Source organism: Bufo gargarizans, chromosome 6, assembly GCF_014858855.1.
Source record: "Bufo gargarizans isolate SCDJY-AF-19 chromosome 6, ASM1485885v1, whole genome shotgun sequence".
NCBI lineage: Eukaryota > Metazoa > Chordata > Amphibia > Anura > Bufonidae > Bufo > Bufo gargarizans.
In genome coordinates this window covers 256,120,288-256,192,376 of record NC_058085.1, presented here as the reverse complement: position 1 = coordinate 256,192,376, position 72,089 = coordinate 256,120,288, and positions in this window count along the sequence as shown.

Sequence of the window (72,089 nt, the reverse complement as noted above, 5' to 3'; positions counted from 1 at the left end):
ATGGTCCCAACTGGGCCCCCTCTTGCCCTGGGCCCCATAGCAGTCGCATGGTCTGCCGCCCCTGCTGGTAGGCATCTCCCCTTGCTGTGATACAGGCTGCCTCTCTGGCATGGTAATGGCCATACAGCTGGATATCCTCTTGTGGTATATCATTCCAAGCTCTTTCAACTTGTCTTGTACCCATAGTTCAGCCAAGCTGGTTGTTGTCTGCTGTGCATGGTAGATCCGTCACCCCGTCCAGTCCCAAATATTATTGATGGGGGAGTGATATGGTGATTGAGCTGGATAGGGGAGCTGCTGGATAAATTGAAGAGCACATTGTATAATGCGGGCAGCATGTGGGCATGTGTTATGTTGGAATCCCACATCTCCTGAGTCAAAAAAGATACTAGGACTGGTTCCATGATGTCCTGGATATACCAAAGGCTGGTCAATGTTCCCTCCATGAATACCAGACTGGAACATCCATGGTAGCTAATGGTGCCCCATACCATGATACCTAGTGGTGCTGTGCGTCTCTGCACTATACATGATGACAGTAGGAGCTCTCCAGCCCTCCTGCGAACTGTGATGCAGCCATCATTAGTACCAAGTCAGAACCTGCTTTCATCACTGAACACTATTGTTAGCCATTCATGTCTCCAATGGGCTCTATCGTGTCACCAGTGCAGAACCGAACCTCTTAGTAGTTATGAGAGGTCAGCAGCAAACAAGCTAATGGAATTTGTGAATACAGTTCTGCTTCATGTAGATGGTTTTTCATGGTACAGGTAGTCACTGCAGGGGCTACAGAACCAATTTGTGACGCTGTGGCTTTCTTTTGAACTACAACAGCTCTTATACTGCAATCTTGGTGGGCATTTGACTTTACTGTACAGAACCTCTCTACATGTTTGTGTCCTCCTCTGACCACTTTGAATACCATTGATGCACTACAGAAACTTCTTGTCCAGCTCTTTCCAAGATTTGACAGAAGGGCCATCCAGCTTCTTGGCCCTTTTCAAAGTCTGTTCATTGCACAATGGTGCGACACCCAAACAACAGTCCTGTAAGAGAGAGGACGGAAAACCAATGCTGTCAGACAAGAAAACAGCACCGTGCCTTGCAAAAGCATTCAAACCTCCAGCCTCCCTGTTTTGTTGCATTATAAAACACCTGACCTGACAAAATAATCCAAACTGTTACAGTGAAATAAAAAAAATACCTTGTTTAAAAATTGAATTCACACCCTTTACTATGAAACTCCCTACAAGACTGGTCCAAATACACATCCAAAATCACATAATTAGATCCCCATGTCCGTAATCAAAGTGTCACATGATCTGTCCTGTGATATGAGAATAAATACCCCTGTTCTGAAGGTGTGCTACTAAGCAAGCAACATGTAGACTAAGGAGCTCTCCAAACAGGTCAGAGACAAAGTTGTGGAGAAACATAGATCAGGGATGGGTTATAAAGTAATATCCCAAATTCTGAACATCCCACGGAGCACCATGAAATCCATTATAACAAAATGGAAAGGCTATGGCACAACTACAAACCTAACAAGACCTCCTACCAAAACTCACACACTGGGTGAGAAGGGGATTACTCAGACACTAAAACACAAATGATAACTCTAGAAGAGCTCGAAAGATCCACAGTGGAGATGTTCTCGGCATGTGTTACTCTTTTCGGGTTAGGCTTATTGCTCTAGGGGGTAGGTATCTTGGTTGAGATTATTATCCTGAGTTAATAATTTGGATTGAGTATAGCCTGAGTTGAGTATTTGAGTTGAGGTTATCACCCTGGGTTAGGTATTTGGGTTGAGGTTATTGTCCTGGGTTACGTATTCGAGTTGGGATCATTACTCTGGGGTAAGTATTTGGGTTGGTGTTATTGATCTGGGTTAGGCATTTTTGTTGAGGTTATTGTACTGGGTTAGGTAGTTAAATTAAGATTATTGTCCTGGGTTAAGCATTTTGGTTGGAGTTGTTGCTCTGGGATAGGAATTTGGGTTGGGATTATTGGCCTGGATTAGGTACTTGGGTTGAGGCTATTGCCCTGGTTTAGGTATTTGGGCTGGGACCTGGGTTATTGCTCTGGGTTAGGTATTTTGGTAGAGGTTATTGCTCTGAGTTAACTATTTGGGTTGGAGTTATTGCTCTGGGTTAGGTATTCGGGTTGGGGCTATTGGCCTGGATTAGGGATACGTTTAATGAAGTTTATATCACTTTCAAAGAAACCTGTCAGTGCCAAGAATCCTAATTAGTAACATGATCTGGTATTAGGAAGTGTGAGGCAGCAGTGACTGTTTACCATACATTTAACGGTCTGCGTGTTCACATGATAGCGAAGATGGAGACTCCTGCCCTGTGCCACATTCCTGACATGTCTGCACCACTTTAAGCTGAGATAAATTAATCCTCCATTAATGTTGTTTTAATAAAAGCGCACTTTATATGAAATGACAGGATGACAGACGGGTTTGGGGGGTGAACACGGCACTGTGCTATGATTTATGCATGAGGGCATATACAGTGGAGCGCTGACAGATACGACTGCATGGATACAAAGATCACTGTCCAGTCCCCTCTAAATAAAATATAATGGGGCAGATATATTAAGATGTTTATTTTGCTCCTGAATATTGTGCTACCGCCACTTTGCGTCAAATTTATGATTTAGATTGTTAAATGTGTCAAAGTCTGTGCTGTTGTTCTAGAAAGTGGTAAAGGGAAGATGTAACACAAAGCGCCGCAAAAATCTCTATTTGTGACACAAAGTGCCATCGCCATAGGGCATTACACCATCAGAATGTTACCACTTTTTATACAACCTTGAAGCTGATATAGCCAAAAACTGTCTAAGATTTTGTGCAAATCTTATCTAAAAAACCTTGGGGCAGATTTACTAATAGTGTCACACTTTACACTGTCTAATTATATGACTTGCAGTCTGAGTATTAGACAAATTTACCATTCTGGCGAATGGACCAGAGTATTGTAAATCCTGCCCCAGATTTATTGCAGAATTCAGTACATGCACCAAAAATGTATCCATTCGCCAGAATTTTGTGAGATAAAAATTCTGTCTGTGCACCAAAAATCTGACGGTGTGCAAAAAAGAAAAAAATGTCTAGTTTACACCACCTATAAATTGGTGTAGTTTTGCTCCAAAAATGTGGCAACATTTTGGCACATTTTTGGAGCACAGGGGCACATCCCAGTCACTCCCCCTTTCCCATGACATCATGCCTCCTTGTCGGGCAAGGTGTTAAAAACTTAGAGAAGTGTGTAAAACTGTTGCTAAATGTGATGCAAAGCAATAGTAAGGCTACTTTCACACCTGCGTTCAGGTGTCCGCTCGTGAGCTCCGTTTGAAGGGGCTCACAAGCGGCCCTGAACGCAGCCGTCTGGCCCTAATGCATTCTCAGTGGAGGCGGATCCACTGAGAATGCATCCGTCTGCCAGCGCTCAGCCTCCGCTCCGCTCAGTGAGCGGACACCTGAACGCTGCAAGCAGCGTTCGGGTGTCCGCCTGGCCGTGCGGAGGCGAGCGGATCCGTCCAGACTTATAATGGAAGTCAATGGGGACGGATCCGCTTGAAGATGACACCATATGGCTCAATCTTCAAGCGGATCCGTCCCCCATTGACTTTCAATGTAAAGTCTGAACGGATCCGCTCAGGCTACTTTCACACTTAGACATTTTTCTAAGTTATAATGCAGACGGATCCGTTCTGAACGGATGCAAACGTCTGCATTATAGGAGCGGATCCGTCTGATGAAACATCAGACGGACCCGCTCCGAACGCTAGTGTGAAAGTAGCCTTAATCTGCCCCCTTGTGTCTAGCATGTTTTAAATGAAACAACATTTTGGCTTATACACTTCATATATTCAGTGCAGCAAGTGTGCACCACACATTCTGGAGAAAAACAAGACACCTTCCAGACGCAATGACATTGATATATCCAGGGGACTAACTAGAAATGACTGGGCCCATAACAAATTTTTGAATGGGGCCCCCTTGGACTAACATTTACTGGAAATGTTTAGTTGCAGTTATTGCTGCACAAGGGGTCACGCTAGATACTGAAAGCAAATGTTCACATACTTTTCCCACTCACAGACTTGTGATATTTTATCATTATCCTCAATAAACAAACATTTGTTTGCTTTGGCTATCTTTATCTACTGTTAGGCCCCTTTCACACGAGCGTGAGGGATTAGGTCCGGATGCGTTCAGGGTGCGTTCAGTGAAACTCGCACTATTTTGCAAGCAAGTTCAGTCAGTTTTGTCTGCGATTGCGTTCAGTTTTTTCTGCGCGGGTGCAATGCGTTTTTATGTGTTTTTCACGCGCGTGATAAAAAACTGAAGGTTTACAAACAACATCTCTCTCAACATCTTAGCAACCATCAGTGAAAAACGCATTGCACCCGCAGTTGCTTGCGGATGCAATGCGTTTTTCACACAGCCCTATTCACTTCTATGGGGCCAGGGCTGCGTGAAAAACGCAGAATATAGTACATGCTGCGATTTTCACACAACGCAGAACTGATGCGTGAAAAACAACGCTCATGTACACGGACCTATTGAAATGAATGGGTCAGGATTCAGTGCGGGTGCTATGCGTTCACGTCACGCATTGCACCCGCGCGGAGAACTCGCTCGTGTGAAAGGGGCCTTATCCTTATGAGCGTTGTTTTCACGCATCAGTTCTGCGTTGCGTGAAAATCGCAGCATGTTCTATATTCTGCGTTTTTCACGCAGCCCTGGCTCCATAGAAGTGAATGGGGCTGCGTGAAAAACGCATTGCATCCGCAAGCAAGTGCGGGTGCGATGCGTTTTTCACTGATGGTTGCTAAGAGATGTTGTTTGTAAACCTTCAGTTTTTTATCACGCGCGTGAAAAACGCATCAAAACGCATTGCACCGCGCGGAAAAAACTGAACAACTGAACGCAATCGCAAACAAAACTGACTGAACTTGCTTGCAAAATGGTGCGAGTTTCACTGAACGCATCCGGACCTAATCCGTCACGCTCGTGTGAAAGAGGCCTAAGAGGCGGGTGCGTTGCGGAAAAATGTGTGATTTTTCCGCGCGAGTGCAAAACATTGTCATGCGTTTTGCACTCGCGTGAGAAAAATCACGCATGTTTGGTACCCAAACCCGAACTTCTTCACAGAAGTTCGGGCTTGGGATTGATGTTCTGAAGATTGTATTATTTTCCCTTATAACATGGTTATAAGGGAAAATAATAGCATTCTGAATACAGAATGCAGAGTATAATAGTGCTGGAAGGGTTAAAAAAAAGTAAAAGAAAGTTAACTCACCTTCTCCTCTTGATCGCGTAGTTTCCGGTCTCTTTACTTCTTGAATGAGCTGTGGGCTAAATGACCTGTGGTGACGTCAGATCACATGCTCCAATCACATGGTCCATCACCGTGGTGATGGAGCATGTGATCTGACGTCACCACAGGTCCTTTAGCCCACAGCTCATTCAAGAAGTAAAGAGACCGGGAACTACACGATCAAGAGGAGAAGGTGAGTTAACTTTCTTTTATTTTTTTAACCCTTCCAGCACTATTATACTCTGCATTCTGTATTCAGAATGCTATTATTTTTCCTTATAACCATGTTATAAGGGAAAATAATACAGTGAATAGACTGTCACCTAGCAACCATGCGTGAAAATCGCACCGCATCCGCACTTGCTTGCGGATGCTATGCGATTTTCACGCACCCCATTCACTTCTATGGGGCCTGCGTCGCGTGAAAATCGCACAATATAGAGCATGCTGCGATTTTCACTCAACGCACAAGTGATGCGTGAAAATCACCGCTCATGTGCACAGCCCCATAGAAATGAATGGGTCAGGATTCAGTGCGGGTGCAGTGCGTTCACCGCATGCATCGCACCCGCACGGAAAACTCGCCCGTGTGAAAGGGGCCTTAGGACTTGTGTGAAAGTCTGATGTTGTTTTAGGTCAAATATATGCAGAAATATAGAACATTTCTGAAAGGGTTCATACATTTTCAAGCACCACTGTATATATATATATATATATATATATATATATATATATATATATAAAATAGGACCAATTCTGACATTTGCTATTGGGCCCCAAGATTATGTACTCCTATTATGCATCTGGCTCTTCAGAGACACAAGGGGCAAAGTCTCATCACGCTATACTTACTAAGCAAAGCAGTAATACATCAGTGACTCAGAACTGATGCAGGAGTGTAGTGAAGCTAGGCACCACCCTGTCACCCTTTTTGGTGCTGTGACGCATGCGCAGTGAGCACTTGAAGCCAAGATGTATACATTTACACTCACTGCACATGTAAGGACCTCGGCGGCGGTACAAAGTCTTATCCTCCTGCATAAAGATGAGCGAATTGAAGCTGACGAAGTGGAATTCAAACCAAATTTCAGGAATTATTCGATTTGCATCAAATCCAAATTTCCTCACGCTTCGTGGTAACGAAATGGCTGCTGCACATGTTAGGAGATGGAGCAAGGAACTCTGGGAATGAGGGATCACCCACAATGCCACGCATGCAGCCAATCAGCAGCCAGCCCTGTGATGTCACAGCCCTATAAATAGCCTCAGCCATCTTGGATTCAGCCATTTTCCAGTGTACTTAGTGCAGGGAGAGACGTTAGCAGGTGCTAGGGACAGTTCAGGGAAAGAGCATTAGAAGTGTAGGGAAAGGATAGGGAGGAATCATTCCACAGTATTGAAACAGGGTTCAATAGGGGTGTTTACAGCCTGGATAATAGGAAGAATCCTATTACACCTTGCTGCACTGACTGCAGATCCTAATTGGCATTATACTGCTGCTCATTTCAGGTTTGCAATACCTCTGTAATTCCAGCAAACCGTTCTTGTTGTTGGGGTCTTATTAGCCCTTATGCAGTGCAGTTATATGTATATATATGTTCTAAAGCCTTTTTTTGGAGTGTATTAGTGGGGAAAAAGAAAAAGGGCTTATTAGTCATTGTGTGGTTAAGTGAGAAAATTACAGCCCTTTTTGGCATGTATTAGTGGCAAAAAAAAGTATTATTTGTCATTCATGGCCGCAGTTATATGTTCTTAAGTCTGTTTTTGGCGTGTATTAGTGGGGAAAGGGCTTATTAGCTGTTGTGTGGTGAAGTGAGAAAATTAAAGCCCTTTTTGGCATGTATTAATTTCCTTTTTATTTACTTATTTGATCCAACAGTATGTCAGACAGAGAAGTGACAGGCCCTGCACAGGGGAGGGGCACAGGCCTAAATGTTTCTGGCGCAGGCACAGGTCGCAGCAGAGTAAGGGGGCGTGGCAGCACGGGTCACTTCGAGTCTTGAGCTCTCAGTGTCAGGTAGCGGTTGTGTCTTGACCAACAACCCAGTAGTTCTTGAATGGTTGACTTGATCTTTGACTTCGTCGCAAGTGACATCAAACACCCCCAGCCAAGATTCGGTGGGTTCGTCAGACACAACCCTTAATTTGCATGGCTCGGGAGCAGGCCCTGTGCCCTCACCTGTCCTCAACCTGCCTCTGTCCTTTTCTGTTCCCTCAGCCAGAGAAGTATTATATGCTGTGGGCTCGGCCCCACTATACAGTGCAGACGAGCTACTAGAGAACAGTCAGTCCCTCCCTTTCGAAGTGGTGGACGCTGCACCTTTCAGAGAACTGATGGCTTGTGCAGAGCCGAGGTGGATAGTCCCAAGCCGTCATTTATTTGCCAAAAAGGCAGTACCAGCCCTGCACACACATGTAGAACAGAAGGTGGGCCAGTCCTTGAGCCTGTCGGTGTCCGCCAAAGTACATGACAGTGCTGACGAGTGGAGCTGTAACTACAGTCAAGGACAATATGTCCTTTATGGCCCACTGGGTAAATGTGGTTCCTGCACAGCCAAACCAGCAACTTGGCCAGGTGACGCCGCTTTCGCCTCCACGTTGTCACGCCGTTTGTCCTGCGACAATGTCCGCCTCTGCCTCCTCATCTTCCACCGTGTCCTCAGCCTCCACTGCAGGGACAAGTCACAGTGCCCCTCCAGCATACCAAATGTTTAGGGCACGGCGGTGTCACGCTGTTCTGCACCTCGTTTTCCTGGACTAACGGAGTCACACAGTGGAGGAACTGCTTCGTATCCTTCATCAAAAAATTGAATCCTGGCTTTCTCCGCAACAACTCAAAATCGGAACAATGGTGATCGACAACGGGAAGAACATGATGTTGGCGCTGCGTCAAGGAGGGCTGAGCCATGCGCCCTGCATGGCACACGTGTTCAATCTGGTTGTCAAGCGTTTCCTGAAGTCTTCCACCCATATGCAAGACCAGGAAACTTTGCATGCACTTCAGCCACTCGTACACTGCAAAGTACACCCTCCTTGTGCTGCAGCCGCAGAGCGGCATCCCCCAACATAGACTGATATGCGACGTTTCCACCCATTGGAATTCCAGCCTCCATATGTTGGACCGACTATACGAACAGAGAAAGGTCATAAACGATTTCTTGATGATCCAAGCCGACAGGAGTACTCCTGTGTGTAACTTCGATGTCAGCCAGTGGCAGTTCATGCGTGACACCTGCTGTTTGCTCAGGCCCTTTGAGGAGGCCACGTTATTTGTCTTTGTTGGCGCTATATAAGCAACTAAAACAAATATGTTTGGATCCACACAAGCCCCCAATAAGAGGAACAAAGGAATATAAGGAGGATGCTTAGAGCACTGTGTGGCAGTAGCTAGGGAGAGTTAAGGACAAGGAGAAACACGCTTCTGCCTGTGCTTGGTGCATCCCTGAGATCTGATATGGCAAAGTATTCCACGGCCTACACCACACCTGACTCTGGACTGCGTGGTAATGTTAGGTCTGCTGTGCTGCCTTAAAGCAGTCCTGGATTCTATGGTGGGTTACAGACCAAGTCCCAGACAAGAGGGACTGCGTATGAACGACGCTTAAGAGACTGACCTGCAAGTGGTTACGTATCACTGCCTAGTTGGACCCTGTGGTGTGTAATCAACCTGGATACACTGTAAGTGTGACCAGCCAGTCTGCTTGCCTATTGAATGCATGAGAAATATAAAATGGTGTTAAGATAGTGTGCGGCAGTGCTAACTGCACTGAGACTATGAGGGATATTGTGTGCTGTATAGGGATGAGCGAACTCGAACTGTATAGTTCGGGTTCGTACCGAATTTTGGGGTGTCCGTGACACGGACCCGAACCCGGACATTTTCGTAAAAGTCCGGGTTCGGGTTCGGTGTTCGTCGCTTTCTTGGCGCTTTTGTGACGCTTTCTTGGCGCTTTTTGAAAGGCTGCAAAGCAGCCAATCAACAAGCGTCATACTACTTGCCCCAAGAGGCCATCACAGCCATGCCTACTATTGGCATGGCTGTGATTGGCCAGAGCACCATGTGACCCAGCCTCTATTTAAGCTGGAGTCACATAGCGCCGCCCGTCACTCTGCTCTGATTAGCGTAGGGAGAGGTTGCGGCTGCGACAGTAGGGCCAGATTAGGCAGATTAACTCCTCCAAAGGACTTGATTAACTGATCGATCTGCAGCTGTGGATCATTGAGCTGCTGATCCTCAATTGCTCACTGTTTTTAGGCTGCACAGACCGTTTGTCAGTCTCATTTTTCTGGGGTGATCGGCGGCCATTTTGTGTCTTGTGGTGCGCCAGCACAAGCTGCGACCAAGTGCATTTAACCCTCAATGGTGTGGTTGTTTTTTGGCTAAAGCCTACATCAGGGTGAAGCTGTCACACCAAGTGCATTTAACCAGCAATAGTCTGTTCATTTTTTGGCCATATACAAAATCAGGGGCAAGCTGCGCCTGTCACCAAGTGCATTTAACCCTCAATGGTGTGGTTGTTTTTTGGCTAAAGCCTACATCAGGGTGAAGCTGTGACACCAAGTGCATTTAACCAGCAATAGTCTGTTCATTTTTTGGCCATATACAAAATCAGGGGCAAGCTGCGCCTGTCACCAAGTGCATTTAACCCTCAATGGTGTGGTTGTTTTTTGGCTAAAGCCTACATCAGGGTGAAGCTGTCACACCAAGTGCATTTAACCAGCAATAGTCTGTTCATTTTTTGGCCATATACAAAATCAGGGGCAAGCTGCGCCTGTCACCAAGTGCATTTAACCCTCAATGGTGTGGTTGTTTTTTGGCTAAAGCCTACATCAGGGTGAAGCTGTCACACCAAGTGCATTTAACCAGCAATAGTCTGTTTATTTTTTGGCCATATCCCAGTCTAATTCTGTCACTAAATCCATACCGGTCACCCAGCGCCTAAATACTAGGCCTCAAATTTATATCCAGCTAAATCTGTCCCTAGTGCTGTAGCTGGGCGAGTTATTTAGTGTCCGTTCAAGCACATTTCTTGTTCTGGGTTGAAATACAATTCCCAATTTAGCAATTTCATAATTTAGTGGTTCCTGCTATATCAGAGCTATTTGAAATCTATCCCAAAAAGGGTATATAATATTGAAGGTGCACATTGGGTCATTCAGAATAACTTCACACACACCCGCTACTGTGTATTTCCAAGTCTAATTCTGTCACTAAACCCATACCTGTCACCCAGCGCCTAAATACTAGGCCTCAAATTTAAATCCCTCTAAATCTCTCGTTACCGCTGTACTGTTGTTGCTGGGCAAGATATTTAGTGTCCGTCAAAGCACATTTTTTGTTCTGGGTTGAAGTACAATTCCCAATTTAGCAATTTCATAATTTAGTGGTTCCTGCTATATCAGAGCTATTTGGAATCTATCCCTAAAAGGGTATATAATATTGAAGGTGCACATTGGGTCATTCAGAATAACTTCACACACACCCGCTACTGTGTATTTCCAAGTCTAATTCTGTCACTAAACCCATACCTGTCACCCAGCGCCTAAATACTAGGCCTCAAATTTAAATCCCTCTAAATCTCTCGTTACCGCTGTACTGTTGTTGCTGGGCAAGATATTTAGTGTCCGTCAAAGCACATTTTTTGTTCTGGGTTGAAGTACAATTCCCAATTTAGCAATTTCATAATTTAGTGGTTTCTGCTATATCAGAGCTATTTGAAATCTATCCCTAAAAGGGTATATAATATTGAAGGTGCACATTGGGTCATTCAGAATAACTTCACACACACGCTTCTGTGCATTTCCAAGTCTAATTCTGTCACTAAATCCATACCGGTGACCCAGCGCCTAAATACTAGGCCTCAAATTTAAATCCCTCTAAATCTCTCGTTACCCACCGCTGTACTGTTGTTGCTGGGCAAGATATTTAGTGTCCGTCAAAGCACATTTTTTGTTCTGGGTTGAAGTACAATTCCCAATTTAGCAATTTCATAATTTAGTGGTTTCTGCTATATCAGAGCTATTTGAAATCTATCCCTAAAAGGGTATATAATATTGAAGGTGCACATAGGGTCATTCAGAATAACTTCACACACACGCTTCTGTGCATTTCCAAGTCTAATTCTGTCACTAAATCCATACCGGTGACCCAGCGCCTAAATACTAGGCCTCAAATTTAAATCCCTCTAAATCTCTCGTTACCCACCGCTGTACTGTTGTTGCTGGGCAAGATATTTAGTGTCCGTCAAAGCACATTTTTTGTTCTGGGTTGAAGTACAATTCCCAATTTAGCAATTTCATAATTTAGTGGTTTCTGCTATATCAGAGCTATTTGAAATCTATCCCTAAAAGGGTATATAATATTGAAGGTGCACATAGGGTCATTCAGAATAACTTCACACACACGCTTCTGTGCATTTCCAAGTCTAATTCTGTCACTAAATCCATACCGGTGACCCAGCGCCTAAATACTAGGCCTCAAATTTATATCCCGCTAAATCTCTCGTTACCGCTGTACTGTTGTTGCTGGGCAAGATATTTAGTGTCCGTCAAAGCACATTTTTTGTTCTGGGTTGAAGTACAATTCCCAATTTAGCAATTTCATAATTTAGTGGTTCCTGCTATATCAGAGCTATTTGAAATCTATCCCAAAAAGGGTATATAATATTGAAGGTGCACATTGGGTCATTCAGAATAACTTCACACACACCCGCTACTGTGTATTTCCAAGTCTAATTCTGTCACTAAACCCATACCTGTCACCCAGCGCCTAAATACTAGGCCTCAAATTTAAATCCCTCTAAATCTCTCGTTACCGCTGTACTGTTGTTGCTGGGCAAGATATTTAGTGTCCGTCAAAGCACATTTTTTGTTCTGGGTTGAAGTACAATTCCCAATTTAGCAATTTCATAATTTAGTGGTTTCTGCTATATCAGAGCTATTTGAAATCTATCCCTAAAAGGGTATATAATATTGAAGGTGCACATTGGGTCATTCAGAATAACTTCACACACACGCTTCTGTGCATTTCCAAGTCTAATTCTGTCACTAAACCCATACCTGTCACCCAGCGCCTAAATACTAGGCCTCAAATTTAAATCCCTCTAAATCTCTCGTTACCGCTGTACTGTTGTTGCTGGGCAAGATATTTAGTGTCCGTCAAAGCACATTTTTTGTTCTGGGTTGAAGTACAATTCCCAATTTAGCAATTTCATAATTTAGTGGTTTCTGCTATATCAGAGCTATTTGAAATCTATCCCTAAAAGGGTATATAATATTGAAGGTGCACATTGGGTCATTCAGAATAACTTCACACACACGCTTCTGTGCATTTCCAAGTCTAATTCTGTCACTAAATCCATACCGGTGACCCAGCGCCTAAATACTAGGCCTCAAATTTAAATCCCTCTAAATCTCTCGTTACCCACCGCTGTACTGTTGTTGCTGGGCAAGATATTTAGTGTCCGTCAAAGCACATTTTTTGTTCTGGGTTGAAGTACAATTCCCAATTTAGCAATTTCATAATTTAGTGGTTTCTGCTATATCAGAGCTATTTGAAATCTATCCCTAAAAGGGTATATAATATTGAAGGTGCACATTGGGTCATTCAGAATAACTTCACACACACGCTTCTGTGCATTTCCAAGTCTAATTCTGTCACTAAACCCATACCTGTCACCCAGCGCCTAAATACTAGGCCTCAAATTTAAATCCCTCTAAATCTCTCGTTACCCGCTGTACTGTTGTTGCTGGGCAAGATATTTAGTGTCCGTCAAAGCACATTTTTTGTTCTGGGTTGAAGTACAATTCCCAATTTAGCAATTTCATAATTTAGTGGTTTCTGCTATATCAGAGCTATTTGAAATCTATCCCTAAAAGGGTATATAATATTGAAGGTGCACATTGGGTCATTCAGAATAACTTCACACACACGCTTCTGTGCATTTCCAAGTCTAATTCTGTCACTAAATCCATACCGGTGACCCAGCGCCTAAATACTAGGCCTCAAATTTAAATCCCTCTAAATCTCTCGTTACCCACCGCTGTACTGTTGTTGCTGGGCAAGATATTTAGTGTCCGTCAAAGCACATTTTTTGTTCTGGGTTGAAGTACAATTCCCAATTTAGCAATTTCATAATTTAGTGGTTTCTGCTATATCAGAGCTATTTGAAATCTATCCCTAAAAGGGTATATAATATTGAAGGTGCACATTGGGTCATTCAGAATAACTTCACACACACGCTTCTGTGCATTTCCAAGTCTAATTCTGTCACTAAACCCATACCTGTCACCCAGCGCCTAAATACTAGGCCTCAAATTTAAATCCCTCTAAATCTCTCGTTACCGCTGTACTGTTGTTGCTGGGCAAGATATTTAGTGTCCGTCAAAGCACATTTTTTGTTCTGGGTTGAAGTACAATTCCCAATTTAGCAATTTCATAATTTAGTGGTTTCTGCTATATCAGAGCTATTTGAAATCTATCCCTAAAAGGGTATATAATATTGAAGGTGCACATTGGGTCATTCAGAATAACTTCACACACACGCTTCTGTGCATTTCCAAGTCTAATTCTGTCACTAAATCCATACCGGTGACCCAGCGCCTAAATACTAGGCCTCAAATTTAAATCCCTCTAAATCTCTCGTTACCGCTGTCCTGTTGTAGCTGGGAAAGTTATTTAGTGCCCGTCAAAGCACATTTTTTGTTCTGGGTTGAAGTACAATTCCCAATTTAGCAATTTCATAATTTAGTGGTTCCTGCTATATCAGAGCTATTTGAAATCTATCCCAAAAAGGGTATATAATATTCAAGGTGCACATTGGGTCATTCAGAATAACTTCACACACACGCTTCTGTGCATTTCCAAGTCTAATTCTGTCACTAAATCCATACCGGTCACCCAGCGCCTAAATACTAGGCCTCAAATTTATATCCCGCTGAATTTGAATACAATACATTGGGCCAAATAATATATTTGTTGTTGTGGTGAACCATAACAATGAGAAAAACATCTAGTAAGGGACGCGGACGTGGACATGGTCGTGGTGGTGTTAGTGGACCCTCTGGTGCTGGGAGAGGACGTGGCCGTTCTGCCACATCCACACGTCCTAGTGTACCAACTACCTCAGGTCCCAGTAGCCGCCAGAATTTACAGCGATATATGGTGGGGCCCAATGCCGTTCTAAGGATGGTAAGGCCTGAGCAGGTACAGGCATTAGTCAATTGGGTGGCCGACAGTGGATCCAGCACGTTCACATTATCTCCCACCCAGTCTTCTGCAGAAAGCGCACAGATGGCGCCTGAAAACCAACCCCATCAGTCTGTCACATCACCCCCATGCATACCAGGGAAACTGTCTCAGCCTCAAGTTATGCAGCAGTCTCTTATGCTGTTTGAAGACTCCGCTGGCAGGGTTTCCCAAGGGCATCCACCTAGCCCTTCCCCAGCGGTGAAAGACATAGAATGCACTGACGCACAACCACTTATGTTTCCTGATGATGAGGACATGGGAATACCACCTCAGCATGTCTCTGATGATGACGAAACACAGGTGCCAACTGCTGCGTCTTTCTGCAGTGTGCAGACTGAACAGGAGGTCAGGGATCAAGACTGGGTGGAAGACGATGCAGGGGACGATGAGGTCCTAGACCCCACATGGAATGAAGGTCGTGCCACTGACTTTCACAGTTCGGAGGAAGAGGCAGTGGTGAGACCGAGCCAACAGCGTAGCAAAAGAGGGAGCAGTGGGCAAAAGCAGAACACCCGCCGCCAAGAGACTCCGCCTGCTACTGACCGCCGCCATCTGGGACCGAGCACCCCAAAGGCAGCTTCAAGGAGTTCCCTGGCATGGCACTTCTTCAAACAATGTGCTGACGACAAGACCCGAGTGGTTTGCACGCTGTGCCATCAGAGCCTGAAGCGAGGCATTAACGTTCTGAACCTGAGCACAACCTGCATGACCAGGCACCTGCATGCAAAGCATGAACTGCAGTGGAGTAAACACCTTAAAACCAAGGAAGTCACTCAGGCTCCCCCTGCTACCTCTTCTGCTGCTGCCGCCTCGGCCTATTCTGCTGCTGCCGCCTCGGCCTCTTCCTCCGCCTCTGGAGGAACGTTGGCACCTGCCGCCCAGCAAACAGGGGATGTACCACCAACACCACCTCCGTCACCTCCGTCACCAAGCGTCTCAACCATGTCACACGCCAGCGTTCAGCTCTCCATCTCACAAACATTTGATAGAAAGCGTAAATTCCCACCTAGCCACCCTCGATCCCTGGCCCTGAATGCCAGCATTTCTAAACTACTGGCCTATGAAATGCTGTCATTTAGGCTGGTGGACACAGACAGCTTCAAACAGCTCATGTCGCTTGCTGTCCCACAGTATGTTGTTCCCAGCCGGCACTACTTCTCCAAGAGAGCCGTGCCTTCCCTGCACAACCAAGTATCCGATAAAATCAAGTGTGCACTGCGCAACGCCATCTGTAGCAAGGTCCACCTAACCACAGATACGTGGACCAGTAAGCACGGCCAGGGACGCTATATCTCCCTAACTGCACACTGGGTAAATGTAGTGGCAGCTGGGCCCCAGGCGGAGAGCTGTTTGGCGCACGTCCTGCCGCCGCCAAGGATCGCAGGGCAACATTCTTTGCCTCCTGTTGCCACCTCCTCCTTCTCGGCTTCCTCCTCCTCTTCTTCCACCTGCTCATCCAGTCAGCCACACACCTTCACCACCAACTTCAGCACAGCCCGGGGTAAACGTCAGCAGGCCATTCTGAAACTCATATGTTTGGGGGACAGGCCCCACACCGCACAGGAGTTGTGGCGGGGTATTGAACAACAGACCGACGAGTGGTTGCTGCCGGTGAGCCTCAAGCCCGGCCTGGTGGTGTGTGATAATGGGCGAAATCTCGTTGCAGCTCTGGGACTAGCCAATTTGACGCACATCCCTTGCTTGGCGCATGTGCTGAATTTGGTGGTGCAGAAGTTCATTCACAACTACCCCGACATGTCAGAGCTGCTGCATAAAGTGCGGGCCGTCTGTTCGCGCTTCCGGCGTTCACATCCTGCCGCTGCTCGCCTGTCTGCGCTACAGCGTAACTTCGGCCTTCCCGCTCACCGCCTCATATGCGACGTGCCCACCAGGTGGAACTCCACCTTGCACATGCTGGACAGACTGTGCGAGCAGCAGCAGGCCATAGTGGAGTTTCAGCTGCAGCACGCACGGGTCAGTCGCACTACAGAACAGCACCACTTCACCACCAATGACTGGGCCTCCATGCGAGACCTGTGTGCCCTGTTGCGCTGTTTCGAGTACTCCACCAACATGGCCAGTGGCGATGACACCGTTATCAGCGTTACAATACCACTTCTATGTCTCCTTGAGAAAACACTTAGGGCGATGATGGAACAGGAGGTGGCCCAGGAGGAGGAGGAGGAGGATGAGGAAGAGGGGTCATTTTTAGCACTTTCAGGCCAGTCTCTTCGAAGTGACTCAGAGGGAGGTTTTTTGCAACAGCAGAGGCCAGGTACAAATGTGGCCAGCCAGGGCCCACTACTGGAGGACGAGGAGGACGAGGATGAGGAGGAGGTGGAGGAGGATGAGGATGAAGCATGGTCACAGCGGGGTGGCACCCAACGCAGCTCGGGTCCATCACTGGTGCGTGGCTGGGGGGAAAGGCAGGACGATGACGATACGCCTCCCACAGAGGACAGCTTGTCCTTACCCCTGGGCAGCCTGGCACACATGAGCGACTACATGCTGCAGTGCCTGCGCAACGACAGCAGAGTTGCCCACATTTTAACCTGTGCGGACTACTGGGTTGCCACCCTGCTGGATCCACGCTACAAAGACAATGTGCCCACCTTACTTCCTGCACTGGAGCGTGATAGGAAGATGCGCGAGTACAAGCGCACGTTGGTAGACGCGCTACTGAGAGCATTCCCAAATGTCACAGGGGAACAAGTGGAAGCCCAAGGCCAAGGCAGAGGAGGAGCAAGAGGTCGCCAAGGCAGCTGTGTCACGGCCAGCTCCTCTGAGGGCAGGGTTAGCATGGCAGAGATGTGGAAAACTTTTGTCAACACGCCACAGCTAACTGCACCACCACCTGATACGCAACGTGTTAGCAGGAGGCAACATTTCACTAACATGGTGGAACAGTACGTGTGCACACCCCTCCACGTACTGACTGATGGTTCGGCCCCATTCAACTTCTGGGTCTCTAAATTGTCCACGTGGCCAGAGCTAGCCTTTTATGCCTTGGAGGTGCTGGCCTGCCCGGCAGCCAGCGTTTTGTCTGAACGTGTATTCAGCACGGCAGGGGGCGTCATTACAGACAAACGCAGCCGCCTGTCTACAGCCAATGTGGACAAGCTGACGTTCATAAAAATGAACCAGGCATGGATCCCACAGGACCTGTCCGTCCCTTGTCCAGATTAGACATTAACTACCTCCCCATAACCATATATTATTGGACTCCAGGGCACTTCCTCATTCAATCCTATTTTTATTTTCATTTTACCATTATATTGCGATGCTACCCAAAGTTGAATGAACCTCTCCTCTGCCTGTGTGCTAGGCCTAAATATATGCCAATGGACTGTTGCAGTGGTGGCTGACATGAAGCCTGATTCTCTGCTATGACATGCAGACTAATTCTCTGCTGACATGAAGCCAGATTGTCTGTTACGGGACCTCTCTCCTCTGCCTGGGTGCTGGGCCTAAATTTATGACAATGGACTGTTGCAGTGGTGGCTGACGTGAAGCCTGATTCTCTGCTATGACATGCAGACTGATTCTCTGCTGTCATGAAGCCAGATTGTCTGTTACGGGACCTTTCTCCTCTACCTGGGTTCTGGGCCTAAATTTATGAAAATTGACTCTTACAGTGGTGGGTGACGTGAAGCCTGATTCTCTGCTATGATATGAAGACTGATTCTCTGCTGACATGAAGCCAGATTGTCTGTTACGGGACCTTTCTCCTCTGCCTGGGTTCTGGGCCTAAATTTATGAAAATTGACTCTTACAGTGGTGGGTGACGTGAAGCCTGATTCTCTGCTATGATATGAAGACTGATTCTCTGCTGACATGAAGCCAGATTGTCTGTTACGGGACCTTTCTCCTCTGCCTGGGTTCTGGGCCTAAATTTATGAAAATTGACTCTTACAGTGGTGGGTGACGTGAAGCCTGATTCTCTGCTATGATATGAAGACTGATTCTCTGCTGACATGAAGCCAGATTGTCTGTTACGGGACCTTTCTCCTCTGCCTGGGTTCTGGGCCTAAATTTATGAAAATTGACTCTTACAGTGGTGGGTGACGTGAAGCCTGATTCTCTGCTATGATATGAAGACTGATTCTCTGCTGACATGAAGCCAGATTGTCTGTTACGGGACCTTTCTCCTCTGCCTGGGTTCTGGGCCTAAATTTATGAAAATTGACTCTTACAGTGGTGGGTGACGTGAAGCCTGATTCTCTGCTATGATATGAAGACTGATTCTCTGCTGACATGAAGCCAGATTGTCTGTTACGGGACCTTTCTCCTCTGCCTGGGTTCTGGGCCTAAATTTATGAAAATTGACTCTTACAGTGGTGGGTGACGTGAAGCCTGATTCTCTGCTATGATATGAAGACTGATTCTCTGCTGACATGAAGCCAGATTGTCTGTTACGGGACCTTTCTCCTCTGCCTGGGTTCTGGGCCTAAATTTATGAAAATTGACTCTTACAGTGGTGGGTGACGTGAAGCCTGATTCTCTGCTATGATATGAAGACTGATTCTCTGCTGACATGAAGCCAGATTCTCTGTTACGGGACCTCTCTCCTCTGCCTGGGTGCTGGGCCTAAATTTATGACAATGGACTGTTGCAGTGGTGGCTGACGTGAAGCCTGATTCTCTGCTATGACATGCAGACTGATTCTCTGCTGACATGAAGCCAGATTCTCTGTTACGGGACCTCTCTCCTCTGCCTGTGTGTGTGCTGGGCCTAAATATATGCCAATGGACTGTTGCAGTGGTGGCTGACGTGAAGCCTCATTCTCTGCTATGACATGCAGACTAATTCTCTGCTGACATGAAGACAGATTCTCTGTTACGGGACCTCTCTCCTCTGCCTGGGTGCCGGGGCCTAAATATCTGAGAATGGACTGTTCCAGTGGTGGGTGACGGGAAGCCAGATTCTCTGCTATGGAACCTCTCTCCAATTGATTTTGGTTAATTTTTATTTATTTAATTTTTATTTTAATTCATTTCCCTATCCACATTTGTTTGCAGGGGATTTACCTACATGTTGCTGCCTTTTGCAGCCCTCTAGCTCTTTCCTGGGCTGTTTTACAGCCTTTTTAGTGCCGAAAAGTTCGGGTCCCCATTGACTTCAATGGGGTTCGGGTTCGGGACGAAGTTCGGATCGGGTTCGGATCCCGAACCCGAACATTTCCGGGATGTTCGGCCGAACTTCTCGAACCCGAACATCCAGGTGTTCGCTCAACTCTAGTGCTGTACTATGGCCAACTACTGTGTGATAAATCACATTGGGACCTGTAAGTACAGTGAGACCTGCTAGATGAAGAGGAGTTATATTGTTAGTGTAACCACCAACCACTATAGCGCCTCTGCCGAGAGGTGTAACCACCAAGCATAGTGCCTTACCCAGCTATATAACTGCCAAGCCAAGCTCCTCTGTAAAGAGCTTTTGTGTTCTGACCAGAAAGTCTGCACCTCCTGTGTGAGAAAAACTAACCTCCATGATATTTCCCTCAATACTGAATAAACACTTGTTCCTGCTAACCCTGTGTACATATTTGAGTCACTGCACTATCCTCATGTGGGGCCCCAAGTTTGAGTTAGGGGTAAAGGGTCAATACAACCTGTAAAAATAGCCATAGCCTATAAGAGGGTTATAGGCTATGGCTATTTTTTCCTTCTTCAAATATATTTACTTCTTAAATATATGTTACGTTAATTTGGTAATAATAGCCACATTGTTTATGGTGTGAGGAGATGATGATAGTGTTGCTGCGGATGGCGATGGTGATAGTGATGATGTATACAGGATGGAGTTGGGTCTTATGAGGTGTTTTATAAATCCCACGATATTACAGATGAAGTGAGATACATCAGGTTGTTGTAGGAGTTGATTGACAGGTCTGCTATGACCTAGGGCTATGCAGGGATCAGATGGGATTATCTGATAGAGGTTCATTTACCCTCCAGTTTACTTTACATTTCTTCATTAAACTGTTGCCAAAATGAACGTGACCTTTAAAGAATCTATAATATCCGTTCTTCCTGCTGGGATGTGGTAACCCCTTCTGGGAGGGCTGCGGCTGCCGGACAGAGATTGAACAAGATGATGGGAATGCAATGTGTTATATAGTCTAACAATGCACGTGATCAAAAAGGATTTACATGGTCAAAATATCCACAAGTCAGTGGCGTAGCATGGGGGTGCAAAATTTTAGGGGGCGCCAGCAGGGCCGCACCGCCAATTAGGCAAAGTGAGGCGATCGCCCCAGGCGGCACGGCCCTGCTCACAAGTGGGGGGCGGCGGCAGGTCACAGGGAGATGAGCGCTTCCATTGTGGAAGCGCTCTTCCCCATAGTTATCTGTATCTCCTATGAGAGGTCGGTGCAGGCGGCGCAATGACGTCATTGCGCCCCCTGAGCCGTACAGCGCGGGCCACAGTCCGGAAGAGGCCTGCATCGCATCGCTGCCATGGAGGTAAGTATAAGTGTTTATTTTTTTATATGGTACAATACTGGCTACTGGCACATGATTGGGGGGCCATCTATGGGGAGCACTTGTTACTGGCACATGATTGGGGGGGCCATCTATGGGGAGCACTTGTTACTGGCACATGATTGGGGGGCCATCTATGGGGGCACTTCTTACTGGCACATGATTGGGGGGCCATCTATGGGAGGCACTTCTCACTGGCACATGACCGGGGGGCATCTATGGGGGCACATCTTACTGGCACATTATTAGGGGCATCTACTGAGGCCACAAAGAAGGAGTATGTTATATAGGGGGCTCTGTATAGGGGCATTTTGTACTGGGGCACATTATGGTGGGTACTTTGGGGAAGGGGAGAGAGGAGTACTATGGGGTCATCTCTGGGGGCACTAAGAATGGGTATTTTATACTTGCAAATTATGGGGGAAACTAAGGGCATCTACTGGGGCACTATATATGGGGCATTTTATACTGGTACATTATGGGGGCACTATGGGGACATTAGCTCAACTGGGGGCATTAAGGGGGTATTTTTTGCACTGTCACATTATAAGGAGAATTATTACTACTGGGGGGCATTATGGTGGGCTATATTACTACTGGGGGTCTAGGGGGTACATGATTACTAGTATGGGCACTATGGGAGCATTATTACTTCGGGGGCACAATGGGGACATGTTGGGGGCACTGTTGGAGCACTATTACTACCAACTGTGCTCTAGCAGAGAATTATTCCTATTGGTGGGACTTTTGGAAGCACTATTGTGGGGGCACCTTGGCACAGTTTCAGCTTACCACAATTATTTATGGAGGATGTTATGTTTACACTATTAGTGTCAGAAGGCAATATTTGCTGGACGCTGTTATTTTAAGGGCACTGTGTGCCAATAATTATTAAAGGGCACTTTTTGTCAAACTGCAGAGACGAGAAATGGCTGAAAAAAGGTGGTCTGGTCTGAAAGGAGAAGATGAGGAAAGAGGAGACATCACTGGATGTAAGAAGTATGTGCGCTGTATTACCATGTATGTTCTGTAGTGATGGGAGGGTGAATATAGAATTTGGCCCTCCCAGAGGGAGGTTGCGGGGGGGTGTACCTGCACAGTCTGGAAATGGCAGCACTGATTGGATAGAGTGAGACTGTGCAGGTACACCCCCCCCCCCCCCCCCCAACTGGTTACCTCCCCTCTGTACCCTTACTGCAGACTGCTAGCAATTCATCCATAACTTCTAGTAGAAATAAAAAAGGAATGGCACAAACTACAAACATAAGAAACAATGCTCCAGAATTGTTATTACATGGGGAATGTATGAAGCTATTAAAAAGGTATGTCAGGAGTGGTGACAGGTCCTCTTTAAAGGGAATATGTCATCACAAAACGATTAGATGAATAGATAGATAAATGATAGATAGATAGATAGATAGATAGATAAGGCTGTGTTCACAACTTCACCAAAGGTAATCTAGTAGTCTCTTCCAGCAGCAGTATTTGTCCAGCTGAAAGCCGCCGGATCCTCATTGGATCCCATTATAGTTGATGTGGATCTGGCGGTGCTCAGCAGTATCTGGCTATGCTGGATTTAGTAACTCAGGTAGTCTGTTCCTCTGCTGGAACAGACTACTTTACTACCTTTAGCGGAGATGTGAACCTACCCTAACACAGGATCCACCATTCACAGCTTTTCTACTCCCTCCTAATCTCTGCACTGGGCACAGAGCATGCTCAGAAAACTCTCCCATAGAAGTCAATGGGTCAGCTCCTTATTTTTCTGTTCACATAGCTGTATGAGGGCTTGTTTTTTTGCGGGATAAGTTGTACTTTCTAATGGCACCATTTTATATTACATATGATGTAGTGGGAATCTGAAAAAAAAAATTCTAAATGGAAAAAACGCCACAATTCTGCCATAGTTTTTTGGGTTTTGTTTTTAAGACATTCATTATGCGGTAAAACTGACATGTCACCTTTATTATGCTGGTCAGTATGGTTACAGCGATACCAGATTTGTATAGTTTTGCTTGCGTTTTAATACTTAAAAAAATTGAAACTTTGAAAGAAACCAACTTTTTTTGTATCTCTGTATTCTGACCCAGTAACTTTTTGATATTTATATTTATAGAGCTGTGTGAGGGCTTATTTTTTGCAGGGCGATCTGTATCTTTTATTGATACAATTTTGGAGTGTGGATAACTTTTTTTTATCACTTTTTATTCAATTTTATCTGTAATCAGCGTTAGTGTTCACCACAGACATTGTTTCTGAGCGGCTGCCATGTTTAAACCCTGGACTTCCTAGTACATGTACAACGGTCATCCTTAAAGGGCTTCTGTCACCCCCCAAAACTTATTTTTCATTTTTGGGCATATTAAAATCCTTATTGTATGACTATTCCCTATATAGGGCTCTTACCTTGTTCTGTGGCTTCGCTTCATTAAAAATCGAGCTTTTAAAATATGCAAATTACTTCACTACCAGCAAAATGCCCCCTCCTCCAGTTGATTGACAGGGCCAGCGAGCGCTCTCCTCCTCCGGCTGGCCCTGTCTGCAATTCAAATCCCGCGCCTGCGCTTTACGTGTCTTCATTCGGCGCAGGCGCTCTGAGAGAAGGACGCTCGCTTCCTCAGCACTTCCTCAGTGCGCCTGCGCCGATGATGTCTTCTCTTTCGGGTTTAGAGGTGACGTCATCGGTTGCACCACTATTTCTGGATGCTTATGTGAAAATCAGCTAGAGAAGTGTGGTGTGGGGAAAATTGCTTAGCCTATTACTGCAGCCCTGTAAGATCTGAGGGACTGCCAGTCCATGCATACTGAGATCTGTGAGTAATGTATCTGAACTGGATTCTTCAGTAAAGAACCATTCTGCTGTTAGGTTGGCCATATTATTTCCTGCAGAGCTACACTGCACCGACATCGTCTGCTGCTAAGGCAGTGTTTCTCAAATCCAGTAATCATGAACACCCAACATGTCTTGTTTTCAGGATTTCCTTAGATTTGGGCAAGTGATATAATTATTGTCAGTGCATCAGGACTTACTACAGGTATTCATTCTGTTGGGTATTCTCAAATCGTGACCGGCTGGTGGGTCCTGAGGAGGAGTTGAGAAACAGTGTGCTAAGGGACCCTGCCATGCTACTCACAACAACCCTCAACACCAAGGGCACTCCAACCAACACCAGGCAGGAGAACCCCAAAGCCAGGAAGTGCCCTCAAGGGAAAAAAAAAAGTGTACGGCCCAGGGAGCAGTATTACTACTCCCATCCTCCACGCTGCCTCTGCAGCGTGCTGCACATGTAGACACGTACAACTGGGTAAAAAGGAAGCAAGGTAGACAGATGCAGATTGCGGTGAACTCTCTCTCACGCCATCCACGGTAAGGAGTGCTGTTCTGGGCTGTTTCTAAAGATTGACCATTACACAGCCCCAGAGACTCCAGTCTGTTAACATGACGTATCTGGAGGGCGGCCAACATGTCCGCTCTATATACATTTGTTTTCATTCACAGCATGTCAAAACAATCTCCTCTGTAATAATTCACTGGGAAAGAAAGGTAAAAAAAGAACAGAAGTTATTATTATGGGAGAGATCTTACATGGAAACCCCTGTGAACTCTCCAGATCCACCTTCTAATCCCCACATTTCAAATCTCCAGCCCCTAATCAAAGCCGCATGTCGCCTCTATTCCTGTGAATCCATCATTCCCGTGCCGCGACAGAGCGAGGCCATAAAGCAATGTGGGGCATGGCGGTCCACGGCTGAGTGCTCCCACTTTATTACAATTGTGTAAATCTCAGGCAATGGAGCCGCACATCCATGTTACAGCTCATGATCTAAGTCATTAGCCACAGGCCAGTCAATCACATGTGCTCTCCATTAGACCTGGCTCAGCTCCGCTCTCTGGGATGTTATGACTGGACCCTTCAGTGGGAATTATTCCGTTTTACAGTTGACTTTCCATAAGCTGGCAGCCTTTAAATCACAAGGCCTGACTTAGAAGACCTGACCCCACAAGGCTCCTCACCGTAGACTTACATGAACCTTGGTGGACTGGAGATTAGTCAGATGTCAGCTCCTATAGACTGACCTCTGAGGGAAAACACGTCTTGACCAGTTAAAATAATAATTCCACCTGAGTCCAGGAAGAGAATGACGGGGGTGACCGCATTCTTTTGTAGACATAAAAAAAAAAAGGATTTAGGCTATATTCACATAGCACGGCAGAAATCAGAGGGTCAGCCTCAGGTTTTTGCATAGGATTCCACTGCAAATATACACTGGATTTTTCTAACATATATTTCACCCATTTAAACATACGCTTAAAGTACAGTTCTGTTCAGAAACCCGTGACGAATATATCCTTCATGGGTGGGTGAGGCATGTATGGAGCAGGTGCCCGACTGTAAAGTACAGTTAAAACCTAACCATAAGAAGATGACTCCAATCCTGGTCATTTAACCCCTCAGATGCCTCAGTGGAGCTCCGTTGCTGTAACAGCCTGGAGCCTTGTGAAGTCTCACAGGCTTGTCTTGGTAAGCTGCCTGCTAAGCCTTGACTTGATAGGAAGCTGGTAAAAATCCCATAGACTGCAATAGTATTCTATTGCAGTCTATGTTACAAGCTATCAGAAGATCGCATATTTACCTACCCTAAGGAAACTAAAAACAACAGTGATTTTTTTATTTAATTTTTAAAAAAAAATAAAAAAAAAAACACAAAAATATAAAAAATTCTAATCACAAATTTTACATATAAAAAAAATAGAGATGAGCGAATTTCATATTTTGAAATTCGTTCACGCTTCGTTTACTGGTAAAAGGTGAATTGCGCTATGGATTCCGTTACCACGGACCATAACGCGATTCTACGACGAAATGCATAATGGAATGCCTTTAGAGGCATTCCGTTATTCATTTCGTCATAATAGAAGTCTAAAGGCTGCAAAACAGATCCGTCCCGTTTCCGTTATGCAGGAGAGTCCATAACCCAATTCACCTTTTATCCGTAAAAAAGCGTGAACGAATTTCAGAACCTGAAACTTATCTCTAAAAATAAACAATAAAAAATAAATAAACATAATAGGTATCTCCACATCAGCAAATCCCAAAAGTATTTAAATACTAAAATATTTATTGTGCATGATGAACGCCATAACAAGACAAATTAAATTTAAAAAAACCTGCTGATTTGCTTTCTTCTAGTCACCATGCCCCCCCCCCAAAAGCAGAATAAAAAGTGATTATAAAGCTATACGTACCCCAAAATGGTACCAATAAAAACTACAGCTAGCCCTGCAAAAGATCTGTAGATTGAAATAGGAAAAAAAAAAAAAAATTATGGCTGTCAGGATATGGCGATGCAAAGATTTGTTTTCAAAAGTTTTAATTTTTTGATTTCCCATTTTCCAATACCAGCTATGGTAAACTTAATGGTGCCACTAAAAAATACAACTTGTCCAGCCAAAAAGAAGCTGTCATATGACAACATTATGTGAATGAAAAATGGAAAAAGTTACAGCTCTTGGAAAGTGGGGAGAAAACAAATAAAAAAAATGGCTGGGTCATTAAGGGGTTAAATCTGTTTCTAGAAACGCTGGGAGGAAACCAATGGAAACTATTACAGCCTCTGTATTTGTAGTCACTAGTTCTGGGTGAAATCTGATGATGATGTCATACAACGATGACGTCATACTGTACCTGGACATACCCTTGATACACATTAACAAACCTGCAGATGATTGTTTTCTTCCATGTTGCTGTGCTCACGTAATAGGGATCCTGTCAGATCCAATTGAGGCTTCCTTGCTGACCTCGGCCTCTGAACGTCTCTTCCATTTTGTTTCACATTTGGTTGTACGGTGACTGACACTTTCTATCATGTGCTTTTTCCAAGCCAAACACAGTGCGATCCCCCTGCTGCTCTGTGATGTTGAGGGTCATGGACACAGAATGCTCTCACCAGAGCTTGCAGCCTATGTTCTCACATACATACAGCTGTTCAATCTGCATAAAAAAAAGGTTGTTAAAGAGAAAATGCACTTAAAAAAATGGGACCTACAAGGAGGGGGTTGGGGTGATTACAAAAGATGCATATTATAAAACAATAATAATATGATACAATAATAATCTCTGTAAAGCTTTTTTTCTTAACTTGTACTGAATCATGTTTTATACTCCACTCACATCCAGAGCTGCAGCCACAATTTTCCTGTTTATTCCATATAATGGTGCAAAAATACCTTCCAGCATTGGATGGTTATGTGCAACAAAATAAAAGCACTACAAATCTGCTAAATTTGGGCTGACGTTGGATGGATTTGTAAATGATTCATCTCCGGCTGCTAATCATCCTACTTTCCCATCTACAATACTGTGGGCTGATACAATAGAAGAAAATGTATCTTGTAGCATATTCCCATCCTCCAAAATACAACTATTGCATAAAGCTGGGTTTTTTCTATATAACATATCTAAGCACTGAGGTCATTTTTATGGGGTCTACCCGTGGAGTACTATTAATGGCGGCAGACCACACAATTGCCATGGGGCCCAGCTAAACAGTTCCCCTTTCCATAGCTGGAAGAAGTCTCTGCTTTTCACCATGGAGTCACGGTTCAGCTTCTCTCCTTTGGAAGGCTGCGCTGAGCCGCTCTGTAATGTCCCTGCTCCCCAGAGTCACTCTGATATGAAGGGAGATGCGCCTTCAGCATTAATAATAATAATCTGTATTTATATAGCGCCAATATATTCTGCAGCGCCTTACAATTCAGGGGTTCATGTACATAAGACAAGTCGATTATTACAACAAGAGGAATAAGGGCCCTGCTCGCAAGAGCTTACAATCTATGAGGGGATAGGGGTGACACAAAAGGTAGAAGTGCTTGCTATGTACGATAGTCCAGCCATCTTGGGAGAATAGGGGAGCAGATATAAAGCCACATGAGCCGGTCAGCGGCCAATATACGAACTGCTTCTGGGTGCATGGGAGGCTCAGCTTCAGGGAATGATAAATGGGCTATGGGGAGGTTAGATCAAGGGAGGTGATAGGCCACCATGAAAAGATGTGTTTTTAGCGAATGCTTAAAACTGTGCATGTTGTGATTAAGCCTGTTTTCTTGGGGTACGGCATTCCAGAGAATCGGTGCAGATCGGGAGAAATCTTGGAGTCGGGAGCGAGAGGTTTGGATTTTTGTGGAAGTCAGTCGTAAGTCATTGGCTGATTGGAGAGCACGGGTAGGGTGGTAGACAGAGATGAGGGAAGAGATGTAGGGTGGTGCAGCACTGTGGAGGGCTTTGTGGGTGAGGACGAGCAGTTTGAATTGGATTCTATGGTGTATGGGTAGCCAGTGCAATGACTGACACAAGGCGGAGGCATCAGAGTAGCGGTTGGACAGATAGGTGACCCTGGCGGCTGCATTAAGAATAGATTGGAGAGGGGAGAGTCTGGTGAGGGGGAGGCCAATTAATAGCGAGTTGCAGTAATCAAGGCGGGAGTGGATCAGGGCAACAATGAGAGTTTTTGTTGTTGCCATAGTGAGAAAGGGGCAGATACTAGAGATGTTTTTGAGGTGCAGGCGACATGAGCGGGAGAGAGATTGAATATAGGGGGTGAAAGAAATATCAGTGTCAAAAGTCACCCCGAGACAGCGGGCGTGCTGCCTAGGAGTGATGACGGTGTTGCACACCGAGAGGCAGACATCAGGTTTAGGTAGGTTAGTAGATGGAGAGAACACAAGAAGTTCAGTTTTTGAAATTTTTTGTTTCAGATAGAGAGAGGACATAATGTTAGAGACGGCAGAGAGACAGTCACTGGTGTTCTGTAATACAGCAGGTGTGATGTCGGGGGATGAAGTGTATAGTTGTGTATCATCGGCATAGAGATGGTACTGGAAACCAAATCTGCTGATGGTCTGTCCAATTGGTGCTGTGTACAGGGAGAAGAGGAAAGGGCCTAGGACTGAACCCTGGGGAAATCCAACAGCGAGGGGGAGAGGTGAGGAAGTGAATGATACACTGAAAGAGCGACCAGAGAGATAGGAAGAACACCACGAGAGGGCGGTGTCCTTTAGGCCGATGGATTGGAGCATGGCGAGCAGGAGATGGTGGTCTACAGTGTCAAAAGCTGCAGAGGGGTAAAGGAGAATGAGCAGAGAGTAGTTACCATTGCATTTTGCTGTCAGGAGGTCATTTGTCACTTTGGTGAGGGCAGTTTCTTTAGAATGCAGGGGGCGGAAACCAGATTGTAATGGATCGAGGAGAGAGTGATCAGAGCGATAGCAGGTAAGGCGAGAGTAGACCAGACGCTCCAGGAGTTTAGAGATAAAGGGAAGATTGGAGACTGGTCTGTAGTTAGTTGTGCAGGATGGGTCGAGAGATGTTTTTTTTTTTGTAATGGAGTAATGATAGAGTGTTTGAAAGAGGAGGGGAAGATACCAGAAGAGAGGGAGAGGTTGAAGATTTTTGTTAGGTGAGTGGTGACAGCCGGAGAGAGAGACTGGAGTAGGTAGGGAATGGGATCAGAGGCACAAGTGGTAGGACGAGAAGAAGAGAGGAGCCTGGAGACTTCTTCTGATAGTCCTGGATGACACCCTTGTATATTTAATGTTTACTCTATTTTTTTTCCAGCTTTTCTCTGCTGGGCCCTGAAAACAGTAAAGCCACAGGTTTAACTGTAGTCAATGGAAGCATTTTCTCTGACCTCAATAGTATTCTTCCCATGCATAATGTACTAGTATCTACAGATACAACTCTGTATTTACCAGTACATTGTATGTTTTATTTTTTAAGTATAGCAGCAAAAGTATAATTTATTTAGTAAATGTATGAACTGAGCACAAGACACAGGCGGTGATTTTCAGTCCCTGGCTGAGACTTTGCCTTCGTATATAAGTGTTCTGGATTATTATCAGGACCTCCCACCTTCTAATAAAGAGGCGCAGGATGACTGTTCCAGGCCAGTGTCCCTGTAAATCTCTACAATATACGACTAACAACAACATTGTAGCCAAAAGTTAGAAGAAAAAGAAAAACTGATATTTTGTCATAACCTTTGAAATTTATTGTTTTTCTTATTAAAAAGGGGGGCAGACGAGCGTTGGAGGGTGGAGACTCTTAAACAGTAATTGAAGGTCTCTCTGGGACTTTCACAGAATTCTCAACTACAAATGTTGGACTCTAAAAGCGGGAAAAAAGAAATCCTCCTGGAATGAGCCGCTTTACAAAACTCATTTTCTGCAGCCTGGTCCTGGCAAATGTTGCTGGTGACCCCCAGCGTTATTCATCTGCCGCCCTCAGCGCTAATTATGCGATGATTAATATTTCCAATCTACACAAACAGCCAGTTTAACGTTAGACAAGTGACCGCAGTCCTCGCCCGCCGGCCGCACATGGACTAATGACAGGATACAGATATAAACAGATTTCAGCAATATGTTACTAATGATTTACGTTGTATCCTTGATCCCAGCTAATTAAGTATTCTGCAGCCGACTCCACTCATACGTGTCACACTCAGCTCAGCGCCTTCATTTTGAGAGGATTTCCTGGGTCTTACATATAATACATTAGCTGAATATGAGAATATGTATCAATAGACGGACATAATAACAAGAGACAGGCGCCAATCCAACTATACAATCTACTCTGGGGTCAACATTTATTTTATGATTTACCAATGTACATAGATTGTAGTCACTCTCATCATCCCTGACTTCAGGAGCTCATCATCTGATCTCCTTATATCACAGTGTATCACTCCCATTATTACTGTCCTCAGAAGTTCACAATCTACTGTAATCCTGCTGTTTGACATACAATGTAACTCTCCCATAACCCCTGACCCCAAGAGCTCCCAATCTAATCTCTTTATATCACACAACATATTACTCCCATCATCCCTTACTCCAAGAGCTCACAAGTTAATCTCTGGAATCTTTCAGAAGCTAACTGAAGGACCAGTCCAATCTTATGGAAATACAGGTTCATTATTGATATTAAACAGTTCTGCAACTTTTTAATACAAAGTGTTTCACTTTCAGTGAATGCAAACTTTCATCATTCACATTCTTAGGCCTCTTTCACACTACAGTATGTCCATTTCAGTGTTTTGCGGTCCGTTTTTCACGGATCCGTTGTTCCGTTTTTTTGCTTCCGTTTCTGTTCCATTGTTCCGTTCCGTTTTTCCGTATGGCATATACAGTATACAGTAATTACATAGAAAAAATTGGGCTGGGCATAACATTTTCAATAGATGGTTCAGAAAAAACGGAACGGAAACGGAAGACATACGGTTGCATTTCCGTATGTGTTCCGTTTTTTTTGCGGACCCATTTACTTGAATGGAGCCACGGACCGTGATTTGCGGGCAATAATAGGACAAGTTCTATCTTTCAACGGAACGGAAAAATGGAAATACGGAAACGGAATGCATACGGAACACATTCCGTTTTTTTTGCGGAACCATTGAAATGAATGGTTCCGTATACAGACCATATACGGAACGCAAAAAACGGACCGCAAAACGGAAAAAAAAACGGTAGTGTGAAAGAGGCCTAAAAGGGATTTCCAGGATTATATTTTAAAGGAGTTGTCCAGGTTCAGAGCTGAAACCAGACATATCCCCTTCTTCACCCAGGCAGCCCCTCTGAGATGCTCAACCTTGCCTGATCAGTCAAAATGACTGAACTGAAGACATCCTGATGCATCCTGAACGGATTACTCTCCATTCAGCATGCATGGGGATATACCTGGTCAGTTCTTTTCCGGCATTGAGCCCTTTTGACTGAACTCAGTGCCGGATAAGAAAAACGCTAGTGTGAAAGTACCCTAAGGGCTCTTTCACACCTGCGTTCTTGTCTTTCGGCATAGAGTTCCGTCGTCGAGGCTCTATGCCGGAAGAATCCTGATCAGGATTATCCTAATGCATTCTGAATAGAGTGAAATCCGTTCAGGATGCATCAGGATGTCTTCAGTTCCACAACGGAACGTTTTTTGGCCGGAGAAAATACCGCAGCATGCTGCGCTTTTTGCTCCGGCCCAAAAAAATGAAGACTTGCCGCAAGGCCGGATCCGGAATGAATGCCCATTGAAAGGCATTGATCCGGATCCGGCCTTAAGCTAAACGTCGTTTTGGCGCATTGCCAGATACAACGTTTAGCTTTTTTACAGTGGTTACCATGGCTGCCGGGACGCTAAAGTTCTGGCAGCCATGGTAAAGTGTAGTGGGGAGCGGGGGAGCAGCATACTTACCATCAGTGCGGCTCCCGGGGCGCTCCAGAGTGACGTCAGGGCGCCCCAGGCGCATGGATGACGTGATCGCATGGCACGTCATCCATGCGCATGGGGAGCTCTGACGTCATTCTGGAGCGCCCCGGGAGCCGCACGGATGGTAAGTATACCGCTCCCCCGCTCCCCACTACTACTATGGCAACCAGGACTTTAATAGCGTCCTGGGTGCCATAGTAACACTGAAAGCATTTTGAAGACGGATCCGTCTTCAAATGCTTTCAGTACACTTGCGTTTTTCCGGATCCGGCGTGTAACTCCGGCAAGTGGAGTACACGCCGGATCCGGACAACGCAAGTGTGAAAGAGGCCTTAGTTTGTAAACTAAATAGCCCTCTGATCAGGCTCCGATGCTCATCTCAGAGGGGCTGCCTGGGTGAAAAAGGGGATATGTCCGTTTTCAGCTCTGAACCCCCGACAACCCCTTTAATTGTCCCCACCCAGCAGTAGATGTAAAGAAATCTGTACTTACCTGCTCCTTGCCACTCCATTATGGTTCCCGAGCTGTCTTCACTGGTCTTCCCATCCCTGTCTTTCAGCTTCTGCATGGATGTGGTCACGTGCTCCACTGCAGCCAATAACTGTCTTCTGTGGTGATGTGTCCCCAAGCACCTGACCCAGCAGTGACATGCCACATGGAGCCCAAAATAGTTTCAGAGAACAGATAAGCATAGTTTTTTTCACAGGTACTGCTGGATTGGTGGGGGGTTTAAAAAATCCAGGAAAAACTTGTCCAGACTTTAAGGGGTTATACCATAATTAATGTAAAAAGTGAAAATCAGACATCATATAGTTCATGACAATATCTTTCTAACAAAGCTAGAACCAGCCCTGTACCTCACATGGGTCCAGAGATCTCCACATTCTGCTCCAATTGCTCTGCTCGATTATCTTCAGCCTGGCAGCTCAGGGGGCATGTCCTTTCTGCTGCAGCTCTCTCACTGTAATTGCCACAGCTTCTAGCAGAACCAATGGCTGGTGGCACTTGAAGATTGAAACTGAGCATGTTCAACCAGCTCAGTGAGATGGACAAAAAATAAGGAAAAGAACAAACAGCAGGTGGTGCTATACAGATACATGTTATTGAATAGTTCACTGGCTATACTACATTTTTAATTACATGCAATTACTAAAATATTCATATCCAGGTGCGGATTTGAAAAATGTAGAATATGTTTTGTGACACAACCCTTCTCACAGCTGGGGCTTTGTTAGGCTTGGTTCACATATATGTTGCGCACTTCGGTAGTGTATTCTAGTAGATGGGATACTGCCGTGCACTGCTGGATCCCATTGACTATAATGGGATCCGAATGGGGGATCTGGCTGCTTTCCAGCATAGATGCAGGCTTTCGGCCGGTCCCAAAATTAATACATGAAGTATAGACATTTGTTAAACAAATTAAAATAAAATATTAGGCTGGGTTGACATGGCGGGTCATTCACATGTGGAAGGTGGGGGTTCAGCTGCATGACATAGCCACATTGTATTAACCCAGCCTAAATCTGAGGTGTGGTTACTCTAACATGGCACATTTAGGCCCCTTTCACACAAGCGAGTTTTGCGCGCGGGTGCAATGGTGAAGTGAACGCATAGCACCCGCACTGAATCCTGACCCATTCATTTCAATGGGTCTGTGTACATAAGCATTTTTTTTTCACGCATCAGTTCTGCGCTGCGTGAAAAACGCAGCATGTTCTATATTCTGCGTTTTTCACGCTGCCCTGGCCCCATAGAAGCGAATGGGTCTTCAGTGAAAAACGCATCGCATCCGGAAGCAAGTGCGGATGCCATGTGTTTTTCACTGATGGTTGCTAGGAGATGTTGGTTGTAAACCTTTAGTTTTTTATCACGCGTGTGAAAAACGCATCAAAACGCATTGCACCCACGCGGAAAATACTGAACAACTGAATGCAATCGCAGACAAAACTGACTGAACTTGCTTGCAAAATAGTGCGAGTTTCACTGAACGCACCCTGGACGCATCTGGACCTAATCCGTCGCGCTTGTGTGAAAAAGGCCTTACTAAGGAATTTGTGACTTTTTAAATTGGCGTATTGAGGTCTGTGTCACTTCCAGCCCTTGCAGATTTACTCATTTTACTCCTGGAAACAAGAGTAAATGTAGTTGAAAAGCTGGCTGGCGTAGGTTTTTCGGCAGCCGCATGTACTGTTATAGATGCATCTAATTTATGATGAGCCACACAGTTCATCATATATAGTGCTGCCCATAATTATTCATACCCCAGGCAAATTTTGACTTAAAGTTACTTTTATTCAAACAGCAAGTAATTTTTTGACAGGAAATGACATAGGTGTCTCTCAAAAGATAATAAGACGATGTACGAGAGACATTATTGTGGAAAAAAAACATTTCTCGGCTTTTATTTACATTTGAGCAAAAAGTGTCCAGTCCAAAATTATTCATACCCATCTCAATAATCAATTGAAAAGCCTTTATTGGCTATTACAGCAATCAAACGCTTCCTATAATTGCAGACCAGCTTTTTGAATGTCTCCACAGGTATTTTTGCCCATTCATCTTTAGCAATGAGCTCCACATTTTTCAGGCTGGAGGGTCTTCTTGCCATCACCCTGATCTTTAGCTCCCTCCACAGATTCTCAATTGGATATAAGTCTGGACTCTGGCTGGGCCACTCCAAAACGTTAATGTTGTCTGCTAACCATTTCTTCACCACTTTTGCTGTGTGTTTTGGGTCATTGTCATGCTGAAATGTCCACTGATGCCCAAGGCCAAGTTTCTCTGCAGACTGCCTGATGTTGTCGTTGAGAATCCTCATGTATTGCTCTTTTTTCATGGTGCCGTTTACTGTGATTAGGTTCCCTGGTCCATTGGCTGAAAAACACCATCCCACCACCATGTTTGACAGTGGGGATGGTGTTCTTTGGGTTAAAGGCTTCTCCTTTTTTACACCAAATGAAGGAAACATCATTGTGACCAAACAATTACATTTTTGTTCCATCTGACCATAACACAGAAGACCAGAAGTCTTCTTCTTTGTCCAGATGAGCTTTTGCAAAGGCCAAGCAAGCTTTTGTGTGCCTTATCTGGAGAAGTGGCATCCTCTTTGGTCTGCCTTGAGACATTGCCACCAGCAGAGCCCAGATTCACCAGGATGGCCTTGGTGGTGATCCTTGGATTCTTTTTCACCTCTCTTACTATCCTCCTGGCCAGCACAGGTGTCACCTTTGGCTTCCGATCACGTCCTCTGAGATTTTCCACAGTGCGGCTTGTACATCGTCTTATTATCTTTTGGGAGACACCTATGTCATTTCCGGTCAAAAAATTACTTGCTGGTTGAATAAAAGTAACTTTAGGTCATAATTTGCCAGGGGTATGAATAATTCTGGGCAGCACTGTATTATCCATCTACTACAGCAGGCAGGCGGGAAGCTAAGATCAGCTGGTCTTAGTAAATGTGCCCCAACATGTAGAAAGCCAAAGCTTTTGGCCTTATTGCAGCTGATCAGTCATCTAAGGGATCATTCATATAACTGATCCCTCCAGCAAATTATAAGGCTACTTTCACACCAGCGGCAGGGGACTCCGGCAGGCTGTTCCGGCGGGTGAACAGCCTGTCGGATCCGTCCTGCCACTAGTTCACGTGTACCCCCGGACTGTCGCTCTGTCCTCATTGACTATAACGGGGCGGAGTTCCGGCGGCAACATGGCAGTGTACGCCGAGAGGCTACCGGACTAAAAATACTGCATGCAATACCCTTACCTGACTAAACTGGGTGACCAGGGGGGTTAGCTTTTCAAAAGAACTTACTCCCTGGTGCATAAGCACAATGAGAAATGACTGGCTAGTAACAGCCAAATTTTCCAACCTAGCCAATCATATTTTTGGCAGATAGAAGTTTGCAAAAATGTCTCAAACAATGGATGGCGTTCATGGACGAAATGACCCATTTCGGCAGACAGTTAACTCAAGTGCATAGGCCCAGAAGCTTCCTCTACTGTCCCCAGAGCTGAGTGACAGCAGACGTGATAATAATCAGTGATGGCCAATTTGCAGTGTTCGCCTGCGATTACATGCGGGCTGCCATTTTGACTCACAAGTCCGGCGATGCACAGGTAAACCCTTACCTGTGCCTGTGCCGCCAGCCGGTCTGAAATCAAATGTGCTCACACCGGGAGCTGGCAGTTCCGATAACAGCCCGATGAAGGCCCCCGACGGCTGTTCTCGGAACTGCCTGCTCCCGGTGACCGCATTTGTTTCAGACAGGCTCCCAGCACAGGCACAGAATTGTGAGTCAAGATGGCAGCCCGCATGTGTTCGCTGGCGAACACTGCGAACTGGCCATCACTGATAATAATCTCCAGGTACCCTGGAATAACAAGGTAGGGAATGTTCAAAGGCAGCAATTTCCCTCAGGTCTGCCATTCCAGGGGACAGAGACCCCTCACTTTACTCATTTAGAAGGCGGAGGTGTGACTCCCCTTCCATGTGTCACAGACATGATCCCAGAATTCCTCCCTGTAATCCGCCATAATGTTAATGATTGTGCAGATCTGCAGCAGATCAGCTGTGATGAAAGCTGTAAGATGAGAAAACTAGTGATTACACTGCGGGGGTCGCCAGTCACTGCTTCCACTACTGGCATGCAGGCCGATTAACCCTTCCAATGCCAAAGGGGGTCTCAGACACCAATGATTCCACTCCAGACTCAGCACATGGAGTGTTTCCCATTAACTGTGCAGCTCTGAGCATAATTCATTGTGAGAACCTCATGATTTCAATATGTCGCCTAAGCAGTGCGGAGCTTCTGAGTGAAACCCACAACCTGTCTTTTCTAATGTGCGCAGTGATTCCCTTCATTTACTGCGAACATCCATTGCAAATCAAAATCTCATGTGTCGTGTCATGTATGAAATACGGCTATACAGGGGGTCCTGATAAATCCAACAGATGCAACTACAGTACCCCAGACCTGAGGGTACTACAATGTTGTATATAGTTTGGTATTGTTTTATATTATGGTTTTATGTATTATGTACATATGGCGGTAGCTACCTGTAAGAAGTGGATGGTAATGGTTGGCAGGAACCGGGCTAACTACTCTGTTCCTGCCTTCTTGGTAGTAGTGGGCCTGTCCTGTTTCCTGCCAGGAGGACGAGTTCCTGTTAAAGGGAATCTGTCACCGGGATTTTGTGCATAGAGCTGAGGACATGGGTTGCTAGATGGCCGCTAGCACATCCGCAATACCCAGTCCCCATAGCTCTGTGTGCTTTTATTGTGTAAAAAAAAAAACCATTTGATACATATGCAAATCAACCGGAGATGAGTCCTGTATGTGAGATGAGTCCAGCGTAAAGGAGCCCAGCACCGCCCCGCATCCTCAGAATCTTCTCCTTGCTCCCAGATGTCAGAAAGCCAGGGCGCTGTAATCTTGTGATGCGCAAGCTAGAGACAGAGTACATTATCCTCTCCTACACAGTCGGGTAAAAGTATCCAAATACGGGGCACATTCACATGTGATAGTAGATTTGTGGTTTACATTCTCAAGTGTCCATGGGGTTTGCTATATGTGGGGGAAACTGAAGGATAGATTGAGTAAACACAAATCTACTATCAGAAAAGGCAATTTATTACTTCCTTTGCCCTTTCACTTTCACCAACAGAAACATTACATAGCGCAATTGCGCTATCAAATCATTGAGGGTGTCCCGTTACCCCGTCGTGGTGGCGACAGAAATAGATTACTACTGAAGAGAGAGGCATATTGGATCCATCGGTTGCAAACGATGGAACCCAGGGGCCTTAACCGTGAATACAATGTGTCTTGTCTCCTTTGATGTATCCTGTATATTAATTGATAGCTCTTAAATATACAGATTGTAAGCCATTTCTTTTTCTTCCAGCGGAATTGAACGATCTGATGAATTGGATTACATCCTTTTTCCATACTTCATATATTATTACATACCATTATTACATCGCTGAGTTTTTTTTTCTATTTGCATAAGGGGAGGAGCCCTATCTATGACATCAGTTCCTCTGTATTTTAGTCGTCTATTTAAAGCAGGGATCCTCAAACTGCGGCCCTCCAGCTGTGGCAAAACTACACCTCCCAGCATGCCCGAACAGCCTATAGGTATCAGCCTACGGCAGGGCATTGTTGTAGTTGTAGTTTTACAACAGCTGGAGGGCCGCAGTTTGAGGGTGCCTGACTTAAAGAATTAATGTAAAGATGTATATACACAGTCTGATGAAAGCACGTTGGTGCTGAAACGCGTCACTATGCTGTAATATGTGACCAATAAAATTACCATACTAAAGTCATCTACTGCGAAGTGTTGGTCTCTTTTGCAACATTGTTTCCTGGGATGCCAGCCCGTTGACACGTGCACCGCACATTGTTTGGAAGCAGTGCCGACCAGTTATCTATTTGGACTTCAAGTCTGACTGGAGAAGCGCGCCGGCAGGGGATTAAAGAACGTTTTTACAGCTTCTGCTTAACTACCTGCAGGAAGAAAAGGATCGTTACAAACCTGCTGCTGGCTACTCTCAGGTACTGCTGCCGGCTTGGGATGTTTTTAGGAGGTGACAGGTTCCCTTTAACAGTTTTTTTGTACTTAGGTCCTTTGCTGTCTGCTCCCTACTTCACCATTCAACTCAACTGTCGGCGCTCCCCAGCAGGCACAATGCGGTCTCACATTGTGCTGCAGGGCTGTGCGGGAGGAGCGTGCAGTTTGTGTGCTTCTCCTATACCCAGCGTGTGGCTGCATGGTGCCTGCTGGGGAGCACAGGATGAGGGGAACGCCTAGGTGAGTATTCAGTGTTTTTTTGTTTGTTTTTTATACTGACGGAGGTGGCACTACTGAAAAGGAGGCATAATTCCTGTGGGGGAACAATATAGGCATAGCTTTTGTGTTGACAGTAGAAGGGGCAACAATGTGGGTATACCTACTGTGAGGGGGCACAATGTGGGTATAACTACTGTGAGGGGGCACAATGTGGGTATAACTACTGTGAAAGGGCACAATGTGGGTATAACTACTGTGAGGGGGCACAATGTGGGTATAACTACTATGAAAGGGCACAATGTGGGCATAACTACTGTGAGGGGGCACAATGTGGGTATAACTACTGTGTGGCAGCACAATGTGGGCATTACTACTGTGAAGGGGCACAATGTTGACATTATTGTGAGAGGGACACAATGTGGGCATTGGAGGCACAAATTAGATATAGTTTCTGTGTGGGGGCACTAAGGGGACTGGGCAAAATTGGGCGTGTATGAATATGCATTGGGTGGAGTTAGAGGCATGGCTTAGTATAAAAAAATGTTTCAAAAGGTGGGAGTTATGTTATTAGCACAGCAATGCTTAGGCTAGGTCTACACAACGACATGTGTCACACGACAATAAGTCGCGTGACACATAGGGCACAACTACACTGCAACATTTGTTGCACCAATGTCGCGCGACAATTTTTATAATGATAGTCTATGGTGACGCAATGCGACATGCTGCAACTCCGACGTGACAGTGGCTGAAAAATCAATTTCGAATGGATAATAATAATTGTTACGCGACATTGGTGCGACAAATGTCGTTGTGTAGAACTAATGTCAGGGGTCCATGACCCAAGAGCTGTTTATAACTATTACAGCAGGATTCAACAACCTCTGGCACTGTTGCAAAACTACAACTCCCAGCATGGACACTTGCATGGCTTTCCCAGAAGTCCCATAAAAATGTATAAAAGGCTTCACATGAGTGCAAATCCTGGCCACACTGCTAATAACCTGAACTTGCAGCATCATATAGGGGCCATATATATTAGATACATATTGGTGGGACTAGTGAACCATGTAATGTGTGTGGGATTGTCCTGACTCTTGGCCGATGGCAGATGTCAGGGGAAAGAAGGATCAGGCTGTAGGATTTTAAAATGCTTGATCTTTTTGCTCTCAGGGGAGATAAGATGCCACCAAAGCAGTAATAAGCGCACAAAAATCTGCTTATATTACACTTGTGTAGGACTTAGGTCTAGTTCACACATCAGTGTTTAGTCAGTGATTTCCACAGTCAAACCCAGGTGCAGGTCAAAACCACAGAAGAGGTCCAAATCTTTCCATTAGAGGATCTTCTGGTGGGCCTAAGCTCTGACAACAATAGAACCCTAGTACTTAAGATCCTGTATGAGCAGTGGGTAGGCCATCAGAATCGGTTCCTCTGTCCAGACGGATCTCCTCCATCAGATCTTACATAGGATTATGGCAGATAGAGGCACAGTCATAGAGAATGGTTGAGAAACAATGGAAATGTTCCTGCTTAGTAAGGAGACGGCACATTTTTGGAATTAACCCTTGCTTGCCTGCTGTTTTGTTATGCCCAGGAGGATCACATGTCTAGACGACATCCCTGAAAACCAACAGAAAAAATGTACACCTCCCTTGTTCACAGATTTTCAGTTGCTCCTCTCACCCCATTTTTATCTATGCGAAGAAAAAAAAAAGGAGTAAACTGCACGGGTATTTAGGGAAAGGTAGAGGGAGAATGGAAGATGAGGCGCCAAGGGATAAACACAAAAATAGTGTTGGAGAATAAAAGTATTGTTGGAAAATAAAAGAGGAAACAGAGATGTGAAGATATAATGGAAATATTAGGCAGCTGCCCGAGCCAAAAAAGGAAGAAGTCAGTACCCTCTTGTGGACTGATATATAAATGAAAAAATATATATATATCCAGAGCATATCTTGAGAAAGGGATTTTTTTCCCAAAACGCGTTGAGCTGAACCAATAAAAGACTTCCTCTTTACTTTGGAGCCCCGGTGTCATCTCTTTGGGGACCAGGAAGCAACTGTTACATCTTGCAAAGCGAGGGGAGGTAAAGGTATAGGTGTCTTGAGCTTTATCCTATGCTCTCCTCCCCGGTGAAGTAAGTGCGACACATCTACTAAAGCTCAATAGAAAATACTGGAGTTTATGTGGTGCCCCCTGGGTATTATCAGGAACCCTGAGATACTCCACCATTTTTATCTGTCAATTTCAAAGAACATAAAAATGTCCTACTTCTCCTAATGCTACTTTAGATTTTTTTTATTTCCAGTCCCAAAAATTCAGCTGGTCCTGGTAGTGTGGAAGCTGCTAGCCCAGGATCTGTTATTGCAGTACGCAGCCCTGCAGGGTGAGCGAATTGTGAGGTCATAGGGGTAGTTACTAAACCAAGGGTGTTCTTGGTACTCACAGTTTTTATATACCCTGGGCAGGCGTACAGCAGTGATGGAGAGGCTGGCACATGGATCCTCTGGGGCACTCTCTATGTATAGGGACCAGGCCGGGTGGTAGGTGAGGTGCCCTGGGTGTTGCAGGTTTAATGTGCCGGTGGAAAGATCCCTTAAAGTTTGTGACGCCAGTGTTGGTAACGGTGACACACCGATTTGTTGTAGGAATAATTGAGGAAAACAAGTTGCAGTGAACCAGAACTTCTTTTTACTGAACAGTTCAACTATTTACAGTCTTTAGTTAGTTCCACATGTAAAAAGGTTGGTAACAGACAGGCTTCATATAAATGGCAGGCAAAGTCTTTGCAAGATACTCAGAGGGAATAACACTTACAGATCAGGCTGTATTTTCCTCAGCTCCTGTCTGGCTTTCTCCAAGGCCCGTATGCCCTATTGCTGGCTTTATCCTTGGGTAGGGAAACCTTCCTCTGGTATATATCCTTTTGCTGTAAAAATATCCTTCTGCCCTTCAGCTCTCTACTTGGCTGGATCAAAGTGGCTCTGCACTGTACTTTTTAAAGGAACTAGGTTTCTTCAGGAGGTAACTTCTTACGCTGGATGCTTCTGAGCTTCCTTTGCTCAGGAACTCAGGCAGGCTAGACTGCACTAACTAGCCTCCTGGACTAAACTGGACCCCCTTTCCTGTCTGGGCCTAACTATATATACTAGGGGGTTCCCTAGCTCCCTCTACTGCCTAGGAGGAGGAACTACACCCCTAACAGGCCTGGTACAGGAGATAACAGGAAAATACACATGAAAAATACCACATAAAATACAATGAACATGTTCCACAGGAGGTGGAGAACAACATTACCCTAGTAGTGCCCACCTTCACATAGTAGGACACTACATACCCCGCTACTTTGTGGTTGCCCGTCTTCGGCGCAACACAGGGGCCCTGCCAAGCTGGAAACTGTGACCTGAAATACAAAAAATGCAAAGCAGGCATATACAATAATTACTACATTCGCAATAAAATATCAGGCAGCTCTGCTGGCAAAGGAACAAGTGCGGTGAAAAGGGGTGCCGTTCTCTTCACAGGATAGAACAGGGAACATGGGCGCTGACCTGGTGCAGCGTATCAGGAATAACCAGGATAGTCCATAATAATAAAATACAATAGTCCCATAAAACAGCATCTCCGAGGACCACATGTGTTGGGGTCATCTCTGGGCACAGTTCTTGAATTAGCATGGCATATAAAAGTCACAGCACAAACTCCACATTTCAGGGCTATTTTCCCCTGGCAAGTCCTGGTAGATAAAAGAAGTGCTGCAATATCCCCTACTCAACTCAGGAGGTGGAGAACAACATTACATTATCACAGTAACATGCGGACATCAAGGATATTTTCCTTTTAATGCTGGATTTCCACAGCCCTATGGAGCAGGCGCTTATTGGGAAGGAAGCGTTCCTTCTTGTTAACTGCGTGCTCCTCAGTGGAGGTGAAGAACTTCATTTACATGCAGCGATCACCTCCACTGTATGAGGATGTGCAATGGCTACAGAGCCATTGAGGGACATTTACTAAAGTGTTTATGCCACTATTGTGGCATAGAGAAGTTGCAAATTATTGTCACAATAATTTGTGATTTTTTACTTGTCTCGTCACTTTTTAAAAGTGGCGACAAAGTGGACAGGGCTTAGTGGGAGGGGGCATGGCATCTATGGCCCGCTGGACTTACTAAGATTTGCGCCAGAAACTGGCAAAATAATAGTTCAAACCTATCCCAGTTCATAGCTGGCGTAGATTTGAAAGTCTGGCGCACTCTCTGTTTAGACAGCACAATCTGCTGCCCAGAAACGATAATTTAGATATCTGCATGAATGATCGTTTTACCCGATGAACAAGTGTTTTGCTTGTTCATCAGGGGATCTGCGACACATTTACACGGGACGATTATTGGGAGCAAGCTTTCATAGTAACGTTCTCTCCCAATAATCTGCTCGACAATCGGGCCATGTAAATCCAGATTAAGTGGGGTTTGTTCATTTAAAGGGGCTATACCATGAAAAGTAATACTATGCAATAAATAGGACATTTTGAATGAAGTGCAAATAGATCCAAATACACAGGCAATAAAATATTGTAACGTTTTTTATGTGCATTTGCCTCTCAGCAGCGCCCCCTGCAGTCCCCTTTCTCTTGTATTCAGTAGCTTCCCTGCTCCCTTACATATCCATCAGTGCCAGTGTAGAGATCTCCTAGTGAAGCAGATTAAGCCGTCCAGACACCTTTCTTTTAAATTCATAGAAAAATATAGCTATATCTGTCTCTAGACAGAGGAGAAGGATATTGTGGGGGTATTACATACCATATGTATCTCAGGGGATATATGTGAAAAAGTATTTTTATGCAGGGGAGGAAGTGGTATTGCTACTTTCACATTAGCATTAACAGGGTCTGGCATGCTGCAGTTTTTGTCCTGCCACCTCTCGGCATGTTTGGTGTGCTGCAGCCGGACCTCCGACCCGTCCCCATTATTGTGAATGGGGCCGGAGCGGACTTCCGTCGGCACACATGGGCTAGCGTTACTACAGATCCGAGAGGCTGTTCCACTGCTAACGCTAATGTGAAAGTAACGTAACAAGAGCAAATCGCAATGAATCCTGGAAGAAGCTTGTTGCTTGATGAGTTGTTGCCTAACCACAGAAAGGGAAGAAAATGCTCCAAATAAGTAAAAGAGTTTTAAAAAGAGTTATAGTGGGATAACCCCTTTAAGTATATAAAATATATCCCCTTAACAAGGCCGCCAGTTTTACATATAGTTTAAAAATATTTGATAATATTAAAAAAATGTCTAAAGATTTCTTGTTTTAAGAGATTGAACCATAAAGATCTTGTTTTTCAGGTTTTGTATTTACAGAGTACACCATGGGGTATAAATGACATACTTACTAACTTTACTCTACGGGTCAGTAATATTACAGCGATATCAATTTATAGATTTTTATACATTTTACTACTTTTGCACAATAAAAATACTTTTAAAAAAATTATTTTTTGTCGCCATTTTGTGAGAGCCACAACTTTTTTTTTAAGAGCTTGATTTTTACATATAATATTCAGTGTTTTGTAAGACAGAATAAGCAAAAAATATATATAAATTGTAACTACGGCATTTTTATTTTTTGGGCGTTCACTGTGCAGATTACATGATAATTATGTTTTGGGAACATTTTTTTCTTATTTTTCTACATAATGAAGCATTTTTCATTGGTAAAGATGGATTTTGTGCTCAATTGTTTTTGGAGACTTGAGCACGCAACCTCCTTATAGCACTTGAGGGTTACTCACCATTGTATACCATTGGATTGCAGTGAATTATGCCATTGGATTGCAGTGCATTATGATATTTTTACTCCCAGGTCACACTCACAGTGGATCAGAAAACTGAGATATGGAGATACAGTATGTTTTCAGAATCCCGACACTCTAGAGTTGCTTTAAAGGGAACCTGTCATCAACTTAATGCTGCCCATACTACCTAGTTTTCTCCCTTTCTCTCTCTGCCAATCATCAGCAGATGGGTGGGAGTGCAGGAGATTATGACTAACCGTGACTCTTCTCGGGTACGATTTGACTCTTTTCAAGGCCTGTACTGCAATGATTATGATGCCGGTTCTCGGCAACGACTTACTTTTAGCTGATGAGTGACACACCGCTGAAATCAGCATTTCTGTTACTAATGTATGCTGCCCTCAGTGAGGTTAGCATAAAGTTGATGACAGGTTCCCTTTAACTATTCCTCTGCAGTATGTGACATGGGGGAAACAGTCTGGTCAATGGGACGTTTCTATCTCTGACTAGAGAAATAGCAACAAATATTATACCCTTGAAGAGTCATTAAAGGGGTTCTCCAGGAATTAATAAAATGAAGATACTTAAATACTACTTTATTAAAAATATATTCCCAAATACCTTTCATTAGTTATAATGGCTAATTTTTTCTAGGGAGCAATCATTAGGAGAAATAAAATGGCCGCTGTCCTATTAGTACACACAAAGCCTGTCCTAACCACACAGGAGGACAAGTTACTTCACAACACTGAAGTAAAGAGCTGCCTCATCCTCCTATCTGCTCTACGTGTCAGGGATTTATAATTCTGAATATAACTGATAAGATCTTCAGCTGAATCTCTGTAGGAATGGAGTTCATGAGAAGACATAAAATACAGAGAGGACGGACAGGACAGACTGTGGTAATGTGGGGCTGTGGTAATGGAGACTGCATATAAGTGCTGCTGCTCATTAGCCACACCCCCACCCTCCTTTATGTCTCCTCATGATCTCCATTCCTACAGAGATTCAGATGAAGATCTTATCATCTGTATTCAGTATCATAGTCCATGACAAGCAGAGCAGAGAGGAGGATGAGGCAGATCTTTATCTCAGTGTTGTGAAGTAACTTGTCCTGCTGTGTGATTAGGACAGGTTTTGTGTATACTAATAGAACGGCGGCAATATTATTTCTCCCTTTAAATGATTAGAAAATAAAATCCAAGGAACATATAGAGCTCACAGCTAATTGGAAACCAGCAGAATTGTGCATGCAGCTTTGGGTGTGACTCGAAGAGAAGATCAGATGTAGCAGCAGAGATGTGACTAGAGTATAATACACAATATAACAGAAGAACTGTGATTGTTCCCCTGGCATAGTTGCCAACAGTGTAGAATTTTCAGGGACTTCCCATAATTTTTAGAGACAGTCCTTGCAAATTGGTGCTGTTTCTAGCTGAAATGGGCAGGGCTTATATAAACATCACCTATAAATGGGCAGTCCCTGTGGTGTGGCTTATTTGTCCCAAATTTACTAACTGCAAAGTTAATGCTATGTACTGCACACAGTTGTTACAGCATGGGCCAGACAACGCCAGAGTTAACAATCATGGCCCAGCTCTGTTTGGAGCTCATGGTATAGGCCTGCTCCATACTCTAGTTCCAGAAGATTCCAGTCAGATTAGCTGTAGAAAAGGAGGAAGAAGGAGCAGTCTCCATGTGCTCCTCTCCTATATACTCCAACTCCAAGCCCTGGAGCCTCAGTCACCTTTACGAGCTTCAAAGATGCAACCAAGGATTTGGTTGGCTACAGCAAGAGAGAGGGAGACAGCAAGGTAACTCAGCTTAAGGTGATCGAGACCTGCTACTGCAGAGGGATAACATGTTAAGACATCCTATACAGACTGCAGAATAGTGGACCCTCCAGTGAGCTCCAGTAATGTTTATCTCATACATGAACATGTGGGAGGACTTTGCATTGTATACAAACTACTCCTAGATGTACTACAACTTAAATCCTGCATACAGTAAAGGCAGACTTTTGTTACATTTCAACTGGTCATAGGCGTTTGCAGCCTATTGCATTAGGGTGTGTACCCTAAAGAACAAACACACACACCGCGCGTGTGTATGTATATATATATATATATATATATATATGTATATATAGCCTTTATGCCATTAGCCCCCATTATCAGCCCTTATGCCTCATTAGCCGCCATTATGCCTCTCAGCCCCCATTATGCCTCTCATTAGCCCCCATTATGCCCCTCATTAGCCCCCATTATTCCATTATGCCTTATTAGCCCCTATTATGCCTCATTAGCTCCCATTATGCCTCATTAGCTTCCATTATGCCTCATAAGCCCCCATCATCAGCCCTTATGCCTCATTAGCCCCCATTATGCCTCCCATTAGAGCCCATTATGCCCCTCATTATCCCCTATTATGCCTGATTAGCCAATTATGCCTCATTAGCCCTTATTATGCCTCATTAGCCCCCATCATCAGCCCATATGCCTCATTAGCCCCCATCATCAGCCCTTATGCCTCATTAGCGCCCATTATCAGCCCTTATGCCTCATTAGTCCCCATTAAACCTCTCATTAGCCCCCATTATTCCTCTCCTTAGCCCTCATTAGCCCCATTATGCCTCTCATTAGCCCCCATTATGCCTTTCATTAGCCCTCATATGCCTCATTAGCCCCCATTATGTCTCATTAGCCCCCATCATCAGCCCTTATGCCTCATTAGCCCCCATTATCAGCCCTTATGCCTCATTAGCCCCCATTATCAGCCCTTATGCCTCATTAGCTCCATTATCAGCCTTTATGCCTCATAAGTCCCCATTAAGCCCCTCTTTAGCCCCCATTATGCCAGCCAGCAAGCTTGATTAGGGTGTGCCCAGGCACACCCGGCACACCCCGTGTGCACGCCTATGCCCATGGTGGCCATCACATCTCCTACACGTGCCCTGGCTAGCACCCAGATGGACATTAACACCATAGGGACCGCCAAACTACCATTATACAGGGAGCCCACAGGTATAGGAAGAGGCCCAAGGGATCACAGGGTGCCCCTCCTTTATTGCACTGACACCAGGGAGCAATGGCCTGAGGGAGTACACGGTGACACATCATCAGGGCCACTACCACATCCTCTGCTCCAGCTCCTCAGGGGCTCACTGCATAAGTATGTTCTGGATGTGAATTGTGAATTATTGGAAAGTTAAACAAGGACTTAATGATATAAGTGGATTTAACAATACTGTAGATGAACGAGCATTGTATTACATATATTAATAATGTTATTATTACTATTACTCCTCTGAGATTTCCCTCGTTATTACTGGGCCACGGAGCTGACAGAATAAAGAGGGTCTCAATATAAACTGTGTCACATTACAGACCATGAATCATCCCCATCCTTGTAATTCCTCCATGATTTCAGCAGCTCAGAGGCCGGACTGCAGATAATAGAAATGTGCAGGAAGTCGAGCTCAAGGTCTGCAGTATTAGGTCAACACTTCAAATTTATGTCCTGAGGAAATATTCCTGCGGCTACTTCCTGCTCATATCGGCACAATGCCAGGAATCCCGACCCTGCACTTACATTTTAGGTAAACTATTGGAGGGAAGTAGTCTGAATCTGCCTTATTGGGGTCCATGGACTGCAAGGGGCATTAACCGGGCTGTATTCTAATACAACTTTATACATCAGGCGAGGATCGAAATAAATGAAGAAAAATGTATCCAGAATATTCCAGGGGTCAATATGAGGCTACTTTCACACTAGCGTTGTTTTAATCCGGCGTTCAATTCCGACACCGGAACTGCCCGCCGGATCCGGAAAAACGTGTGAAAACGGATTACATTTGAATCCTGATCAGGCTTTCGATCACAATGGAAAAATGCATTGGAAAAAACGGATCCGCCATTTATGGACTTTAACTTTTTTTTCACATTTTTCGGGTTTAACATGCAAAAGCCGGATCCGTTTTGACTGAACACACGGGGCCGGATCCGGTGTTAATGCAAGTCAATGGGAAAAAAGCCTGATCAGGCGTTCAGTCAAAGTGTTCAGGCTTTTTGGCCGGAGGTAAAAATACTGCATGCTACGGTTTTCTTAAAAGCCTGATCAGTCAAAAAGACTGAATTGAAGACATCCTGATGCATCCTGAACGGATTACTCTCCATTCAGAATGCATTAGGATAAAACTGATCAGTTCTTTTCCGGATTTGAGCCTCTAGGACGGAACTCAGCGCCGGAAAAGAAAAACGCTAGTGTGAAAGTACCCTTAGAGGGATCGTGCAGTCCTATGTAAATGCAGCTTAATCATTGTATGATTCTGCAACTTTCTCACTGGCTTCAAGATCTCTGCTTGCTGTCAGTGAATGAGACCACAATTATTATTTGTATTATTCATTTTTATGCTCACAAGCTGAACATCTTGACTTAGTCCTGCTCAGACAGCTAAGGGTTTGCTACGCCACACTGCAGTATCTGCTTTTGCACAGGCTTACCAGGTTAGTGCATTGGGTACAGAGCTCCTTGTGATTTGCCTCCTATCTTTGTATCCTATGGAGTACCTATGGTGAATTTTATCTTCCAGTCAGTTTTGGCTATTGGTCCATTTGACTTTAAAATGCCCTGTTTCTGAATTCTCAGTGTTGTGCATGAGATCCAGTGGGACAGTCCCGAAATTCGACCTCTACTCCCACGGTCCCAGGGTGGCTGATGCATGTCCTGATTTCAGCTGCATTCTGAGGATGCAGATACAGTTAAACACAATGGTTAAGCAGAGAGGTGACGGCTCCACCATTCACCTGCTACCAGTGGTTCGGTTCAGGCAGGCACAATGCAAGAACGTCATGGCTCCTGCTGCGACGAGCCACAGACAGCCAAGACAGGAGAGCAGAACAGACCCACTCTTCTCTGTTTATTGTGTGAACGTAAGGTAGATGAGCATTCAATTTGTGCCAATGAGGCATCATGCTATGTTGGGGACACTAAAGTTGGGTGCATCCTGACTGTGTTGGGGGCACTAAGGATACATCATGACTGTGTTTGGGGCACTAAGGATACATCCTTACTGTGTGGAGGGCACTAAGGGTGCCTCGTTCGTTACTGTGTGGAGGACACTAAGGCCGGATGCACACGGCCGTTGCCCGGCCATGGCCGTATTGCGGCTCGCAAACAGCGGGTCCACAATACACAGGCACCGGCTGTGTGCTCCCCGCATCATGGATGCAGACCCATTCACGTGAATGGATCCCCAATCTGGAGCTGCGGTGGGGAACGGAGGCACAGAACCCCACGGAAGCACTACGGACTGCAAAAAAATAGAACATTGCACAGAACGGCAGTACAATGGCCGTATGCATGATGCCTAAGGGTGCATCATTACTGGGGGGGCACTAAGGAGGCATCCCTAACTGTGTGGGGGGCACTAATGCTTACCATGTGGGGGGCACTAAGAGCCCATCTTTACTGTGTAGGGGGCACAAAGGCTCACTATTACTTTGTGGGGTGCCAAAGGGGACTGGGTGGGATTAGGCGTGTATAGATAGGATTTGGACGGAGTTAGAGCCCAAAAAAAATAGTGATGCACTATAAACGTCACTGGTGTTCCTCTTTACATTTTTTTTTTAAATTGGGAGGTATGATGTTTTTTATACCTGATGTTGTGTCCTTTATTTGATCCTGTGTGTCTTGTTGCCACTCATTCTCATCCTTTCTTCTCTACTACCATAGTTGTCTTGTCTATTGACCTTGGTATTGTGAAGAATAAGACGAAGCTTTGTGTGGAAGGTTCCATACACTTGGTCAAGTATTCACTGGTTTCTCTTATTTCTTAGACATTTCAAAGGTGCCAATTCTTTTTCAGTGAAGCTGGATGTCTATGATGTGGACACTGGTTGTGGGAATAACTGACCTCATCAATGGTTCCTACAATTTCTGCTCTATTTACATTACCATAAAAGTTGCCTATACCCTGATATATTCTCATTATATTGCCACATTTTCAGCATTGATGAGCGCATTCTTCCTTCTGGTTTAATTTGACTTCGTTGTATTTTTCGTTTATTAGGGGCTGGAAATCTGCTTTGTGTTTGCATGATTCAATCAGTGGCTGTGCCCTCATCAGTAATGCCTGGGCCTGTCAGTGTAAATATCACAATTCTCATATACTGGGCAGAATAATTTACTTACTCGCACAGTCATCCGAGACGCGGCTCACAATTAGGGAAAGCAGCGTGATTTGAAAATGAGTTACAATTGATTGTGTTTCAGTGGAAATGAAGTTTGGAACGCGTTAATTAGATTGGGTCTAAACATCTGAGCCACAATAAGGCGAGCGACGAGCTGGGAGACACTTCTCCAAGAAGACGTTGTGATGTTTACCAAAAAGTGGATAATGTAATATTTAAAAGAGAATTAAAGTAATGCGCTAATGACACTATTATTTCTCTGAGGTGATGAGCAATATCTTCCCCATTAAGATGGAATTATTGGCTGGGACCAGGGCTTGTGTTCTGCTGGTCTCCAAGGGAAAGTAGAACATCACATTCCTCACCCAGAGAAAGAACCGTATTGGGGCAATGCTGGCGGGGGCTGTACAGATGTGCAGATAAGACCGGCAGTTATCTCCAACCATCACCAGCTCAGTCAGCTGGTCATTTTATTTTGTCAGCTTGACTGTATAAAATTACAGAAAGATCTTGAGAAGCTGCATCTTAAGACGGTAAATGGCAGATGAAGTTTAATATTGACTGTAAAGCAACGCACCTAAGCCACAATAGTTTTCTCATGGCCTATACTATAAATGGAAAACCATTGGAATAATGTACAGTAGGAAGAGGAGGACTTGGGTGTACTGGTTACCAAGCAGTGGCAGTCAATGCCAACAGTAGCTGCAAAGGCAAATATAAATGTAGATGAAAAGAGAGAACTAAAATATAGGATACAACGGTACAGGGGACATTATGTACAGTACATCTGGTGGACAGGGTATACCATCAATATAAGAAGGGTTCTTTACGTTAGGAGCTCTCAAACTGTGAAATGTCTAAAAGCCAAAGGCCATGGATGGGATGACCATTCCTAAGAGCAGCTCTCCCCTCTTCTTAAAGATTATAAGGAAAAAATGGTTAGTTCAGACAAGTGCCAAAATAGTGTAGGGACCCACTTGAAAGAGGCCAAAATGATGTGATGAGTGGGCCTATGCATTTTGATTAAAATGTATTCAAAGTGCCTTGTGTTCATATTTATAAATTATGCTCAGCAATAGATCAACTCATGGCATGTGTCTTTTTCTCTACAGTTCTTGTATTTCTGGGACCTTTCTCTTCTTCTGGATCATACTGTAGAACGTGATAAACATATGTCTTTATAATATCTACATCTCTAATATCTCTGCATAATAAGGCCTCATTCACATCTGTGAGATCCGGCAGGATGTTCTGGCACAGGGCAGCCTTCCAGATCCTCTACTTCACTACCGGATCTCCATTGACTGCAATGCGGTCCGGAGGTCACCCGCCCAATTTACTACATAAATGTCGTGTTTCGGCTAGCCAAAAACCATTGCATTTGTGCCGGATCAGGCTGCCAGATCTCCAAAAGTAAGTATGTTACTATAACTGCTACCAACTCAGGATCCCTGCGCAGTCTCAGTCTACTCTAGGAACATGCAGTACATTGTTTCTGCCAGTTCTACCACAATCCCAGGAGCCTACGTTACATCTTTGCAATCAAATGCAATTATTAGGGTCACCACCCTGCTTTGTGGGGTTGTCTACAATAAGTGCGATGGTCACTTTGCGTGTTTTGCTAGTCTGACGTAGTCACTGTGCCTAGGAGGAGGGGGGCTGCATTAATGGTCTCCTTGGTGGTCCGCAGCTTCTTATCTGTTGTTGAGTTTCTGTGGCAACGAATAAACTGTAACTGAGAGTAAAACTCATTAGTTTATGAGTCCAACCCAAAACCTCTGAAACTCTGCACTTTTTCCAGCCATCTAATGAGGAGATTTCTCATCCTGCCATGTATGTAGCGCACAGCTGTGCCTCATATGTGGCATCATCATACTGCTCCATAGTCCTGCAGAGTCCTGTGTATTTCCTGCCACCCTCTTTATATTATCAAGGACACTGATACTGGATGTATTGTGTGGACTGTATACCAGGCTGGTAACCAGAGGCTTCTACAATGAGCCTGGTGTCTTCTTATGTGGAAGAGGGACCCTTGGGCACAAGGTCTGGGTTTGACTGCTACTTCTGCTCTGCCCCATCCTATATCCTGTATGTACTGAGCACTCAGATTATCCAGAGGTCTCGCCTTTACTAGGCTTTCAAACGGCACAGCCTCAGCACAATGTATCAGCATAGACAATGCTCTGTGAGATAGACACAGCAGCACCAGTTCCTGTCCTGAACTCCAGGGTGGTAACTCCAATCTGTACTGTGAAAACTACACAGTCGAGCAAAATTACTATGACCACTTCCTACTTTCGAAGTCGGCAGTGTGTAGCTCATGAAGAAAATTACGTGTCCTGAGCTGGCTTGGTGGCTATATAAGTTGTGTCATAGGCTTTCTGCACATGTATCCCTTCTTGTTGTCATGGATAAAAGGGGCAATTTATCAGAGTAGCAAAAATGGATGATTACTGGCTTTCAGGCCAAGGGTGTCAGTATTTCTGAGACTGCGCAGTTTGTTCTTGTGTTCTTGTCGTGAAAGTGTATCGTGAGTGGACAAATGGCACCATTGCAGTCACATTTTTTGCTTTATCGAAGGTATGGACTTTGGCGTGTCAGGCGAGAAAAGAACTACTTGCAACCATTGCTGGAAGAACACAAGCTGGTGGTGGCATCCTTATGGTCTGGGAAATGTTTTTGGGGCATTCTCTGGGCCCACTAATCCATGTAGAAGACACTTTCGACCAAAGGATATGAATCAATCCTTGCAGATCATGTACACCCATACATGCTGATTGTCTTCCCTGGGGCGGATAGGATCTTCCAGCAAGTTAATGTGACATGTCACACAGCTAGACATGTCCAACGTTGCTTGGAAGAGATTGACCAAGACTTCTACATACTACCCTGACCCCCTAATTCCCCAGACTTGAACCCAATTGATCATCTGTGGGACCACCTCGACCATCGTGTTCACTCTATGGATCCTTCCCACACACCCTCCAACATCTGTGGGATGCACTACAGTCAGCATGGCTCCAGATACTTGTGACAACCTACCAGGACCTTACTGAGTCACTCCCAGCCCATGTAACTGCTGTCCATGCTGCGTAGGACTGTTACTCTGGATTTTAGCTGGTGGACATTATAATGCAACTGTGTATTATGTCAAGATTCAGAAAGGTTTTTCAGCCTCTGAATCTAAACAAGAGTGTTTGTAGTCTCTGATGCAATGACTCGGGGGTTCACTGCTAAAAAGGGTTAATATGATTTTACTGTGCATTGTGTGATGGGGGTGTATATGGGAGAAAGGGTTAATTGAGAAAGAGAGAGAGAATTAGTTTTCCTTTGGCCAAATTGAGAAGTTTGTTTGGATTAACTGGATAGAAACTCAGAGAGGTTATCATTGTACAGCCAATATATCCCTATTATACAGCCTTTGAAAACACTGCCTATGCAACCTGTCAAGACTGAGCTTACTTTTGTACCTGTTGATGCCATCTGCTGAGTTGTTTTAGTAAAGTACTGTGGACCAAAACTGGTCTCATCATTGTCTGGCATTGTTCACCTTTACTGTCACCTCATCGCTCCTCTCCGGTAGCTCGAGGAAGCCCTGCCTTATACCTCAAAACCCATTCACACCAAGGGAATCCCACCTACCATCAGGCAGGGGACTCCACTCCAGGGTGTGCCCATAGCCACCATGATGACTACTACCATCAGGCCTCTACTACCACTCCTGTCCTCTTGCTATCTTCCTGGGCAGCTGCAATTGCAATGACAGCAAGCAGAGATCTTGAAATGAGAATAGAATGTTGCTGAATTTTTAAATATACACCCATGAAGGTTTATTTACGTAGAACTGTACGAGTTATGAAATGTCTAAAAGTAGTTTTAGATCATTTTTATATTGATTACCTATCCTCAGGAGAGATATCTTAAAGGGGTTTTACAGTATTTTTATATTAAAGTCCTGTCCTCAGGATGGGCCATTAATATCGGACTGACACCCTTTAGCCCTGCCGATTAGCTGTTCGGGAGTAGCTCCAGCACTGGAACTACACAGCTCCATCTATTGTGTAGTGGACGGAGCTGGTTACTGCAGCCCTTGCCAATCTGATATTGATGGCCTATCCCAGAGATAGGCCCAGGCCTTTTTTTCTGGCGGAACGCCCCGGAACGGCGTTCCACCACCTATTGGGCGCCCGTAAAAAAAAAAAGTTGGTTATATAAGTTCGGCCGGCCGGCGGCGCTCCTCATGCTGTGCCTCCTGAGTGGCTGAGCGCTTGCCGCTCTAAAGAATCTCCAGCCGCTGGCTCAGTGCTGCGCAGCCTGCCTGCGCCTGCTGTGTCTGCTCTGTGCTGTTGTTAATGTTGCGTGGCTGAGCTCTGTTCGGTCCGCGGTACAGGAGCTTTTGTTTCCTGTACCCGGCCGGACTGACAGGAAGTGCTCACTTAGTGTGCACTTCCTTTCAGTCCGGCCGGGTACAGGAAACAAATGCTCCTGTACCGCGGACCGAACAGAGCTTGGCCACGCTACACTAGAGGTGACAGGAGGAAGGGGGGGGGGAGGAATGGAAATGAGAGTGACAAGGGGGAGAGGTGGAAATGAGTGACAAGGGGGGGGGGGAATGGAAATGAGAGTGACAAGGGGGGGAATGGAAATGAGAGTGACAGGGGGAGGAAATGAGAGTGACAAGGGGGGTAGAATGAGAGTGACAAGGGAGGGGAGTAGAATGAGAGTGACAAGGGAGGTGGGGAAATGAGAGTGACAAGGGAGGGGGGTAGAATGAGAGTGACAAGGGAGGGGGGAGAAGAGAGTGACAAGGAAGTCCCCAGAGCCAGACCAAGAGCCAGACTACAGCCAGAGACCAGATCATCTTATTGTCCTGGTGGTAAGTAGACAATGCAATATGTTTATTATGTAATTGTTTAGTTATTAATACTACATTGGAAACTAATTTACCTCACATTTAGGGTCCATTCACACATCCGTGTGTGTTTTGCGGATCCACAAAACACGGACAGCGGCAATGTACGTTCCGCATTTTGCGGACCGCACATTGCCGGCACTAAGAGAATATGCCTATTCTTGTCCGCTATTGTGGACAAGAATAGGACATGTTGTATTTTTTTCAGGATCGGAATAGAAATGTATGGGTCCGCAATTCCGTTCCACAAAAAGAGACAGCTACAAGAAGCTTGATTAACCGTAAGGGAAGCATAGCAGTTCTTTTAATTTAAAAGCTGAGAAAGGGGTGGAACATATGTGATGTCTGATAAGGGGGGGATCGGCAATTTTTATCTTGCCTAGGGCGGCAAAAATCCTTGCACCGACCCTGCTTAGGCTGCTTACTTACAGTTTACATGATTGCCCAGTCCCTGCAGCCTCCGGCACCTCCGTCTCTCCACTGGCTCAGGCCCGCCCAGCTCCCGCCCACCATTGACAGCGGCGGAGAGAGTGAGAGAGGAGATGCCGATTCTGTGGCCCCAAACCCCGCCCCCAGGCCGACTCCATTGCTGTCTGCGGCCCCAGACCCGGGACCCTCCGGCTCCACTGACAGGCCCGCCCAGCAGGCAGGGCGGCTGCTGGAGGCGCGGGCGGCAGTTTAGTGTCGTGGGTGTCGGCACGAGCAGGAGTCAGGAGGCAGAGTGGCACCAGGCAGGAAAAGGAAACAAAAGGAAAAAGGTAATTTTTCATTTATTTCATTTTTAAATTAAAAAAGATTGAATTGGCAAATTGGGGGAACAGGAACAGGGAAGGAAGGGGCCAGGCCAGGCTGCGCTGCCCATGTGTGGACTAGGGCGGCGGCGGCCGCGGGCACTGGCAGCCTGGCTGTCACGACCGTCACTGGCAATTTTACTTGCATCCCTGTTCTCTAAAGGGGTGGTTTTATGGGGCGGTCCTAGGGGTGGGTAGGGGCGTGGCCAAGGGAGGGGGGGTTCCACCACCTTTTCTCTGAGAAAAAAATCCCTGGATAGGCCTAGTGGTGCACCGCCTTTGAGGTAGCACCAGGTAGCGGTAAGAGTGGGGCAGTGGAAGGGCAATGGGCAATGGGCAATGAGCGCTTCCATTGTGGAAACACTCATCTCTACATATTGTGGAAATCAGCTCTGGTAGAGGTAGGATTGGCCGGCTTGCGAACAGTCAGAGACAGTGACACTCGAGTTGAAGTCCAAAGAAAGTCCCACTTTATTGTGGTTTCAAATAACAGAAACAAAAGGCCTTTACATTTTAGGCAAAACACAAAATAAAAACCTGCTTGTCTGAGCACTAACTAAACAGTATTTTGCTCACTGTCTTAAATATGGTACTGTCCGCCTTGCAGTTCATCACAGCAAGCTCCTTGCACACACCAGCATAGCAGACCCAGGTCTTAGGCCCAGACTCTCTGCCTGGGTTCTCTTTATGCAACTGGTGCAGGTGCAGCTAATAAGGGACAGCAGGCTAGAACTCTTCCAAGAAGTGGTCTGCGAATTGGGGAACCCGTCCAACTCTTCCCCAATCCAAAACTCCAGGCCCTATACCGGCTTTTCTACAAAGCCACTTCAAGAAAGCTTGGCCTTCCACTGCATACTAGGCATTCCCTGGAGCTTAAGCTGCATATGACAGGATTCTGGGGGAAAAGCACACATTATTGTCATCAGCGACCCTTACAGTGGAGCGCACACTCATCATCTTCCACAAGTCCCAGAACAATGGAAAGTCTCTCCCCAGGATCACAATGTGCATCAGAGACTTGACCATGCCCACTTTATGACAGGCAGTTCCACATTCAGTCTCTAGTGTGATCAAAGCTGTGGGGTATTCTTTATAGTCCCCGTGAATACACAACACCCCAATGCAATGTCCTCTGAATGCCCCAGGTTCTACAAGACTGGCATGCACTAGGGTAACCAGACTTCCAGAGTCCAGTAGAGCATTTGCAGTGACCAGGAACGGGTTACGCTGACGCCACTTATGCAGTGGGTCAGGATATGGGTGGTTAATAGTTTATAGTTTGTTTGTGATGCCAATTGCAGCGTGCGTAGGGTACTATCACAGGGCCCTCCCAAGGTGTTATAACGCACGTCCCAGGTTAGGAATGCCAGAGTGGTGTGATTGCCTACAATGTCTCTGTGTGGTGATGATAATGGTGTCAACTGTGTCTCCTACCTGGGTACGGCCGGACTCCTGGCTCACTTGCAATAAATTGAGAATAGTGGTAGTAGGGATTTTGCAGCGGAAATTGAGGTCCAGACCTTTAGTGAGGTTCAAACTTGTCTTTACTGAAGATAACTTTCATCCAAGCAATGTACAGCTTTGGTCTTAGGTCCCAGAAGGCTTTGGCAATCATTGGCAGGAATGAATCTTCTGCTCTATAAACCTAGAGCTTGCAGGAAAGGACCTCTGCTTAGTAGCTCTAAAACTGTGGCAGGAATTTGGCCTGTTCTCTTCTCTATATCTTCTGCTTTGTGGGGACTGACTAACTGAGGAGGAATATGGCATTTACTAGGTCTCTAGACTTTACTCACAGATAGGCTCACAGGGAATGTTTTCGTCATGAATCTCTGGAGGTTGTCTGCTGTCTTGTCATCCAGCTGAGGCTGCAGGGCTCAGGCTGGGGATGTGATCAATGTCTCAGCCAAGACAAGATTCTGGCTTTGTTTCCTATATCAGGGAGCTCCTAACGCACACACCCTACCCCTAACAGGGGGTGAGCTACACTCTAACCTAACTTCCTTCTCCACCCAAGCTGAAGGATATGGGGACAGTCCACACCTCCACAGGGGGGGAGATAGGCTGGAATAATCCATTCCAGCTTAGATAAACTAAACTGTAGCCTACTCCTTACCAGTCTATTGCTGCCAACTGCTGGTGAACATGGAAAATTACAACAATAATTGCATTTAACATGGTTTATGCACATTTGTGAATGACATAATGTAAAATCATATCAGATGACAATGTAAAGGCTTTTAACAGTAAATAGCAGGGTAGAGGAGTGTAGTAACACAACCCTGGGGTGTTAAACATTAACAGTACATCCATTCACTTGTATAGCAATCATTTGCTGTTTAGTCTCAGACACAAACAGGTCATGCAAACAGTGACAGTCGTCTGGCTGTATCACACTCCATAGGCTCAGTAGTCAGGGGACAGCTTGCAGCAATATGACCATATCCATGACACCGCCAACACTGTATGCGGCCCTGGTCCCCAAATTTAGAATAGCTTTGGAGCACTCTCAGGAAGTTTCATTAGTGCGGTTGCCCCTAGCAACTGTTTTCAGCTTGGAGCTGTTAAAGTCGCTTTATTCAGTGTATATCTCTTTATCTCTGTGCCTGCATCCTCCACCATATGTGGGAATCAGCTCTGGTAGAGGCAGGATTAGCCATCTTGCGAACAGTCAGAGACAGTGACACTCGAGTTGAAGTCCAAAGAAAGTCCCACTTTATTGTGGTTTCAAATTACAGAAACAAAAGGCCTTTAAATTTTAGGCAAAACACAAAGTAAAAACCTGCTTGTCTGAGCACAGTATTTTACTCACTGCCTTAAATATGGTACTGTCCGCCTTGCAGTTCATCACAGTGAGCTCCTCGCACACACTTGCATATCAGACACAGGTATTAGGCCCAGACTCTCTGCCTGGGTTTCCTTTATGCAACTGGTGTAGGTGCAGCTAATCAGAGTCAGCAGGCTAGAACTCTTCCCAGAAGTGCACTGCGGATTGGGGAACCCGCCCAACTCTTCCCCAATCCAAAACTCCAGGCCCTATACCGGCTTGTCTTCAAAGCCACTTCAGGAAAGCTTGGCTTTTCACTACATACTGGGCATTCCCTGGTGCTTAACCCGCATTTGACAGGATTTTGGGGGAAAAGTACCTGCCATCTATCACTCTACCTGTCACTGTCTCACAATATTCAACTGAATCGCTGTACTCAGGACAGCAATACAAATGAATGCTGCGACGGGGCACGGGAGCGATGTCTACCTGGCTCACTGTTTCACGGGAGCGATGTCTACCTTCTCTGACCCAGCATGGGTATATGTAAAAATACACCCCAAACCACATTGCCCTACTTCTCCTGAGTATGGCGATACCACATGTGTGACACTTTTTTGCAGCCTAGGTGCGCAAAGGGGCCAAAATTCCAATGAGTACCTTTTAGGAGGGCATTTTTAGGCATTTGGATTCCAAACTACTTCTCACGCTTTAGGGCCCCTAAAATGCCAGGGCAGTATAAATACCCCACAAGTGACCCCATTTGGAAAGAAGACACCCCAAGGTATTCTGTGAAGGGCATGGTGAGTTCATAGAATTTTTTTTTTGGCACAAGTTAGCGGAAAATGATTTATTTATTTTTTCTTACAAAGTCTCATATTCCACTAACTTGTGACAAAAAATAAAATTTTACATGAACTCGCCATGCCCCTCACGGCATACCATGGGGTGGGGTGGACTGAACGCAAGTGTGCGCAAAAGATCAGGCCTGATCGGGCGAACACTGCGGACTCTACAATTTTATCAAGACTGGGAAACCAATTTCGAGGTGTCTTGACTCTCCCCTCAATGGCAGATGTCTGGGGAAAAAAGGGCATGCTGCCCTATTTTGTCCAGTGAAATGCCAGGCTTCCTGACAGAGATCCGATAGACCCATTACGGAACGGCCACACAGTCAGTTTTCCTGGTGTAGTTTTGGAAGCCAAAACCAGGAGTGGATCATAAAAGGAGAGAAAGTATACAGGGCAGATATGACTTCCCCTCTTTTTTTAATTCACTCCTGGTTTGGCTTCCAAAACTGCATGCTGATCGTGGGGTCATACCCTTATAGTCATTGGGGTCCATCGGGTGCCGTTGATTTCAGTTTTGCATCTGATCGGGCACTTCAGTCCCTTTCCCTGTTTTGCTCCTAAGATAGAGCAGAACAATAAAAATAAATTTTGGCGATGAAAACACAGTTGTAGACACAGCACCTCAGTAGTAGATGAAAAATCACCACTCTGGGGTCTACAAATAATTTGTCTCTTCAAAAGCACTGCTGTATATGATAATAAAACTGTAACTAATACAAACATATATTTACCACTTATACAATAAGCAAGTATTATCACTATACATCTTACCATCATACTGTTACCGAACAAAACCCACTATATCAAGACCAACATAATTAATAATAACATTCTACAAGGGCTAAATAATGGCACCACACCATTAGCACATAGTACCACCAGATAGAGACTGAATACTACCATAACACTGTTACTGAATAAAAACCACCATACAAAGACTGATATTATTAGCCTACAGTGACCATATAATTGTAGATACTAGTTTAAACAGTTACGCTGTACGGTATACTTTTACAGGACAGTCATAGCCATACAGGTGATGTCCTCTCTGTTCATTAACTTTTCATTTTCTTCTCCATCCGGTCCAGATCGCCATGATCACTTCTACGAACTACGAATTGTCTCTGCAGAATTTCATAGTGCTCGCTATCCATAGTCCCCTAGAAAGCATTAATGCCACCATTGGTGCCCCACATAGTAATAGTACACCCCTTTTGTGCTGACTCCACACAGTAAGCTCCACTTTTTAGTGCTCCCACTCACTACCAATGCCCTTTTATTCCCTTACTTGGTAATAGTGTCTAATGTCCTCACTTAGTACTAATGCTCCTTATATCCCCTATTCAGTAATAATTTCCATGTTTATGCCCCACTCAGCAATACAACCCTTTAGTGCCCAAATGCTCAGTAATAATGCCTTTTCATGTCCCTCTCAGTATCATTGCTCTCTTTTATGCCCCTACTCATTAATAGTGCCTCTTTTATGCTGCTCCTCCTGTAATAATTCCCCTTTTTATGCCCCACTCAGTAACAGTGTCTTTTCTTGTGCCCCTGTCAGTAATAATGTCCTATTTTATGTCTGTCTTTGTAATCATGCCCCCATTTAAGCTCCCACTCAGGACCAATACCCTCTTGCATCTCCCCTACTCCCACCATTAATAGTACTTTCTTTGCACCCCTGAGCAAAAAGATAAAAAAAAACTTGTACTCAATCAGTTACTGTGACAATGCATTTCTTTCTCTGCATCAGAAGTCATGAGCAGGCAGCACAATAACATCACTGCATCCCACCACCTACACCACGCCAGTGATATCAACAGAATGCGCCTCATAGGCCGCAGTCTAGATAACGTTGGGGCAGGAAGCCAATGGATCTCTGCTCCACCATAAATTTAATGTACAGTCCAGGCGGTGGAATGGACCTCCCTGAGGTTAAAAATACACTGAACAAAAATATAAACGCAAGACTTTCGGTTTTGCTCCCATTTTGCATGAGCTGAAATCAAAGATCTGAAACATTTTCTTCATACACAAAAGACCTATTACTCTTAAATATTGTTCACAAATCTGTCTAAATCTGTGTTAGTGAGCTCTTCTCCTTTGACGAGATAATCCATCCCACCTCACACATGTGGCATATCAAGGTGCTTATTAGAGAGCATGAATATTGCACAGGTGTGCCTTAGACTGCCCACAATAAAAGGACACTCTGAAATGGGGGGGATGGGGGTATGGCCACCATTTTCCTCACACAGTGCAACACATCTCTGTGGCATAGAGTTGATCAGGTTGTTGATTGTGGCCTGTGGAATGTTGGTCCACTCCTCTTCAATAGCTGAATAACTGAAACATGCTGTCGTATACTCCGATCCAGAGCATCCCAGACATGCTCAATGAGTGACATGTCCGGTGAGTATGCTGGCCATGCAAGAACTGGGATGTTTTCCGCTTCCAGGAATTGTGTACAGATCCTTGCAATATGGGGCCATGCATTATCATGCTGCAACATGAGGTGATGGCCGTGGATGAATGGCACAGCAATGGGCCTCAGGATCTCGTCACGGTATCTCTGTGCATTCAAAATGCCATCAATAAAATGCATCTGTGTTCATTGTCCATAACATACGCCTGCCCATACCATAACACCACCGCCATCATGGGCCACTCGATCCACAAGGTTGACGTCAGCAAACTGCTCACCCACACGACGCCACGCACGCTGTCTGCCATCTGCCCTGAACAGTGAAAACCGGGACTCATCTGTGAACAGAACGTCTCTCCAACGTTCCAGACGCCATTGAATGTGAGCATTTGCCTACTCAAGTTGGTTACGACGACGAACTGCAGTCAGGTCCAGACCCCCGATGAGGCCGACGAGCATGCAGATGAGCTTCCCTGAGACGGTTTCTGACAGTTTGTGCAGAAATTCTTTGGTTATGCTAACCGATTGTTGCTGCAACGGTCCGGGTAGCTGGTCTCAGACGATCATGGAGGTGAACATGCTGAATGTGGAGGTCCTGGGCTGGTGTGGTTACACGTGGTCTGTGGTTGTGAGGCCAGGTGGATGTACTGCCAAATTCTCTGGAACGCCTTTGGAGAAGGCTTATGGTAGAGAAATGAACATTCATTGCATGGACAACAGCTCTGGTAGACATTCCTGCAGTCCGCATGCCAACTGCACGCTCCCTCAAAGTTGCGACATCTGTGGCATTGTGCAGTGTGATCAAACTGCACACTTCAGAGTGGCCTTCTATAGTGGGCAGTCTAAGGCACACCTGTGCAATATTCATGCTGTCTAATAAGTACCTTGATATGCCACATGTGTGAGGTGGAATGGATTATCTCGGCAAAGGAGAAGTGCTCACTAACACAGATTTAGACAGATTTGTGAACAATATTTAGAGTAATGGGTCTTTTGTGTTTGTAGAAAATGTTTCAGATCTGTGAGTTCAGCTCATGCAAAATGGGAGCAAAACCAAAAGTGTTGCGTTTATATTTTTGTTCAGTGTAACTGTAAATAGGCAGTGCACCGGACAGTAATTGTTGTCAAGCACAGCACCCCAGAAAATAATTGTGACCATATAGCGCCCCAATCAGGAAAGGACTGGGAACTTAAAGTGGCCCTGGAAAAAATACGAAAAGTGGCCCCGTTTTGTAGTTGGGTCCAAATTGATGGAAGGCAGGCCAGCAATACCATCTTGTGGCACATTACACCACCCCAACAGAGCCAAATACCACAGTCCATCATAAAATACTGCCACCCTGGGCATTTGCCCACCAGGTAATTTCCCTGTAAGGTCATGTCCCAACTGTAATTAGTGCCGCACACAATGCCTCACAATAATGGTGTCACACAGATAGAGCCCCTGACAGTCAGCCACAGTTCTTACAATATTGCTATCAATCACTAACAGTGCCCACAAAAATGACACTAAGCACGTACATCCTGTTACTGTCATAGTGCGTGCATAGTGCATTCAAAATAATTGTACAAATAAAATAACCCCATAGTGCCTAAGTGAAGAAGATGAAGAAGTCCTCCATAGTTTCCTAGAAACTAACAGTGGCCCCAATTAGATTGTTTAAATCCTATGCACTCAACCACTCAACACTTCCCACATCACATCCAGCAGTGCGGGCTTCGGGCCGCTTCCTGCCTGAGGCCAGAACAGCCTGCTGTTTAACGCGGATGGGTGTGATGACGTCATTGTGCCTGTCTTACATTGGAGATCTGCATTCTAATGAAGCCAATAAAGTTGACAGTGGCATGTGGCTATCCAATGTCCCTGACATGAGTATGACTCATCATTGTCTCCATAACCACCCCTTCTCCTAATGGCAGCAGTATTGTTTCCTTCCTACCCTTCCCCATCTGGCAGCAGCATTGTGTCCCTTCCCGACCATTCCCCCACGGACACAGAAGCATTGATCCCCTAACCCACCTTTCTGGCAGCAGCATTCCACCATAAAGCATACTTCCTCACTGGCAGCAGCATTTTTCTCCTTTTCTCCTCTGGTAGGGGCATTGTAGTGAATACAGCTCTTGAGTATAATACAAGATGTAACTAACATTAGCACAGGATAAGTAATTTACATAGGCAGTGACTACCAGCAGAATAGTGAGTACAGCTCTGGAGTATACTACAGGCTGTACAGTAACTCAGTATAAGCACATGATATGCAATATGATGAACTGTACAATATATGTGTCCCTATGGGCTTAAACAGAAAGCATAATTTTATTTTATATTACTAATCAATATTATATATCATTTTTCAATAAATGCACATTGTGTCATTATGATATTTTTATATTTTTGTTCCGTGGTTGTTTTTTTTTTTGTGATCCAAGTTACGCCACAGGAGTGTCAGGGTTAATTGCAGTGGTGTTTGCCGTTATGGTACACCCGAAACACGTCAGCAACTGTACATTGTATGCCCTGTACCTGCATCTCTAGAATGATCAATAAAAGATTCAATGTTTTTATCCGGTAGCTGAAACTTACACTCACCTAAAGAATTATTAGGAACACCTGTTCTATTTCTCATTAATGCGATTATCTAGTCAACCAATCACATGGCAGTTGCTTCAATGCATGTAGGGTTGTGGTCCTGGTCAAGACAATCTCCTGAACTCCAAACTGAATGTCAGAATGGGAAAGAAAGGTGATTTAGGCAATTTTGAGCGTGGCATGGTTGTTGGTGCCAGACGGGCCGGTCTGAGTATTTCACAATCTGCTCAGTTACTGGGATTTTCACGCACAACCATTTCTATGGTTTACAAAGAATGGTGTGAAAAGGGAAAAAACATCCAGTATGCGGCAGTCCTGTGGGCGAAAATGCCTTGTTGATGCTAGAGGTCAGAGGAGAATGGGCCGACTGATTCAAGCTGATAGAAGAGCAACGTTGACTGAAATAACCACTTGTTACAACCGAGGTATGCAGCAAAGCATTTGTGAAGCCACAACACGCACAACCTTGAGGCGGATGGGCTACAACAGCAGAAGACCCCACCGGGTACCACTCATCTCCACTACAAAAAGGAAAAAGAGGCTACAATTTGAATTGGACTGTTGAAGACTGGAAAAATGTTGCCTGGTCTGATAAGTCTCGATTTCTGTTGAGACATTCAAATGGTAGAGTCCGAATTTGGCGTAAACAGAATGAGAACATGTATCCATCATGCCTTGTTACCACTGTGCAGGCTGGTGGTGGTGGTGTAATGGTGTGGGGGATGTTTTCTGGGCACACTTTAGGCCCCTTAGTGCCAATTGGCCATCGTTTAAATGCCACGGGCTACCTGAGCATTGTTTCTGACCATGTCCATCCCTTCATGACCACCATGTACCCATCCTCTGATGGCTACTTCCAGCAGGATAATGCACCATGTCATAAAGCTCGAATTATTTCAAATTGGTTTCTTGAACATGACAATGAGTTCACTGTACTAAAATGGCCCCCACAGTCACCAGATCTCAACCCAATAGAGCATCTTTGGGATGTGGTGGAACGGGAGCTTCGTGCCCTGGATGTGCATCCCTCAAATCTCCATCAACTGCAAGATGCTATCCTATCAATATGGGCCAACATTTCTAAAGAATGCTATCAGCACCTTGTTGAATCAATGCCACGTAGAATTAAGGCAGTTCTGAAGGCAAAAGGGGGTCCAACACCGTATTAGTATGGTGTTCCTAATAATTCTTTAGGTGAGTGTATATATATATATATATATATATATGATGTATATTTCTCAGTATACGGTATGTGCCTGACTTCAGAGCAGGCTCTCGTCAGCAGTTCTATCTTCAGTTTGTGAGGTGGTAACAATGTAATACAATGATGTAATCATTCTTTAATGCAGGAGGGTTCCACTGTCGTTCATTGTAAGTTTTTCTTGTTTGATTGCCTCTGTCTTTCCTGTTTACATGTGATTGGCGGTTTGGCTACTGTACTCAGATTAATAATTCTCACCTATTGCTTCATAATAGGGAGCAATGAGAAATAGTCTGCCATCTGTTTCTGATTATTGACACAACTCGGCTATGAATGTATCAGAAACAGGCTTGGGCAATAAGAGAGCAATGTAAACCAAATACCGCTATACCCCGCCTGTATACTGTGTGACATGTATGCAACCTTGGCTGTATGACCTCTCTGCTGGACTCTTTATACATATATAAAATGAATTTTTGCTGTCTGTTCTTTTGTTCTTTATGCATGCCCTATCGACTGGAGCAATGTGCACAAAAATTTTGGCATATAGGTAAATCAGGTATTTCCGAAGGTCTTAGGCCCCTTTCACATAGGCGAGAATTCCGTGTGGGTGCAATGCTTGAGGTGACTACATTGCACCTGCACTGAATCCGGACCCATTCACTCCAATGGGGCTGTGCTCATGAGAAGTGATTTTCACGCATCACTTGTGCGTTGCGTGAAAATCGCAGCAAGCTCTATATTGTGCGTTTTTCACGGAACGCAGGCCCCATAGAAGTGATGATGAATCATGTGATGGACCATGTGAAGAGTGCAGTGACGTCATCACAGGTCCTATTCCTACTGCACAGCAAAGATGAAGACAGAAGAGAAGCCGGGCTGTGCGAACAAGTGGATTAAGGTGAGTTTAATTTTTATTTTATTTTTTTAACCCCTCCAGCCCTATTGTACTATGCATTCTGTATTAAGGATGCTATTATTTTTGGAAAATAATATAGATCGGGTCCCCATCCCATTCATCTCCTAGCAACCATGTGTGAAAATCACAGCGCATCCGCACTTGCTTGCAGCCCCATTTACTTCTATGGGGCCTGCGTTGTGTGAAAAACTCACAATATAGAGCATGCTGCGATTTTCACGCAACGTACAAGTAATGCGTGAAAATCACCACTCATGTACACAGCCCCATAGAATTGAATGGGTTTCGGATTCAGTGCGGGTGAAATGCGTTCACCTCACGCATTGCACCTGTGTGGAAATCCCGCCTGTGTGAAATCACCACACACACAAACAACAAATGAAATAGACCCTTTACAAAGCCGGGTAATTCTGCTAGTGTTACATAAAGCCCAGTTGTGCTCATCGCAGCTCTCTGCTTTTACTTGATCTTCTTTGGACACTTTGTCATTAGTTGATAATTTGCTTAAGCATCCACGTCATTAAACCAAGATGAAATCTTGAGGAATTAATGAGATGCTTTTAAGGTCATTAAAATCCCATTTGAGAGTGGAGAAATATCGGGCGGCTGGCCGAACCCCTAAACACACCAGTGATCTGAGAGCAATAGAGGAGGCTGCTCATTTATAACAGCCGGTATGGACGTGGTATCCGGGTGCTGGAGCCGAGGGTTAAGCACTTCCTTTGTTACCTAATACTTAAATGCTACCACTTATTCCAAGCTGAAATTGATATGCAACACAAACCGTGCAGGACTCTAACAAAGTGTGTTTATATTAGGGACTAAGCGAGTGGACTGAGCAGGTGGCTCGTTGCAACCATAATCTCTTCTGCCTTGACTCAATGTTGGCTGAGGATCAAGACGTGGAAGCATTTCTGGATAGAGGCGCTGCCAACCACAGATACGCTGGGGAATATTTCTGAGAGGCTGATGGTTCCGCTGTAAAATCTGCACTGATTTCATTCAAACATGGAAAATATTCTATTCTCAAAAAGTGATGTAAACTAATAGAAATGACATCCATGACTGGGGCTGTGGCCTCTCTGCTGCCTTGATATTCTGAAATCCTGCAAAACTGGGAAAAGCCTGAGACTTCTGAGATCAGTGATCAGATAATGAAATAGTCTATGTCAGGTGGTAGATACTTGTTTTTTGTCCTAGAGGTTCTCTATCCATTAAACTAATTTTTATTACTTCTTTGTTTGGGTTTTCTGGTCATAGAAGGCGGTTGATTGTCCAAATGCAAAGCCAGAAATTCCAGTATCCTCTGTAGGTAGATTTGTATTGTTCCCAGACAAGCATACAGGCAGGCAACATTGTGGTCCATACTATAGCTGGGTCTTTTTCAAGTTCCATGGAAAAATCTGCCCATAGAAGATGCTGAGTTTTTTTGCTTTATTTTGAGACTTTGCATACATAATTTCTCCATAACCTGGTGCTGTCCTGCCAAGGGTGTAGCTATAAAGGGTGCAGAGGTAGCAGTCACTACCGGGCCCAGGAGCCTAAAGGGGGGCCCCAAAGACCCTTGTACCACATAAGATGACACTGGTATTATAGAAAGTGCATGCTGTTCAAGTTACACCTCTTGCTGGAGGGAAGAGGTTAGGTGAAGAATTTGGCATAGAGGGGTTGCTCAGGAAACACGACGGCTATGTGCTTCCCTGCCCCTGGCCACAAAGTACTAAGGGAAAGACGGCCCAAGCTGAACTCTTGCACCAGGGCCTTCATAAATATGGCACTCATTCAGAACACCATATTTCTCAAACTGCTTACACCAAGCAACTGACATAAAAATGTTGATATACCTTCTCCTTGCCTTCACACGGCATGTTAAAAAACTAGCTGTCTGCAGCCACCACTAGGTGGAGCTCAGTGCATAGAAATGTATACAGTAACCATTTATATCAATGGAAGCTGTAAATAACTTCTTTGCACTGAGGTCCCCTAGGGGTGTCTGCTGGAAAATGTAGTGAATCTATGTTGGGAACAGGAGAAGACATTAGTTCAGTAGTCAAAACCCAATTTAATTGCAAGTGTTTTTTGATGGATGTCTAAGAAGTTTTGTGGCCAGGGGGTAAGTAAAGGGTTTTGCACAACTTACATACAAAAGCAGTGCTGTCTACATTGTATGCATTATATGGTTCAAATGTTGTCATAGTGTCATGCTTCGGTGTGGGAGGGAAACACCACACCGAGCATAGGAGGGAAGGGGGAACAGGGAATCAGGCCTAAGAACTAGGAAAGGAAGATGGAGACCTTCTAGCGAAAACCCTAACCAAAATCCTGACTGACTACCAGTATGAACAGACCCCAAAGGTAGGTGAGTTCATACACAGGAATACCTACAGTCCTATCTAGCCCTATAGGACCCTGGTACTAATGGCAGGGACGAGACTACTTGTTCCTCCAAAAGGAAGGGACGAACAGGAGTCTACTTCAGGCCTAATACAAACAATAGGGAAATGCAACACACAGAACCTGTCACGGTCCCTCAGGTGACTGATGTCAGTAAATCAAGGAGATTGGCTGAGCGTGGAGGAATCTAACAGCCTCCTTGATTTCTCTTGTTTCAGTGTTGATAGGGTTAATGACCACTTCCCTTTTCTCAGCTGTTGCTCAGTGGTCATCACTTCTACCCTTTATAGTCTCATCCCACCCTTCTGACTGCGGTTGATAGCTTTATTTGGATTTGGCCTAGCTGGTGTGAGATCCTCTCTGGTGTTCCTGTTCTTCCATCTCTACAGAATTTAGGTGTCGCGTTTGTTTGTATTTGTTATATTCCCTGTTGTTGTATCTGGGCCTGAGACAGAGACTTCCATTCGTCTATCTGGAGAGGAATGGTCCTATAATTATTTCAGGGCCTTATAGGGAAATAATTTCCTATGTATCCTGCTTATTAATATTCCTACCTTCAAGGTCTATTCATATTGATAGGTAGTCAGGGCCCGGATTAGGGTTGTCCAGGTGACCTGTTTCTTCCCTAGTTTCCAGGCCCAGTTACTGTTCTCCTTCCCTCCTGTGTTCAGTGTGGAGTCGTCGTCCCCCCCCCCCCCCCCAACTGATCGTGACAGAACCCAAACAAAACACAAAAGGGAAAGGAAAGACTTAACTTCAAAAAGGCTATGGAAGCACCAGGAACTCAGCCAAGATCCAGCCACAAACAATCCACAGGCACAGAAGCTATAAACCGCACAGCATATTCGGAGAAACAACTTTAAATAAGGAAGGTTAAATGACCACATAAGCAATACCTGGAGGCTAGAGGTGTGGCTATTACCAGAAACAACACAGACACCTCTTGATCCACAAGGAAAACCTGTCAGATCAAACCACATGTTGCCAGTCTCACAGATCTCCTGCCACTCACTGTCGCCAGGATGTCCGTATGTCTCAGATGTCTCAGTACGTCCGTGACACATAGTGGTCACATGATGCAAAGCCCATCGGAAAGGCTTTAATAAATGAGAATATAGCCTAAAAGGGGGCCCTGTATAGTCCCACAAGACCTTATTATGGGATTCCAGAGGGAATTTCAGGGAGAAGACATAGGAGAAGAGAAATACAACTACCAGCATGCATGTGCTTTTATGAGCTCTTAGAGCAGTGGTTCTCAACCTTTCTAAAGCCGTGACCCCTTAATACAGTTCCTCATGTTGTGGTGACCCCCAACCATTACATTTTTTTCCTTGCTACGTCATAACTAATTTTGCTACTGTTATGAATTGTAATGTAAATATCTGATATGCAGGATGTATGCCAGTCTTTTACAAGGTGTTAGGTAGTTCTGTAATTGCCGCTGTGTTGTGGGGGATCTGTGGATGGCGCTGTGTTGTGGGGGATCTGTGGATGGCGCTGTGTTGTGGGGGATCTGTGGAGGGCGCTGTGTTGTGGGGGATCTGTGGAGGATGCTGTTGTATGGGGGATCTGTGGAGGACGCTGTTATGGGATCTGCGGAGGACGCTGTTATGGGATCTGTGGAGGACGCTGTTATGGGGGATCTGTGGAGGACGCTGTTATGGGGGATCTGTGGAGGACGCTGTTATGGGGGATCTGTGAAGACGCTGTTATGGGGGATCTGTGGAGGACGCTGTTATGGGGGATCTGTGGAGGACGCTGTTATGGGGGATCTGTGGAGGATGCTGTTATGGGGGATCTGTGGAGGACGCTGTTATGGGGGATCTGTGGAGGACGCTGTTATGGGGGATCTGTGGAGGACGCTGTTATGGGGGATCTGTGGAGGACGCTGTTATGGGAGATCTGTGGAGGATGCTGTTATGGGGGATCTGTGGAGGACAGTGTTATGGGGGATCTTTGGAGGACACTTATGGGGGACCTGTGGATGGCACTGTTATGGGGTGGATCTGTGGAGTACGCTGTTATAGGGGATGTGTGCTATGACACATAGGGCCATGAGGGGGGCCAGCATAAGACATATAGCATCTTATGCTGGTCCCCCTCATGGCCCTATGTGTCCCCTCATGTGTCCTAAACTGCGCACATAACTGTCTTTGCG